General features: G+C 41.8%; 1 protein-coding gene across 1 annotated transcript; it reads left to right on the top strand.

Annotated features, from left to right (window-relative positions):
- Nucleotides 1-7,997: 7,997 nt before the first annotated feature.
- Nucleotides 7,998-50,951, top strand: oca2 (oculocutaneous albinism II). The gene is made up of 23 exons (XM_056378840.1): nt 7,998-8,243; nt 11,129-11,224; nt 12,115-12,306; nt 12,412-12,469; nt 12,857-12,929; nt 13,265-13,422; nt 13,521-13,603; nt 15,539-15,692; nt 18,096-18,167; nt 19,143-19,208; nt 19,674-19,730; nt 20,729-20,853; nt 21,499-21,637; nt 26,257-26,389; nt 28,893-29,040; nt 29,564-29,621; nt 29,806-29,914; nt 35,216-35,343; nt 35,891-35,950; nt 36,719-36,823; nt 39,120-39,213; nt 39,949-40,042; nt 49,921-50,951. The coding sequence occupies exons 1-23, from the start codon at nt 8,002-8,004 to the stop codon at nt 50,006-50,008; spliced, it is 2,532 nt and encodes an 843-aa protein (XP_056234815.1). The 5' UTR covers nt 7,998-8,001; the 3' UTR covers nt 50,009-50,951.
- Nucleotides 50,952-54,757: the final 3,806 nt, after the last annotated feature.

The following is a 54,757-nucleotide window of genomic DNA, read 5'->3' as shown; positions in this document are numbered from 1 at the left end:
GATGCTTTTTTATTCAAAGAAATCTCTTTAATATTTGGCACTAAATGTTGTTGCAGGATGATGACGGCGTGTTCCCTTGATACTGGACATCACTGTTGGACAACCCTGTAGCTCTATAGGATTAAAGAAAGCTCCTATAATTGCCCCTGTAGTGTTCTGCTGTCAGCTGGGCCCGAGCATCATGAGGGGCTGTGCCGCCCTCGTGCAGGGAGAAAACGTGTTGCGATGCAGGGTGTCTTGAGACCTACTCGCAGACTCCACTACACATTCCTCATACTGCCTTTGACTGTAGTAAACTCCCTCCTGTGTGTGTGCGTGTGTGTGTGTGTGTGTGTGTGTCGTCTACGTCCACTCCACCTCGTAAATTCATGCATAGCTCTGTGCAGTTCAAAGGCCTGAGAGAAGGAAAAAAAAAAAAATCCTCTGTTTTATGAAAGCTTGATTTGGCTTAAAAATCATTAGCATTCTTTGTGGACTTAGTGGGCTTTTTTTTCCCCCTGTAATAATCACGGAGTACATTATGCCGGTGGGAGTCAGGTGCTTCTCAATACTGTCCAGACCGGAGGGAGGGAGGGAGGGAGGTGGAGGCGAGGAATGAACGGTCTCCTTCAGCTACATGAGTGTGGTTATGTGTTTTATAGACTGTTACATAAACTAGTCAGTAGCTATGCAGGAAAAATGTGAGTGGGTGTACTGTTGTTATATCATAAATGAACAATAAATACATTCTACTACTTAAATTACATATTTGAACATTTTTATTATTATTTTTTACTGATTTCTATCCAATGCGTATGAGTCTGTCATGCAGCACTGTACTCATTTAAAGGCCTCCAAACCCCATTTTCTCAATCAGGGGGCTGACCCCGCTGGTTTAGACTTGAACCCTCCAAAAATATGTAAAAACTACAGTTTTGGGGGTTTTAACATTTACATATCCTTCTTACATGTAATTCTAAATATTATAATATATTTCTCATATTCATGTCTTGTATGTCTTGTGATACAGACAACCCTAAAGTGGACCATACCATTTCTACAAGATTAACGCTAATGTTAGCTAGTTGCTAACTTTAGCCTTAAGTTACAGTTTAGCTAGCTAATGTTAGCTAGCTGATAAGGCGCCCTTTATTTTATTGACATTTCATCACCAAAAATGTCATATATGATCTGATTGTAGCGCACACTGGTGCTCAGTCATGAGCAGTGAGTTGTTGTAGAGATACATGACTTCAATATAGAGTTTATTATTTCATTTTAATAGTCTTTTGTGCAGCTGGTTTAGTTAGTCTCTTACCTTTTTGATATTAAGCTTCTATAATTGACACCGCCTTTGTTTTCACTCAGAATTCAGGAGTTTGTGCTGAAGGCTGAGTAATTGTTTTAGCAATGGTGGTAATTAAGTACAAGTACTGTACTTGAGTATAATTTTGAGGTACTTGTACTTTACTTGAGTATTTCCATTTTAATGCTTCTATATACTTTCACTCACACTCTACATTTCAGAGTGAAATATTGCACAGTGACAGTTTTCAGTTCACTGAAAAACACACCTGTGCCTTTTACCCTGGAGAAAAAGTTGATGTTAGCATTTACCTGGAAGCACTGTTGTGACAAAGTAATCTCACAGGGCTGCTAGCAACTGTGTTAAACCATAATCAGAAATTAGTTTACCTTAATTTAGCCATGAATATTTAATATTATGAATACTTTGAAACCAAGTTTTTATGGACTTTAAACTGTTTTATTTAGTGTAAACGTACCTCTAATACACCTCAAATATACTCAGGCTCATTTCCCATCCCACGACTCAAAGTCACTCTCAGCCTTTCCAGGAATTAATACTGATTATACACGGCTCAGCAGTCCTCATAGCTCAGGCCACAGGCATGCATACTTTGATCATGCTCTGCACATGATTGATCCACTCAGTCTCAAACCACAACTTATTATAGCCATCGGTGACTAACATCTAAATCTGAGCTTCAGTTTATGAAAAAGGACAATGCAAGGTCACACTCAGTAGATCTACATGCTGCACATGAACCATTTCATTAGTTCACTTATTGCTATGAAACAGAGATGGTGCTCGCAGCAACAGCTGGTAGTTACAACACTGGTTTATGATGCAGATAAAACAGGGTAGGAAGACAAGGAAAGCCTTTTTCACAGTTGCAGACACACGGAGCATCATGCTTTTGTCTACCTCCCACATGAAGTCACATGCTGCTGCAGAACAACAGAGCTGCCTTCTCTAGCTATCTGTCCGTCTGTCTGTCCGTCCGTCTGTCTGTCTGTCCGTCTGTCTGTCTGTCCGTCTGTCTGTCTGTCTGTCTGTCTGTCTGTCTAAAGGCAAAAAAAGGTGTTTCAGTGCAAATGTATGTGTATGATCTCTGTATGCATTATATTAACAACAGATCACATGAGTGAATGAAAGCAGTCCAGTGATGGATCCACAGAGAATTATCACCTGACTCTCTGTGGATCTTTACACCGCAGCATCTTTCATCTCATTGTTTGGGTTATATGACCCACAACTTCGCTGTTTCTGGTTCACTCTCGCTGCCACTGACTTTATCAGAGCTTATTCAGCTGCCGGACACAATGCCGACGAGACAGTGCGTGAGCCTAAACAGCAAAGATGTGCGCTGGAAAACCAAAACAATGAGCTGAAAGACGCTAAAATGATCTGTGAGGGAAACTGCAGGTGATTCGAGTTCTTCCACCTCTGACGGATGAAACCTCCTCAACCTTACTGCTCATGACCTTTGTAGAAAGATGTTATTGGCGAGTCCTGTCTCCGGTCTCCGAGCGGCTCGACCAGCGCCACTGACCAGCTGCTGCTTTTTTTTTAAATACAAAGGAACCAGGCAGTTCCTTGCACCCCTGAAGAATCAGAGGATCATGGGAGTAACACCTCAGGCTTCGGGGGGCCTTCTATGAAAAATTTATGCCAGCACCGCCACAGCTACCGAGAAGCTTAAACTATTGACCCATGGCCCGTCGCTGCACTGTCCGAAGGATAAGCAGTTCAGCTTTTTCTGATGGTGGCTCTGTAATGTTCAGAGGGATCAGACGATATCATCAAAATTCCATCATGTCGCTTCAAAAGAGCAGAACAGACGTCCGATCTTAGGAAATCTGGCACAATAATACTCCCTGAAACCTCTTTGACAGCTGTAAACCAGCTGCTGACGACTAAAGACAGTGTCCTTCACCGTACTGGCACCTTGAGAAGCTTCTGACTTAAGAGACGGGAATTATTCTCGGTGTCAAGTATATAAAAACCTTGAGTAAGTTCAGCAGCATAAATCCAGCTGCTCTCTGCAAAGGAGACTTGAGCTTCCTCATAAAAGCTGTTGAAGCTGTTTGTTTTGGTGAATGTTTCCTCCCTGCTGTAGCTGGAGGTGTGGTGGCTCAGGCCCTCGCCCATTGTTGCTCTCAGAACGGTTGGTTAGCTCCCTGCTGAGCCCGAGAGCTCGCTAAGTTAGCTATGTTATGATCCCACTCATCTACAGTAGACGGGGAGTGAATACCGTGCTCACCCTGCAGCTCTGTAATGAAGGCAACAGCTGATTCTCACCCGTCTGACGAGCGTGATGATCAAAGCTGAGGCTCAAACTTCATTAGTGACTTTTGAAAAAGCAGTCGAGGAAACATTCTCGTCGGGAGGTCCATTTCAGTGTGGTTCTGGAGCTTTCCCATTATAAAACATGATTTTCATCAGAAGGGGAATGTGACCGGTTGTCCTGGAAAAGGCTCAGTCAAATATAAACATGTGCATTTGTCTGACAACTGTAAAACTACATTTGCCCCCCCCCCTTTCAAAGTTCAACAACATGTCACATGGGAATAAAAGAATAAAGACACAAAGAGAGATTACATTTCTGTAGCGTCCTCCATCTGCCTCCTAACACTTAGAATAATAAATAATACATTTAAAAAGTGTACGGTTTGTGCAGTGAGGAACTCTCTCATCCAGGACTCACACAGTGACTCCGGTTAACCTCATTCAAAGCCCCTGGCTCGCTCTCCTCTGTCCTGGTCGTACATGTGATCGCTCTGTTCTTTCCTACTATATCTCACATCAGCCCACAAGACCAGTGTGCAGCCTCCCCCCCCGGGCATCTTCTCTGTGCAGCTTTAATCTTCTGGTGTCACAGGCAACAGTGAGTCCAGACCAGGTGACCGGCCGCTCAATGGGGAACATTGTCTTTGCCCGATTTTCTGAGAATGAAAGAAGCGAATGCTGCAATCGCTCGGATGCAAGGATCATTTTGGGAAGGAGAGTTAATGGAAATATATTTTTGTCACTGATTGTGTTCAGTTCACCGGACAGATAATTTTCACAGGGGGAAGGTTTTAGTGGTGGGAGTTTCTAATTACTTAGGTCCTGTTAGTCTGGTTCACTGGCTCTTACTCATGGATGGCAGGATGTTAAAATCTTAATCTGCTCCGTTGTGTTGGGTTAAGGCAAATGTATTAAGAGATTAAATTCAAGATACAATCCCTGATTTTGTTGTAGCGCCCAAGTGCAAGTGCAAAGTCCCCAAATTTTACTCTGTTGATGTTTGAAATTTCACAGTTCACAGTTGTTTGGGTTCAATTTTCAGCAAGAAAAAGAACATTTTCTGGTATGAAAAGGCAAAAAAGATCAAAATAAAAAAGAGGAGATTTTCACATTTTACAGTGCATGTGAAGTTTCAGCTCTTATTGTTTCCTGTTTTTTTAGTTGAGATGAATGAACAGAAACTGGCTTCAGGGTGAATTTGGGAAGTAGAGCTTTGGGGTTACTCTGATGCTTTGGTCTTAAACTTTAACTATCCTGAGATCTGAGGACCTTTTTCACATTTAACCGTAGGTCACAAATAACTTCTGAGACTCCTTTTTTTTGGGAGAGTGTGTTTAATCAGGCAGTTTTTACAAGTTTTCACAAATTCCTTCAGACCCTCTGACCTCTCGCTAAGTCTGTCTTAACCTTGTTTAAGACCCACACACACTCACAAACCCCCACACTGAACATTTGCACATCAGGACTGCACATCATTTAGAGGAATCCAAGTTATTTAGACTTAACAAACGCACCAGCAGCTGCTGCAAAGATTCTTGTTAGTATGAAAACTTCAGAGGTTGGAAAAGGTCCATGAATAAAGGTTTTCAGATGAGCTGCATTCACACGTGTTTTGGAGAAGCATGATGTGCATTATTATATATATTATATAATACAAGATAATAAAACCATCCAGAGAAGAGATGTAAAAAGAATAAAAATAAAACAGTACGTTCTTTTCTGAACATGCGGCCTGGGGGTTTAAGTTTTCATGGAAACCTCTGTGTCTCCGACCTGTCTGACCTCTTCACACCTTAAATCTGACTCAGCATCACTGAGTTAGGGTCAGTGGTTTGTATTTGACAGCTCTCCCGCCCAGAAAGGTCAACGTCAATGTCAAATCACAAAATGTGACAGACGTAAACTCGTATTTGTTTAGTTCCGGAAACTGTCGTAACTGGAGGAGGCGGTTTAGCAGAAAGGGTAGTTTGGTTGTAAAAAGGAGAGCGAGTGATTGAATGGGAAAGTTTTCTGTTAAGCTGCTATTAGTGGAGAGGAAAACTGTGCCACTCCCCCCTCCCACCCCCCCCCCCCCCCCCCACCCCCCACCCCCCACCTCCTCAGCTCCTGCAGACCCAGGCTGCTCAGGAACATCTCCCTCCTTCGCTGGAGGAGCACAGCAGAGGAGAAGAAACACCTCGGCCTCTCTCGTCCTCCACCACACTGTGCTCAAGTACCAACAGCAAAACAAAAGTCAGAGGGAGACGCTCCCAGCATCTGTAACAACATCTGTACAGGATTGTCAGCGTGAATCACTGTTGGATGTTCATCCTTTAACATCACAAACTTTATCATCATCACCATCGTTGTCCTTGTCTTCATCATCCTTCTCATCATCATCACTGTCATATAAATCAACTCTTGCCGAGGTAAGTCTGCAGACTTTCACCTTTGTCTCCTTTTGTCGCCAAAATAAAAGCTTTAATTTAATTTCTAAGTTATCACCTGACATTTGCCTCAGCTGCTTTGCTTTCTGTGCGGAGTGGATTTGCACTACTGTATTACACTGGTGGGCTTTGTTTTACTGGGTTTAGGCATTAAGTCCTAACACTGCTGTACAGTAACACGGTGGCTTTTGTAAAAATCCCTTTCGTTCCACTGATATAGAAATAAATGTGTAAACGGGTATCTGATGAATTTAGACACAACCTGACTGTGAAAATTCAAATTCAAATTAAAATGTGTGTAAATGTGGCAAACACCTGCCACATATAATCCTTCTGTTACAGTCTCGTACGTGGTTGTGGTGGTTAACCTCCTGTTACTGCGGGTTTCTCTTCGTCTCATGGATTTCTTGAGAGACATTTATCTTGAGTTCTTAATTGCTGTGAACAAGGGAGGGAAAATTAAGAAAGCAGTTTGTCTTTGTCGTCACACACAGCCCACAGGCGGGATGTCTTATAAAAAGGATCATTCTTCTCTCTGATGAGGCGCATCACATGCATTGGACAAGGATGTTATGTGAGACAGAATAAAACTAAGTGACACGAGTCAGCGCTCTGACAAAAAATGAATCATGTATCACTGAAAAACTTCTTTTTTGTTTCTATAGACGATAAATAAGTGGAAGTGGATTATACTGTATATGTGCTGTATTATAGATTGTGCAAGTTCCACTTTAAAACTGCTTTAATCAACATTTTGATATCAACAATCGACCAAATGAGAATGCAATGTGAGACGGTTTGCTTCCAAGCGATTTTTTTTTTCTTTTTCCTGGAAATCTCGCTGCAAATTGCCCCGAGGGGCAGTTATTCAACTGTGCACTGAGGCCCTGACAGGACTGCAGTCTCACCCTCTCAAAGAGCTATTATTGTTCATTATAGCTCACACGTCACATGTGAGTTCCCGTTGCCTTTCATGTGAGCAATAATCCCGTCGAATTCATGCGGCCTTCGTGTGGATGAGGACCACATGTCTGCTGCAGCTGACCTCACACACTGACCTCACGCCGCGAGGGTCACTCAGCTGTTCTGGTGCACGTCGACTTCCCTCTGTGTTACTGTAGAACCACAAGGGATGGATTTACATTACAAAGGATGTCAATTAAAAATCGGCTTTGGGGTAAAGTGTGTAGTTCACACTGTAACTGTGAACTTTGTGTCTGTGGCTCAATCAGCAGTAAAGGACGACAGGCCTGTGCTGCAGCCGACCAGACTCCTCCCACGCTCTGAGTCAGCGCTCATTTAATACTTAATGATATAATTGCGATTCAGTTCATGTGAAAAGTTATAAAAGCCAACACATTTTTAATGAGGTGAGTCATCAAGACGACAGCGTACACATGAGAAGGTCACCGCTGCAACTTTAAAGCTCCTACACTTAATATTCTCATGTGTGCAAGGCGTCGTTCATAGTGATTAAACACAGACTTTTATCCTATTTCAGCTCATTGTTTTTGGTGTTCCAGCCTCTACTTTACTGCTTTGGTTCAATCTAGCCGCTCATTGTCGCGGTTTGCCCAGATGGACACTTTATGTTTGAACTTTTGTTTTATTTCCTGTTTTATTTTGAAATCCTCTTTTGTGTCTCATGTTAGGTTACTTCCTGTCTTTGTCCTGTTTCCCTCCTTTGTGTGTTACACCTGTGTTGGATCACCTGTGCCTCCCTTGTGTCTGTTTAGTCTCAGTCTGTTGAAATCCTCCAGTTTGTTTTCTTCCTGATGCCGAGATGTTTTCTCACCTGGTTGTTCGGATTGTTTTTCTTTTTTGTAAGTTTTTTCTTTCTCTTATTAAAAGCATCTTTTTCAACTTACACCTTTGTTTGTCTGCGTTTGGCTTCTGTATTTCCAGCCATCGTGACACTCTTGTATTGTTAGCAGCAGCTGCAGCAGCTGTTTTCAGCTCAGGTGAACCCACTGTGAACTTCCTGTCCCCTGCAGCGCTCTCACCATGTATCTGGAGAACAAAAGCAACCTGGAGATTGAGATGTCTCAGACTTCGGCCCAGGGTCACCAGGGCCGGAGCAGCCTGAGGTCACCAGAGGCCGTGGCGGGGAACTTCGGGGAGCTCCGTCTGCTGCAGGGCATCTCAGAGAGGAGAGACACCCAGAAGCTCCAGCAGTCTGCAGTGCTGCCCTCGGGACAGTGCGTCCTCCACAGCGAGGGCTTCGTCCCTGTTCGACAGGAGGACGGGTATGACTGTTGTTCTTTCACTCAAGCATTATTCGAGGAGAGCTGCTGTAGAGGCGAGTTAAATATCAGTGGGTCACTAGACTAACGAAGAGGCAGCCTTGAAAAGCTAAAGAAAGAAATAACTAAATATTTTGGCCAAAACTTTAGTTCCTACTGATAAAGTAAATATTTAAAAATGGGTCATGAATGAACACGTTGGTTTATAAAAAGACTAAAATCATTTCCTTGAATAGTTTGTCACTGTAGTTTTTTAGCAGATGTTTCTCAAACATTTGTTACGCTGGTGTGTTTCTATGGCGACAGGACGCTCTGTGTGGTTTTTCTTTTAGCTGTTTGTGGAAAATGATTGTGGGAAATAATTGACTGTGGTTTCGGGTCTTTAACAGGGTTAGATACTGTACGTTTAGAGTCTGCCTCCTCACGCCCGGCCTCTTTGTCAGAGCTCATGCAGTTTGAGATTAACCTCGTGAATATTCTGTTATTTCTACTGAATATTTAACCTTGAATCTGAAAATATAAATCTAAAGTTCTTCTCAAAAATTGAAATGGCATCAGATAATCAGAGCTCACGTCCACTGAGGCTCCAGGTTTAATAAAGGATAGAAAAGATCACTCTGTGGCCGCGCTTTAATGATCTTTGTTTTGGTCGGTTCAGTGTTTGTGTTTAAAGCTCTGCTGTCTACATGCTACAGGTTTTCCTCATGTGCCGATGAAGGATTAGCCCTCGTTCTCTCTCGTCACTGGGTTTTCTGGGGAAAAAAGACATAACACCAGTTCAAAGAATGCGAACCACACGTGCAGAATCATATTACACGGGCTGCGGTGGTCAAATCTTCCAGGGAATGTATGAGCATATGTGGAAAACCAGCAGACATTCGCACACACAGACAGAGTTGAAGTGTGTGTGGCTGTGGGTGTGTATCTCAGTCACTCAAGAGGCTGCTAATCTCAAGCCCGTGGCTGTGACGTTATTGGGATTTAACTGGGGAATTGTTTTTATTTCATGAACTCAGTCAAAGTTGCACATGACTGTACTACAGCTGATACTTGCATGTCTCCTTTGGCTCCGTGCACACATTAAACAAGGAGATGAGTTTGCAAGGACAAATACGTTATAGGACAGTGTGTAAGACGTGACATTTAACAATCACACAACAAATACTTAACGGAGAGATTCATGAAAAAGACAGTTGACCTGTTGCATGTAGCTTCCTGTTTAATCATAATAATAATAATAATAATAATAAAAAAGGACTGAACTAAAGGATGTTTGAACACAGACATAATGATGTATAGATTTGATTCATAGATTTGAACCAATTATTTGAAAATGGCAAAATAATGTGAAGGCATCAAAGATTCAGACTCTGCTTCAGAATTGGAGAAACTTTTATTTGAAACCAGGAGAGAATGTAATGGTTTCGTTTTGAGGTTTCAACTTTAGACTTTGAAGCTGCTATAATCAGTATTTTGACATCAGCAATGTGTCCAATAACTCTGTGTAATGTGAGCGGGGTCGATCATTGTGTCAAACTAAGACTTTTCATCCAACTCTGTAGTTACTCTGAGTTTCCAGCATCTTTTAGCTCATTACTTTGGTTTCACAGCGTGCGACGTAATGTGTGTTCACACTGTGCACTGCCTGTCCAGCAGCGAACAGCAGACACACAAAGTCAGAGAGAAGCCGGTGAACAAAGTGGAGAATTAAACAGACAATTATTTGTGTCAGGAATCAGCTGAAAGAGAGCGAGTACTGAGCAAGTGGCCGGTAACACAACTCCTGCCTAACACGTTCACAATATAAATTTAAAAAGTGATAATATGTCAGTGTTGTTTACAGTTTTCTGCTGCCCCCAAGTGGCCAAAAACCCCCAAATGTATATCAGTCGATGGAGGTTTAGTCGCCTCCATCGACTGTAAAACAACTTCATAAAGGATCTTAATAAAGCCAAGATGACAAAAATAGAAATTAACATCATATTATAAAGCCGCATGTAAAATAGCAAAAGGTGAAAAATAATAAGTTGTGCAAATTATAACCTATTTCCTGTTGGTCATTATTGTGTGTCCTGAAAAGACCTGGCTTCAGTTTGTGAGCCTCCTCTGCAGAGTCACATCCAGGCGACAGATCAGACCCGTGTCAGGGAAGGAAGAAGGCAGAAAACAGTTGTAGACACACGGTAAATCTCTTTATAGTTGTATAAGAGAATTGCAAAGGATTAATGCGGCAGAGTTCCCTAATGTAATCTACTCCTTTATCCAACACCCCTCGATTCAAAGCATCCAGCCGCCTGCTGTCTGCAGCATGTTGGCGACGCCTGCCAGACTCACCAGATAAACGCAGAACAACAATAGTGAGGCCTTAAGAATCCTTGAATCATCACCTGTAAAAAAAATGTCTCAAAACACCAAGATGCTCATAAACGATTGAAAACTTTTGAAGAAATAGAACTAATACAAAGCAGAAATGCAAAAATGCTGCAGAAGAGAGTGAAACCCTTTGACAGGCCGGGAGTAAAAGCCACTCAAGATTATCAGATTAGCTGGGGGGGGGGTAAAGTAAATAAATCCTAAAAAACAGCAGCTTTAAATGTATATGTGCTGCACATGTGTGAGTGAGACCCAGCTGCGAGGCTCCTGAGGGCCGCAGCCTGCAGGATCCTCAGGGACGCAGGGCAGCAGCAGGGTGAGCACAGACACTGTAATGATCTCCTCAGGTGTCAGGTCACCAGCTGCTCACCTGCAGGCTGAGAAAGGGTCTGGTAAACTGCTTTAACTGGTGAGTGACGGCTGGGATGTGCCAGCTGGGGGCTTCACCACTGGGGTCAGAGTTCATTGCTTTGTTTTTTTTTTAACTCATTGTGTTCCTTTGTATTTTGTTCCAGACACAGTTTCAGCGTGGTTAATATTCTCAGAGGAAAGACTAATTCAGCCAACCTGTCAGAGCGGTCGCCTCTGCTGAGATTCTCTCAAGATGACAGGTGAGTCGTTTCTCACGCGTCACATTAAAAAATCCTTTTTTTTTTTTTTTCAAATTTGTATTTGTTTCAAAATCATTGTTAGTTTGTTTGTTGACATGTTTATTTCATAACGTCACTTTTTGTCCAGAAAGTAACATGTGACCAGCCTCTTAGATTAAGCTAGCATGCTACAAGGGTAGTAGCTACTAGCTAGCTACTTAGCAGTTGAGTTCAGTTGGATGAGATGAGTAATTATAATAGAAGCCATATTATTTTACATATATTTCATTACTGTTAAAGAAATGGTTCAACACTGTGGGAAATATGCTTATTTGTTTTTCGTGTATGTGAGTGTGTGTGTGTGTGTGTGTGTGTGTGTGTGTGTGTGTGTGTGCGCAGAATGGTTTCAATTCAACTCATTCAATTTTCACATTTTACTTTTTAATGCATGTTTGTCATATACATATTTTGTGCATTATTTATATTTATTTCATCATTTATACATTTATCTATATAATCTTGACACTTCTGTGTATTTGATCTTCACTGAGGTATTTTGACTGACTTCAGTACAGATCACAGATCAGCTGTTTTTCTTTGAGGTTATCTAGTGTCGTCTGACTGGAGATTATGCATTTCAGTTTTAATATTTGATATTAGTCATGAATCTGAACATGCTCGCAGTGTTGTTTAATGAAATGGTTCAATTTATAACATCGCTGTACAAGCCTTCTTACACTTGCACAAAGCGTGTGACACTGTGATTACAGGTTTCTTCTCTCTCACAGACGTGTTTCAGAGCTTACATCGCAGCTCGTGTCCTTAATTCCAGTCCCGTGTTTGTTTCCATCACTGAAACTATAGCGGTTGATGCCCAGGCGATTGATTGACAATGATTATTCGTTTTCCAGTATAACCTACATGACCCTACATGACCCCAGCTTTGTTGGAGGAGAAGAGCCCTGGGACAACAGCGCCCTGGACCTGGAGAGGAGGTATCGACTGGGCAGCGAGGTCACCAGCCTTTCCCTTTCCCGCTCCAGCTCCTCGGAGAAGAGCGACCCTCTGGACAACCTCAACTTCAGACTCACCAGCAGTATGAAGTGAGAGCCTGCAGGTTGCTTTTATACATGTGACCCCTCATGGGAATTCTGACCTCTGTCAAACTGACCACCGTCCTATTTACAATCTTTTATTTTGTTTTTCAGATGCTGCTTCAAAGTCTCCAAAATTGCCACTATCTTCACTATTGTTGTTCTGTGCAGTGTAAGTGGATGAGTTTACATTAGAAAGAAATAGTTCAACTCTGTGGGAAATATGTTTATAATATAAAACAATATAATGAAACCATTCTGCACACATACCAGAACGGTATCAATCTTCCCATCTCACCCACTGAGTCAGGAGAGGGTTAGCTTAGCTTAGCTTAGCTTAGCTTTCAAATTAAAAAATACACTTGAGTATCTATAGCACTAGCTCACAGAAAGTCTACTACTCTTACACACACAACATTTACACAAAATGACCCACCGCACAATGGATATACACATATATTCTTATTTACTCAGCATCTCTGTCTGTAGTAAGAACTGTCTGGACAGACTGAATCATATGTTGAATGTATAATAATGAAATAAACTCTTGTGGTTTCAGCTGTTCTTCAGCATGTATCCGGATCGGGACAACCCCTGGAGGATGCTGGCGGTCTCTTCCACAGACAGTTTCTGTATCCTTTCCCTGCTGCGTTATTTTGGTATTTCAGATTATGCCATTAAATTAAAAACAAGAAGAAGTGTCCAAGAAGGTGCAGCTGTGTTTTTTATCCCACAACAGTCTCTATTAGGATTTAATCAGTGAATGCTGCATTAATTTGAGTGGTAACATCATTCAGGCACATTCAACAAGAGAGGATCCTATTTTCTTTACAGTGGTTTTAAAAACACGAGGATCAGTGCCCGGTTTATGAGGATTACTTATTCCTAAATGTCAGCTCCAAAAAGAAGCTGTCCACTCAGCTGTCAACATATCTGCATTTTTCTCTTGACGATCCGCTTCCCACAGCAATGAACCTGACGGACTTCCGGGACAACGCCCTGCTGAAGCTCCAGGTGGGAGGCCCCTTCACGGGAGGGATGATCGACCTCACCAACCAGGAGTACATCCTGATCCAGGTGGAGCAGGCCGAGCAGCCGGGACCGCGCAGGAGGAGGACTCAGCAGGTGAGAGCATCCAGGTGATGGGTGTCGCTGCATCGTCTTCTGTGACGCGTTGGTCAGTGAAAAGCTAACTCATCATTTATTGTGCTGTTTGTGAGCAGGTGATTCATAACTGGACCATTCCTCTACACGGTGAACGAAGTGACCAGATACTGATGACAAAAACCTTTGAGATGGTCAGCAGGTACTAAAAATGATGAGGTTTATTCATTCTTTTAATTTTCTCAACTCAGATTTATATTTTATTTCACTCTTTCCTCAGAGGTATTATTTCAAAACAAAGCGAAGTCCACAGTGCGTTGAGCTAAATGCTAACATCAGCATGCTAACACGCTCACAGTGACCATTTTAAGTTTAGTCTCATTCTAACATCTGCTTTTTAGCGCTCACACAAAGTAGGCTGCAGCTGGCGGGGAAGTCATTAGCTCTGCAGGTATTTCATCATAAATCAAAGTAAATTGATTGACAGCTTTCACTCCAAACAAAATTAACTAAACGGGTAAATGCACCAGGATTTACTTTTACACAAACCGAATGGATTAAAGCAGAGGTCCCCAACCCCCGGGCTCCGGACTGGTACCGGTCCGCACAGAAAGAATAAATAACTTACATTATTTCCATTTTATTTATTATCCAAGTCTGAACAATGTTTTATTTTGAAAAATGACTCGAATTCTCTCCGTTACATCCGTCTATGACTCACGTGACTCACTCTTGACACATGTCAAGATACTTGTCTCGGTCACGTGATACATTAACGCTAATATTAAACCCACAAGCTAGCAAAATGAGTAAAAATGCTAAGGCTAAAAAGCCATTCACTATTGGTGAAGAATAGTGGTAGAATTGGTACATTTTTCATGTACTTTATATTTGTTTTTTGTGGTGTATCTTATTTTGAAGGCACGTTTAAGCGTTACCATAGCGACCAGAGAGCGTTAGGGGGCAGAGAGGATGTTACTCTTATTACGTTTTTGGCGCATGTCAGGAGGACGCTGCTAATAAAGTTACATACAAGTACACAGTGGATTCAGGTTTATTATTATATTTACAAAATACCACAGTTTTTGTGTTGGTCTTATCATTTTATTTTGTTGTATTTATCCGCCACACTTTAAAGGCCGGTCCGTGAAAATATCGTCCGACATTAAACTGGTCCGTGGCGCAAAAAAGGTTGGGGACCGCTGGATTAAAGGACCAGTGTGTAGGATTTAGGGGGGAACTATTGGCAGAAATGGAAAAATAATGATTATATATCATATATACACTAAGAATTGTTCTTTAGCTTAGAATGAGCGCTTCATATCTACATGTGGAGGAGCCTGCCGTGTTTCTACAGTAGCCCTGAATGGACAAACCACTGCTAGATAAATCCTACACATTGGCCCTTTAAGCCTGAAAGTCGGTATGTTTTCCCTTTTTTTAGCTAATGTTGAAAGGCCCTCACATTAAAACTGTCATAGACCGTTATTTTGAGATAATCTTAGATAATCTTAGAAAACATTAATAACTCTGGGGAGGTGTTTACATATAAACATGAATAGCTGTATATTATAATGCAATCCAACACAGTAATCATGCACCAGAGACCAGCTTTGTGCAGCTTTTTTGTAAACACAATAGAAATGCGATAGAAGGGCTGTCGTAGCAACGGCACACATGAAGCAAATTTCAAAGGAACAATCAGAATTAAGGATCAACACCACAAAAAATTAAATGCATGTTACACAGTATATTTGTAGGTACCATAAATCATTTAAAAGTTGCTTAATTGACAGAAAATGCTTAACAAAAGACATGAGAACTAACTCCCCACTGAGGCCCCCTGGTGATAAAGAAAAACACTCGCCTCCATGTGCTCAACATCTCCAGTTCTCCTTTTTCTTCCTTAAATGTAATGCCTTGCAATTTATGTTGCATAATGCCACGGCATGATTCATTATTGTTCTTTTCTTGGGAGACAATACGGTATTTTGTCTCTGCCGCTAACCTCAACAAAGTTGCAAATATTACGTGACAGATTTTCTGACATTTTCTGTATGTATGGGAATGCTTATGCGTCATGAAAGATAAACACCCACATCTGTTTTACCTTCCTGCTGTTTCCTCCGCTGCACAGTGACCCCATCGTCATCACCATTCAGGCTTTCCTGCAGGATGATGAGGTAGTGCCTCTGTCCATGACCCACCAGTCGCTGTTCGTCAGCGTGGAGACACAGGTGGCCATCGCCGGAATCATCCTGGCCGGGGTCTACGTTCTAATCATCTTTGAGGTAAATGGCCCGTGATGCTCACGCTTTTCTGCGGATGACGAACGAGTTTGTGTTCAGTCTCTGCTGCACAGTGGGAAATGTGCAACATGGCTGGATTCAGAATTTAGATGCTTCAGTGTCAGGATCCTGGTTTCTTTATGTGCATACTGTCGCACTGTCAGGACTTACTGGGAAACTTGAATCAATCAGCACAGAACAGGTGTTTGTTTTACTTCATGAAACTTCTCCTGCCTGTAGAGACTGTGCTTGATTGACTCCTCTCTCACCCCTGTGTTAGGGCAGGACACCTGACCCTTTGTTAACCCCCACCCCTCATAGACTGCCGATGTATGATGTGTGTATTTTTGAAGGCCCTGGTTTTGGGATTTTTACAGGCTTTTTGATTACTGCAGAAAATAAGATCTGCGACAAACAAAACTTTTGTTCAGCAGGATAGTCTTCACAAATAAACACCACTTTTTATGATATTTGAAGCCTAAATACAATCGCCAGAAGTAAAGAGCTAATGTTAGGCTACAATCGAACTACAACGTGGTCACATGACTTTTGTCACTGCGCTAAACTTCAACTTGTAGTTTTGATTTACCTCTTGTACAAAAGCCTTTCCTCTGCGAGTATAAACCCAACGAGGATATTGAAACGGACCCGTGAAACGATCTTATTTTCATGTTTGGCTCTTTAAACGTCCTCGACATCCTCTGTAGTCTCATATACCACTCGTTAGCAACTGGCCTTTTTTAAGAGAGGTGAAAGCTTAAAGAAATCACGACTGACGTATTTTATGTCACAAAACAAAACTTGTTTCAGTCATCTAACCCAAAACCCATTCACCAAACCCACAGACTGCTGGATGACGAACACAGAAGTGATAAAATGCTAACTAACTCGTCTCGAAGCTCTATTTTTTCTTAATAGTGAAAGCTAAATTATCAATACCATGCCCTCGGATACTTATGAGAAGTTGTCATTTTACGTCATCATTGGATCTTTAAAAGGTGACGCACTGCATTGTGGGATAAATAGCAGAGAGTCGTGTGCCACAAATGGCAGACAGTAAACACAGAGCGCTATGTCGTAAACAGGAAGCGGCTTCAAGCTTTCCTACTGCAGCATAGCAACGTACTGTACGTCTGTAACTCTCATTTATCCCAGTCAGTGTTTGGTTTTAATCAGACAGGTTAATCTGCCTGAGTGTGATTTCAAAGTGTGAACTCGTCAGGGGTCAACGCCGCCGTGTCTGTGCTCCGGACGGGTCCATGCAGTGCGTGGTTATTCAGACATCAGCGGCGTGTCATCCGACTCTGTCCAGTCTCCCTCTGCGAATGTCTCACTTCCCCTCAAGAGAAGATTTGTTGCTCACAGTTAAATTTCAGTCTGATAAGAACCTGACACACGACTCTTAATGAGCGAGCACAAACTCTTTCTCTCACATTTAAGATGTTGTGATTTTTCTGTACGATAACTTTTAAAGAAAGGAATCTGTCAGTCTGTTAGTAATTGGGCGCCAGTTTTCTTATTTTAATGGACACTCCAGTGAAATGCTGTAGGAGAGGTCTGAGAAAGTGTTTTGTCATTCTTGACAAAAACTGGATGCTGCTGTTCATAGACATCCATTATCAGGTTTATTCAGACAAAGAAGTGTCTGAAAGTCTGCAGACTGTATGAATTATTATTATTTTGAGTGATGAGATGCAGTTTAGTGTTGAATGATTCAGCAAGGTTAATATGTGTTAAAGACAATGACTGTTTTGACAGAATTAACATGTGACATACAGAATAAGCCTTCCAATAAAGCTGCCTTACATGGAATTAGTTTATTACTTAATAATTGTAATAATTTAAGGTAAGGGCCGCAGATCCCTGCTGGTTCATTAGCCTCAGTATTTGCCAATATACATAAAGTGACCTACTTTCCTGCAATCTATTGCAAAGGAATAAATGTCAGAGGAGCAGCCCGGCTTTCTGATAACCCATCCATGCTTATCACAGGCCTCAATTTTCAATAATGGGATGCGTCATACATGAGAGTAGAGATGGAGCCTGGTGGAGGAGAGCGGCTCTGAAGTGCATCGTGGATTTGTGTGTAATATCTCCTTGAAGCTCTGTGCTTCTTGACACAGATGAAAGTGACATATCAGCATAGACCTGGTGGAGCACAAGCCTCAACAAGATTTACTTGACTCACTTAGATTTTTTGGAATTGTCTTTTTAAATTTAAAAATGTCACTCAACCAAAGGTAAATAAGGAGTTTGACCCACTGTAACATTAGCTTGTTTGAAATGTTGTATTTGTATGAGTGAGAGAGAGTGAGTTTATTTATAACTATATCAAAGTTATAATATTTAAATACTAGCTTTCTTCAATTCAGAGAAATTACATTTGATTCTTGTTTGGATTTTCAGATTGTGCATCGTACTCTGGCCGCCATGTTGGGCTCTTTAGCAGCCTTAGCTGCTCTGGCTATCATCGGTGATGTAAGTCTCTTTTCCTCTCCTAGTTTAGTGAGCTGTGTAAAAAAGAATGATAAAGTGATTCCTAGAAATACTTATTTAATCTTAATTATATATTTTTGTCAAAATATTAGTTGATAATCAGATTGAAATTAGCAGGAAAGTGAGTTTAACAGCTGGTAGTTAGCTAGCTAACCTAGCTAATTGGAAGTAGGTTTAATTGGACAAGTAACGCTAACATTAACTGTGAAAATATCTTTGCTTCTGATACATCTTTTTCCGATGGCAGTATTCAGTCATATCATATGATTTGCATGTTGAACAAGGCTGGGTTTTTAGCTAACTTCTTTCTGGTTGTGGTTCCTAATCAATGGAATCAAAATGGCTGCCATGTTTCGTTGTTGTCAACATGTTGTTTACAAACTTCTGTCTCCCACAAATAAAATCAAAGCCCAGTTTTTTCAGTTACAGATGTCTGTAAAGAAACTGAAAATGTTACTTTAACAGCGTTTATAATCTAAGATAAACTGGAAAAGTCAGGTGCATAATGCTTGGTTCAAAAGTCAGTGAAATATCACATCTTGGAAAATAGTTTTCAAAGTCCTAACCCAGGCAGGGAAAGCACAGGTGTAATTAATAACACTAATTATGTGTTCCAGTTTGAGACACTTCAGTGGAGCAGGGCCATCGTTTATGTTGTTGTTTGCACCTGTGCTTTTCCTGCAATAACAACTCAAAATGTTTCCTGTGGAGAAAGACCAATCGCATCTGAAGCACCGCTCCGATACAGTTACAACAAATACAGTGTATAAACTTGGCAGAACGTTTGGTTCTGTGCTGGAAATTACATTTTTCCTGATCTCACCCAGAGTTTTATGTGTTTGACACTAATTTATTGACTCTTGACTTTTCCTTTTTGCCTTTTCCTCACAGATCTGATCATAAACTCGCTGTCAAATCGTGTTAAATGTTGATGATGTTCTCTGTCTCCGTCCACAGCGACCCAGTCTGGTTACTGTGGTGGAGTGGATCGATTATGAGACACTGGCTCTCCTGTTCGGCATGGTGAGACTCATAAAGTCAAAGATGTTGCTTGTATGTTCATTTACTCAACAAATCTCTTTTGGGGACAGAGTAGTTTTCAAGATTTCACACAGAAAAATCTTTATTTTCATATTTCTGGGAGTTTTTACGTCTCAGTCTGACGTCTTAACTTCAATTTATGCCTTTTCTTCCCGTCCTGCCCAGCTACTGACGGTGTAGCCTGTTTCTACAGGGGCAAGGGGAGAATGACAACATAAAATACTGTCTCCATGGAAACAAGCATGTTCTGCAGTCTGGCATAAAAGTGAAGAGTGTGTCTGAGAAGTTTGACTGAAAACAATTTGAATTAGCTTCATATCTTTAATGAAAATTCTGTTTCAGATTTGAGGTTTTTGCACGTGCGCTCACTTCCTGTCATAACGCCGCTGGTATGATGATGAAGTAAAAAGAGATTCCTAACAGATTTTTCTCTCCTGTTTGTTACAGATGGTGTTAGTGGCCATTTTTTCAGAGACGGGCTTCTTCGATTATTGTGCAGTGAAGGTGAGACGGCTGTGTTTATAATAATGACGGGTCCAAGCACTGACAGAAAAGTCTTTTTAATATCAGTAAATGTGAACGTGGCCTCCTTTGGTCCCACGTGCACGTTTACCTTCCACCTTGTGGCGTGTTGGGAGTTGACCTTCTGGTTTTCAGGCGTCAGGCTTTGAGCTATTTCTGAAATGAACTCAAGCACTCAAACGTGACGAGTCCGCACTCTTTTTCTGATGACTCATCTGACACGGAGAGATAACCTCACAGGGTTTGGTTCCTTTCTTTACACCTTGACCCAAATATACAGGCACTATAAAGGACGGTTTGAAAGTGGGTCCAGACTGTTTAATGAAACAGACAAATGTGTTCTTTTCTTATCATGAAAAGAATTATTATTCTAACTCCCCTCAGCACAAACCTAAGGACATAACCTTGTATCCTCATGCCTGTGAAGGTAATTTTGCTTAAGGATTGTTGTAGTAAAACACTGTGGATCTGCAAACGATAAAGAATTGAACATTCTCAACTTTTACTCTCTAGCAGCAGGTAAGAGTTTCCTGCCGTCAGAAACGCAGCTCTGGTGATGATCAGGTTTAATCCTGAACCGTCTTTTGCCCTTCAGGTGCAGAAGCAGAACGGGGGAGATCATGCAGGCTCATGAATTTTAAGTGCGAGTCGGACATGGGCAGGCACTTCAAATTAAAGTACCTTTCTTAGCCACTCGCATGGGGTTAAGACTGGTGTATATTATATGGCTATTTTGGGAATCGGAGTACACTGCCTCTCCTAGTACTACTGCTCGTAATAGAAATTTGGCGTTCAGGTATCATTTCTGGTTTCATTATGACTTGATGCTTGGTGTGATGAAAGCTCGCTGCCGCTTTGACTCGGTAGCTCTCCCTCCCACACTTGCACCGGGAAAGCATCAAGATGTCCACTTAATGTGGTCGTTCATTTCCATTAACACCGACTCATCACCACGTCTTCTTCTCTCGCCGTCTCTGCAGGCTTACCAATTATCCAGAGGAAGAGTGTGGCCTATGATCATCATCCTCTGTCTCATTGCCGCCATTCTCTCCGCTTTTCTGGACAATGTGACCACCATGATGCTCTTCACCCCCGTCACCATAAGGTACACGCCCATCCATGATCTTGGCTGCTTATCCCAGCTCACGGCGGGCGAGAGGCGACGCACACCGGAGAGACAGACGACTGTTCACGCTCATTTAGCTACGGGCGTAAAGAATCGTTCAAAGCTTCCTCCTCATCAATAAAGAAACACACTCTGACATCAGCGGACGTTACACTAAGCTAACTGATTCACTCGATCTCGAATGGATGTATTTCCCAAATGTAGATTATTTCCACAGATATTTATCCTCCCTGCTGACTGGTTGTAGTTTGTGTTTAACTGTTTACACTGTCAGAACAGAATAACACTAAATGAGCTTTAGTCGCCTCTACAACTTTCCTACAACATAAATCAACTATATAAGCAGCACAGTGTCTCTGTTATCAGCCACTGAAATGAATCCGTACTCTCAACCATTATTAAACTCTCTTGACTTCACTTTAAACTAGACACCTGATTCACAAAACTGCTCTAATTTGTTCCGGGTCCAGCAGCGTGGACGTCCTGCACAGCCACAGTGTTAAAGACCGATGCTTTTTGTCTTCCAATATCCTTTTTATTTTTTATATTCCTGTATTTATTTCTCCCACCCGCTGCAATCTAATCGGGGCTAAAGGGCTTTTCTGTCTCTATCTGATTTTGCAGGTTGTGTGAGGTGCTTAATCTAGACCCCAGACATGTCCTGATTGCAGAAGTAATCTTCACCAACATCGGCGGGGCCGCCACAGCTGTCGGAGATCCACCCAATGTGATTATAGTATCAAACCAGGACCTGCGCAAAGAAGTAGGCACTTTCACAGCTCTCCACCTAAACTTGCAATAATATACTGTAACAGATCAGACTGGTGTAATCTGACACATGAACCACGTGATGCTCATCATGACCTGCGTGTAACAGAATGATAATAAGATGAAGGGAAACATGTTGTTTTGAGGTGTAGAAACGGTCCAGAACTGACAGCAGGACGATGAGCTGAGGAACACGTCACCTGAAATCCTTCCTCAGGTGCTTTCACCTCCAGCCCTTTATTTATCTCATGTTTTTGTGTTTGTTGTTGGTTAATCAACTCGTCCACAGGGACCGAACAATTAACATTCAGGGACTTTGCAGCTGAATGACATTTCAGTTTTGTGTTGGCAGATTCCGAAACAGTCACGAAGGTCACTGTCACGATGAAAAGATAAATGATCAAGACTTTTCCTCATGAGTTATTGTGTTTGTATTGATTAGCTTCACCCTCGTTGTCTATGAAGTGGAGGATTTTTGTACCAGAGGAAGTAATCAGACTCACAAGGTTCCTCTAACTGTGACCTCGTGTGTTTTAAACTGGCAGCTTGATCAGCACCTCGCTCCTCAGTCTGCTTTTTTAAAATCTCGTAGTGTGTCATGCCATGACGAGGCGTTTGGGTGATCACGAAAGAAGCATCACTGCAACGGCTTATTATTCCAAACAACTCCGCGCCGCGACAGACAGCAGCTGCAGCGGCGCCACTTTAGATCTCCGCTAAACAATATTTTGATATTAACATGAAATCAAATGACTCCCTGCGATGTGACGGAGACTTTGATGCTGCCGGTGTGACACACACCTCTGCAGCTTTCTGCTTTTGGGCTCGTTAGTCTGGATTTCCATTCTGCCGGGTGGCAACAAAGAGGAAGGGGAGGTCCATGATGATGTGTGCTGTTTGCTGAAGATGTCAGTCACCAAGTGATGATGAAGTGATTTTAGGTCGGACACAACATAACCTAAGTAACACACACTAAATGACACTACAAAATATCTCTCACACACACACACACACACACACACACACACACACACACACACACACACACACACAAATATCAAGGCGTTCCAGCAGTTAAAATATGACAGTGTAGAGAGATTGAATCTAGTTTTGGTCAGTCAGAGCTTCTTGATGCCCCCCCCAAGAGCGTGCAGCAACAAGCTGTTGTCAGCGTGAACTGAGATCTCACCAAGTGTGTCCGTGAGGGAATCTCAAACGGCTGCCACATTCACTTTGCTCAGACTCGTCGGTTCCACCTGCTGCTGGCGGGTGAATCTCAAGAAAAACACAAACACGTTGCAAATTTTTAAAAGATTTCACAGTTTGTTCTGAAAAAGTTTCACAAATTCAAGTGACAGAGCAGTGGAGCATATTTACATGGAGGTGAGGTGCGTTATAAAAACATGGTCTTTGATTCACGGTGTAATAAGTTGTGTGATTACGTACATGACGTGCTGTTGCAGACAGTGTATTCACCTGTTATAACCTTTACTTTGCATCAACATTTGCGCCGCACGTACAGACATTTGCCCGTATGTTACGGATACGCACCGTGGATAAACTGAAAGGTCTGTGTTTGCTGGGTTGTACAGGTGTTATCTCTCTTTATACAGCTGTGAGTCCTGACCCTTTTGTTTCTGCCGACGTGCAGGTGATGAATCATATTTTTGCCGCTGCTGTCGTAAATCACAAGAATTTAAAATGTCCAAAACGGTTTGGAAAAGAAAATTGTAACGGTCTGGCCCCAACTTTTCACACTGTTGCTTTAGCAGTTTTCTCTCAGTCAGATGTTTGTAACATCCGTTTTTAGCAAAAGTCACACGCTTCGTTGAATCATGTCTGATGTCTGTGTGGAGTCAGAGTTCTTCCCCTTCCTGTCACTCTCTGTGCTCACCTGCCAGCGCACACAGCGAACCCCCGTCTCTGGCTTTAGTCTCCGACTGAACTCGTGAGAGAGACGTCTGTCTGTCCGTCTGTCTGTCTGTCTGTCTGTCTGTCTGTCTGTCTGTCTGTCTGTCTGTCTGTCTGTCTGTCTGATGCAATAATGTGTGAAACCATGTAACTGAACACGCAGCTCTTTCCCTCTGCTGGACAACGCACCTCAGACAGACAGACAGACAGACAGACAGACAGACAGACAGACAGACAGACAGACAGACAGACAGACAGACAGACAGACAGACAGATAAATAAATAAATAGATACATAGACAGACAGATATAGACGGACGGACGGACAGACATTATAAATTAACAATATTAATTAAATGAGTCCACATTATGTTTCTGTGCGTCTCGTTCTCGTGGACGTGATATCTCAGTCACTCTGAGGGAATTTCATCTGGCACCAACATTCACTTGGACTCAGAGATGAACGAAGGTCAAAGGTCAAAGGCCGTAACTCACAAAATTCATTACATTAATTATGACACAATTGAATCCAAATGTCTGCCAGGGTAAAATGAAGTGATGACATTTTATATACAGATGGTCAAACTGGTCACTGTGACATCATAATGTTCTCGTGCTGTAGCTCAGAAACGGGAGTTAGTAAAGTATTTCCTGCAACTGCACATTTGATGACACATGTTGTGTATTATATATTGACATTGGGGCTAGATTGAAAATGATTGCACCTAACATTATGATTCTCTATCACCCCGTCATATTCTGAAAAGCCATTTACAGACAGGTTGTCCTCTGTTGTTCAGCTTGTGGGACGGAAAGAGTAAATAAACAGCATAAGGACAATTTAGTGAGTTAATCAGAGCAGCCTGTCGCTGTCTGAAAAAGGCGCTGACACGTAGGCTCGTCTCATAACCTTCGCTCTCCTTATACTCAGGGGGCCGTAATGTTACATCACTGGAAGACATGACATTTTCCCAGCTGCTTGATGTGGCATCTGTTCGCTGCGTGTGACATTTCAGCCCTCGCGGGTGCAGCGGTGTGCGGTGTCCTCCGGTGTACAATAGCTCCTACGGCACCGGGCTCCCGCGCCGATCCTGGCTCCGTTTCCCTGGTGACTGAATCGCAGGGATGCAGAGGAACGCTGATTCGGTTGTGTCTGCTCCCTGATAAGCACGGCTTGCAAGTACACGCACAGTTTGCTCGCCTGTGTGTTTGTGGCGGGGGGGGGGGGTTTCAGGAGAAGTCCAGAGATAGTCAGAGTGGCTCAGATGTGAAGTGTGTGTTTAGGTGATTCTGCCTCTCATCAGCGTGTCCTTGTCTTTGATTTGTCACGGAGCGAGGTAGCACGGCTCACACCACCTTTTGTTATCATTTCACCGAGGGACTCTGGTGACTCTCCCTGCCAAGTGGATCTCGTCCAATCAGACAGAGGAGTCTTTGACATTGGCTCTGAAATACGGACACACCAGGGTCACAGCTTACAGCTGCAAACAGAGATACATGACGGCGGCAGACACACAGACTTGGACTCTGTAGCCGTCAGATTTGCTCTGTGGTGCCCTCCCGCTGTTCCAGAGATGTGCTGGACTGAGACACAGTCTTTTTTGGGTCTCTGCTTTGAAGCTGGACATGAGGCTTACACAGGACTTATGAAGATTTTCAGCAGGTTTGCATGAGCAGCTGGCCTGAGCCCCACCAGGCCGCCCCGAGGGCCACAGCAGACTGAGAGAGCAGGTCTCTGTGGAGGCGTGAATGAAAGAGGAGTCAGAGTTGTACCGGGTGATGACATCTGATTGGTCTCCGCTCTGACGCTAGTGCATAATTGATGAGATGTTTATGATGTTGCACACCTCCCACAGTATTCCTCTTGACACTTGATTGGATACTAATATATGATATTTCAGATAATTCAGGTCATGCGAGACGATATCGTCATCTTTGTCAAACGCTGGCTGATCCTGCAGCATGCCTCCCTGCACCTCCCCTCCTCTCCCTCTGTCTTACACTTTTGTTGCAATTGTGAATTGCAAATCCTGCAGAGGTCACTATTAACCAGTTTTATCACTCAATATCTGTAGTTGCAATTCTTCATACTGTGCAAGTAAAGAAAAGAAAAAAGAAAAAATGGTATGAATCACTCACGGCATCTTAACGGCTTAAAATTAGAGGATTTGTCATTTAGAAATGGTATGTTCTGCAGATGATGTCCTACAAGAACACATTTCCAGTAATGGATGAAAATTGTTTTCTTTGTAAAGGATTTGCTCTCAATTTGGAGAACAACCTCAGGCGGGGGCTGCTGTTTCTTACTCATCCAGGAAGAGAGATGGCAGCGCCCGGTGCATCTGAGAAAAACCTTTACGATGCAATTATCGCCGCTCCTTTGTCTGCAACAATCAAATTATTTGCTCTTTTATGTCCTTTTCACAGGCTCAAATATGAACCTTTTTTATTGATTATAATCCCACTTAATCCGAGCAAGTACGCTGTAACACGTCTATTCTTTGCCGAACGTAAGGAACTGTAATTACCTGAATTACTGCATTACACTGACATGACGTACAGGTCAGAGGTCAAATGCACCCGTTTGCATCCTTATATTTTTATCTCAGATTTATACAAAATAATACAAATCAATCTATGGAATGTATGAAATGTTGATGAAAAGACTGTGTCGTCTAACAGAATATCGTCGTGTCTTTTACAGGGGATTGATTTCGCCAGTTTCACCGGCTACATGTTTCTTGGAATCTGTCTGGTCCTTGTCTCCTCGTTTCCTCTCCTGCGGATGCTCTACTGGAACAAAAAACTCTACAACAAAGAATCCATTGAGATAGTTGGTGAGGTCAAATAACTTTTCATAAATTTTCTGTATAGATGATGAGTGTTTTGAAGTGATGAAGGGTGCTGTCGGGGAGAGGAAATATCACGTGGTCGTGGACTTGAGACAGCTGTAGATGTCTATTCTGAAGGTTTTTTAACTCATTACTTTGAAGTGTATTAACGCGTCATCGATCCATAATGAAACCTACTCACCCTCCAGGACGATGCACTGACCTCCATAGAAACCTAATTAACTGTGCATCAAGACTCCAGCCCTCCAACTCCCAACATATGATATATAGAGGCCTCTGAATTGAAGACTGTGCCCCCTGTCTCAGGTCATTTCCACAGTATTTCATTTACATTGTCCTCGTCAGACGACCCTGATGAAGCATTTCTGAATCATGGTGAAGTTAATGCGAGGGAGGATCTCTTACAGTCGTAATCTACGGTGTTATAAATGTATGTCCATGTCTACAGCTGCTTTTCAGGATTTTTTGTTTTTTAAAGCTCAAATTTGGTCTCACATGAGTTTAATTGAAGCGTTCATGGTGAGAGACCAAGTTCAGCGTCATTAACCGGAGGCGAGAGGCCGGAACACTTTCACCTTTCGCCTCGTTCGCCGGCTCCGCTCCCGTCGAGCCACCAGACGCCACACGGCTCATCTCAGAAAACCCCTTTTCCCTGATGTTCAGCTGATGGGCTTTGTGTAGTTGGCAGTGAAAACACTAATTCACTTGGCCGGAGAGGAGCACAGGCCTGCTGCTGCTTGGTTTCAGTGTTACTGCACAATGTGTTTTTGTATGAATGATTCAGCTGATCCGGCACAACGCCGCCTCTTTATATGAATAAATATCAGCGTTCCCACGGGTCCTTTAAAAGTTTGAGAATTTTAAAACAAATAGAAATAAAAATCAAAGCCTTGAAAGTTTTTGAAAACATATACAGTCTGTTTAAAAATAGAAATATAAAACATCGTCACTGTGACACAGAACAGCTGAAGAGCTTTCACACTTTCCCTCGCCTTAATTGTTCGGTGTACATTGATTTATTTGTGGCGGCTCGCCACAACATCAACATCGAGCGCCGCCATATTGATTTAGTATTTTCTTACTTTTTCAAATGGGTAAAATCTTATATCATTGTAGAGCTATGTGCAGCACACTGATTCCCTCAGCCCCTTCCCTCCCTCTCTCTTCCTCTCTCTCTATCTCTCTCTCTCTTTCTCTCACACACACAAAAGCACATTGACAGTGGACCATCTGTCATCGTCGGAGTGGCCTTCAGGAGCACCAGGAGAAATCCTGCTGCATCAGTTGGCCGCCAAAAATAAAAATCCATTAGGTTTTTACCGTACCGGTCTGTGTCTTTACCGGCCCCAGGCTCGCTGGCCGTGTTGGCGTCTGTGTATTTGAAAGTATTTGGCCTGGAAAGTGCTTGAAAAGTCCTTGAATTTGATGTTTAAGAAAGTACGGGAAACCCTGAGTTATGCATTAACAGAAAATACTTATTTTCAATTATTATTAATTGTTAATTATTATTAATTAATTATTTTAGCAGTCTCTGAAATGTTGATGCACTGTTGAGAGGTCGGGAGAGTAAGACCCTTTTAAAAAGAATAAAAACCGTAGGTTGTGTTTCGTTTGGATGGTAACTGTGTCCTCCATCCTTGGAACTATTATGTGCCTCTGCCGTCTTCGCATGTCAGACCCTGGGGATGTAGATAATGGCCAAACAATGTGATGTGAGGTTGTTAACAATTCTTCCAGAGACACAGTCACTTCTTCTTATCAGTGTTTACTCCCAACACCGCAGCGTTGCTCCTCTGGGAGACCCTCAGCGGGGGATCATTAAAACAGAGACCACCTTGCTCCCCGGTCGTCACCGCCCTGCTCCTGTTTAAGGAGCGAGGAAGGCCGACTGTTGGGAGCTGTTGCCGTCACACTGAGCTCCGGGCAGATTGAAGGAAGCTGCTGTCGATCACTGTGGTGACCGTTCAGTGTTGTCCTGGTAGCTCATCTGAAAATCCCACCCTGTGGTGTTTCTGCTTCTCCCCGCCAGCCCGGCCCGCCGAGGAGAGCGTGCAGCTAAATCAGCTCAAAGCCCCTGCCACGATTTGGTAATTGTGCAGATTCGCTTACAGGAATGTTTTTTTTTTTTTTTTTTTTTCCTGTGCCAGTTAGATCCTATTAAGGTCACCTAGCAACCTTCCTGAAAAAAGGATGGCACCTCCTGATATCTACACAGGCGTCCAGCTCCCTCAGGCTGTATCTCTGCTGCAACATTGCCTGTTCCTGAGCTGGTCAGTGTGCCGTCGCCCGGCTGCATTAGTCCCTCTGTGGGGGCTCGTAGCATATTGACCGAAAACATCTTAATATCCTCAGCTGCAGGAGCTATACCAAGCAACCCCCACTATAAACATGCTATGTAACGCTACAGAGCCTGTAGCCACTACCACTATACAGTCTGTGCACAAAACAGATGGCTTTCTCTCCTGCTCTGTGTGTCCTGTTCCTCCAGAACTCAAGCATGAGATCCTGGTTTGGAGGCAGACGGCTCAGCGCATTAACCCCGCCAGCCGAGAGGAGACAGCTGTGAAATGCCTCCTGATGCAAAAGGTCCTCAACCTGGAAAGTCTGCTCCGCAAGATGATGAAAACCTTCCAAAGGTTAGAAGAAAAATCACTGAAAAATCTCAGAGAAAGCTTTTTTTATCACGTCTCACAGAAACAAGTTTTCTTTACTGTTCTGCATTTTCACACAACGATCCACCTTCATTGTTTCTTACGGTTCTACGCATTAGTGGTGCATTACATTGTGTTAATGAGACAAGAAATACAGTTTTCATTATAATATTGTTGATTGGACTTCCAATGTACTGTATGCTCAGAGTCCAGTTTAGATTATTTAATGGTTTAAAACAAGAGAGCTACACAAAAATAACCAGAGAAAAACATGCAGAAAACCAAGAATAGTTTCTGCTTTTGTTCCTTCGTGCTATCAACAACATGGAACAGACAGATTCAGTATGTGTTCATGAGCGGCCACCAGAGGCGCCATTTCCCATGATTTAACTAATATTTCTGAGCTGTTAAGAAAGTGATTTGTCTACGATTGAATGTTTCTTTTTTCATTAAGAACTCTGAGAAATTGAAATGAATGTTAGATTGAAATGTTGCCGTGTCCTTACAGACAAATTTCTCAGGAGGACAAGAACTGGGAGCAAAACATTCAAGAACTGCAGAAAAAGGTAAGCTTTCATACTTCACCTCAGACATGCTCCTCGCCCGCCCTCACTGCGCTGCATTGATGTTATCTCAGTAATGAAGTTGGCCTAGTCTTTGAAAGTTCACATTAGACAAATGATTCCAGTTGCGTGATAAAATCTGCTTTTGTTCCCCTTTTCAAAAAGAAAATATTTTTCTCCTTCACAGCACAGAATAACTGACAGAGTTCTCTTGGTGAAGTGCGTGTCTGTCCTTGCCGTGGTGATCTTCATGTTCTTTCTCAACTCCTTCGTTCCCAGCATTCATCTTGATCTCGGTAAGCGCCACACTATCTCATTACTGTGCCGTCCTTACAGCCCCGCCGGGTGGTTATAGGTTCTGTCATGTAATTATGAACCACAGCTTCCTCTGTCCTTGCATTTGAAATGAGACCAAATAATGGGCTGACTAGCAAAAGCAACCAACAAATTACATGGGTACTGAGCTGCATTTACACCCATCACATTATATCTATTCATCTGCTGCAGTTTCAGACCTGTTGATGAATAATGTTCCAGTGAAACTACAATAGGCCTTTTGATATGAAGTGTGAGCTGAATGCAAAAACATTTTTAAAGTTTCTTCGGCAAAGAGCTACAGACACACAAAGTACACGTGATAAGATCAGACAGCTAACAATGCAACGCGACATTGGCAGCCAGATGAGACTGTCACACACACACACACACACACACACACACACACAATCAATGGCTTACTTTCTTTTCAGTGAAAAACCCGAGTTTTAGTTTTTACTTTTATTTATTTTTTGCACAATTTAAAATGCACAGAAAATGAACAAAGAAAACAAAAGCCTAAGTAATGTTGAAATATCCCAAAATTCAAATTGAACATACAAGAAAATAACATGACCACATATAAATGATGAGAAACTTATAAATTCAAAATATATACAATAAAATGAACTGCAATATTAACAATAATATAAAAATAAGAGCAGAGAATGTGATGTGTATGAGTTTAACTCCATGAGCAACAGTAATAACATGTCAGTATGAGCAAAAGAAATAAAGCATTAACACACAGAACAGTTATAACAGTTATAAAGCGACATATTAATACACAGTTGGTGGTGATCAATAAACTGAGCTAATGCTAACAAATCTACTGTTACCTAAATGTTTTAAGGAGGGCGTTGTGGTGGAGCGGTCACTGTCAGGTTATAAAGGACGTCTTCAGTCAGTTTGTAGCCAATCATAAAACAATGTTATAAAGATGCTGCTTACATATTGAGCATGTTATAAAATCAGGACATGTGGTGACACTTCTGACTGTGATGTCACCGGTAAGTGCTCGGGAGGCGACCTTAACGGGCGACTCATTAATGCCATCACAATCCCTTAAATGAAGATGGCTGTCTTCATACACACTCTGTCATCCCTCCCTTTGCTGCCGAGGCCACTCAGCCACCGAACACGCTCAGTTAATTACAGGTGCTGCTCGGGTTACCTCTCTGTGACATTTGTTAAATGGGAATGACCCCACAGCAGCGTGTCGGCCGTCTCCGCGGAGGGATAGGCGCCTGTCCAAACACGGCTTTCATTAACGCATGCAGGTCACAGTCAGAGTCTGTTCATTCACAGCTGTTTAAAAGCGGGAACCTCATTAAAATTTCATTAACATCACAGGGTAAGATTTAATTTCAGTCTTATTATTACCTGGTCATTTGATCCCTATAATGTGTCTGTGTGAGTTTCAACTGCGGTTTGGACGAATCCTTATTGATCCCTCGGCAGAAATCAGGGAAGTGATGCAGAGAAACTCAGTGAAAACCTCTTAAAAAAAAACCTGTGTAGATTGTAAATATGGGAAAGAAATCATTAAACTCGTTTAGAGTTTTAGAGGTGTTATTTATTATTTTACAAATTATTTCTGTAGACATTTATTTATTCTTAAAAAAAAAAGTATTGGTTTAAATCTTTAGCAAAGCAAAAAGTTACCTGAAATATCACAATCCCAAGATATTCTCTTCATCTTTTGGTTTTAGCCTCGTGTTCATTTACTTCGTTCTGTTTACCGTAAAGACAACTGTGATGAGACGTTCATCAGAGCACATTTACTCTCTCTGACACTGTTGTCTCACATATGATGAGTCTGTCATAAACTGTTCACACTCGCCTAAAAGCTCTTTTTAATTGGAGAGCTCTTTAGGTTTGTTATCTACTGCCTGTTTCTGGCCCTGTTCACTGTGCAGTCAGCTTCAGGGAATATCAATGTAGTGAGGAAATGTCCTCTGCTGCTTGAATGAATCATAGAACTTTGTAATGTTTAATTGGCTGTTTATTCTGGGTCCCTGACTTAATATCTTACCACTTACTACATGTAAAACTATGAGAGGGAATTAATTATTAGTTATTTATTCCTAACTAGAAGAGAAGACAATGACTAAATACTGAAGACATACTCAGAGGTGCACCTCAAATAAGTAAATTAAAATAAAATGTTGTCAAACTCATGTAACTGCCATGAGCAGCTTTATCAATAGAAATAAAAACTATGTACAAAAATCATACTGAACTTTATAATGAGTATATGACATTTAACCCACAAACACCCACAACACACATCAACAGTATATCAGACTGAATGCAACACTTGGTACTTGGACTCTGGTAAAAAGTTTTTTAAGCTTCACTGACCGGCTCTTTGTTTCAGCACTTTTACTTGTTTGAACTCTTCTCTAAACTCTGAAGATAAATGTTAACAGGATCTTCAGTACAACTTTATATCTCAACCCATAGAGTATATATAGTTTTGGACCAGTAGATCATAGTATCATCTGCATATAAATTGAACATGACATTTTGGAAGTCATTATTAATAAAACAGTGAACAGCAATGGGCCTAAGGAGGAACCCTGTGGTACACCTTTTTCCATGATCATTAAATCTGAACCGCCCTGAAAAAAAAGACACACTAGCATCTGTGGAGTATGAATTACACCACAGTAAAGAATGTTTAGAAAGACCAATAGCACAAAGTCCGTCTAAGAGGAGGTATTGATCAGCCATTTTAAAAGCCTTAGTAAGATCTATAAGTAGTACTATAATAGTCGGGCACGTTTCCACATTAATTGAACTTCACATGTAGCTAGAGACCACCACTACCACTACCTGAGCTTAGATAACCTGCTGAACATCAACTGGACGGATTGTTGTAAAGGAGAAGGAGCTTCCTCACAGTTAGATGAGAGACGGAGGGAAAATGCTGGTTGAATGGATACTGTAAATTATAGATAATTAAATTTCTTTACTGACATCTAATGTGAATAGTGGAGCTTTTGGGGTTTTTAAAGTCATTAACTAAACATTCATTTCTAATAAGTAGATTTAGCATTTCTTTCATCAGCAGAATCCCTTGTTAAGATATATTTTTCCTAGGCCTTATCTCTTTGTTTAAAAACACTTATAAGATCACCATTTATTAAAATTTAATGTCTATAACATGAACAAATTCAGTGTTAAAGAAATTTCAGGCATCTTCAACCGAAAGGTATCAAATGAAACCGCCATTTATTTTTATTATTAAATCTTGAACAGAAAGTTGAGTATAAATATTTTTGCATTGTCTTATCGTGATGAGTCTCAGTCGAAGATGAGGGGCTTCAGTATAGTAGGCTCACTTATGACTTTAGGTTTATACTGCCAAATAGGTTTCCATCAGTGAGGGATGAGCATTAAGAGTCACGCAAAATAATCATTTCGCTTGGACGAAGAGTTATTGGTCGACAAAATTAATTTTTTTAGATTCTAATGGAGAATTTTCAGGCCTGTAAATATTCCTCTAAAATGGATTTACGTTCATTTAAACAAAGAGACATTCAAAATACATGGGATTCTCTGTCGGTAAAACAAGTTCAGGAGACAGATTTGAAGAGACGCATGAAGCCACTCCTCCTCCTCCTCCTCAGGTGCAGCTCGGTACAGAACAAAGATGTCAAGTTTAATATCTTTATCAGAGATGTTAATATTCAACCATGTCTCAGAGAGTGTAATTACACTGGGCTGATTATAAACAAGCCAGGCTCTTAAGAGATCAGTGTTTTGAAGTGATATTCAGATGAATTACATGTAGACCTTGAACAGTGTTATTTATGCAGTTATAGATACAACAGAGAGAGAAAAGAGTATCAACAGATTGTGTCTCACACACACACACACACACACACACACACACACACACACAGCTGCTCTAATGAATATTTTTATATTAACAATTTTTAAAAAAACGACGTGTCAGCTTAGTTTTCTTCCAGTGCTACAAGCACTGTACTTTGCGTCTAGCTTGCTTCAGTCTCGCTGCTCTCATCAGCAGTTTCAGGTGCAGCTGTTACCTGTTAAACTGCTCAGCAGGCGGATAAGTTAGCGACTGGCTGGCGAAGAAACAGATGGTTTCGGGCATATGGTGGCCAGAAAGTTATGACTTGAAATAAGTTTTAATGTTGCTCCGTCTCTAGTGAATTTATATGGTAAATACACATGTTTGCTACCGGATTTATCAGAGCAGTTTTGTCAGTGATGTATTTACAGTTTGTTGTGCTCTTGTTCCCCAAGTGCTCGAAAACACGAAAAAGAAAAAGATCTGTTTGAATTTGAGACGAGCATTTCATAAACCGTCAGTATTTCTGTTGCATTTCTCAGTTACTATCTCCGCCCCATATTTCCCATCGCACATCTGTTCGTAACCACCGTCACATTCTGGTGAATGTTGGAGAACCTGTTAACTGCCTGTTAAAAACACAGTGTTGAACTAAACCCAGCCTGTGTTGTGAAGCTGCAAGAATCTCCTCTTTCTTATCAGCCTCTCCGTCTCCAGGCCTTCCCCGTGTCACTCTCTCCCTTTTTTTGTCTTCTTCCATTGCTCTTCTTTCTTCACTAATTCCCATCAGTTGTGCGATTATTTCCCCAAAGGCCTCAGCCAAGGCAATTACTGCTGCTCACCTGTTTAATCAAATTTTCTCCGAGTGGATGCACACTCTTCCCCTCTTTCAGAAACACTCTCTAATTGTAAATATCAGCAGGCTGGTGCCAACTTTTGTCCTCCAGACTAGAATATGTTGAAATGACATTTTGGCGATAGTGGACGCTTCAGAAGACCCACCAGGGAAGACCAAATACTTTATTCATCATTTCTAACAAGCACCACTTCATGGTTTGATCTGTTCGCTCACCAGAGAGCCGCTCAGTTACTGTGACTCATTTCCACACATTTGTTTCGGATGTTTGACCATTAACTTATATGGGGCCAAACTGCGGAAAGGATGAGTGAGTGTAGTGGACTGGACGTCAGCAGGACTTTATACCATGTGTAACATTTAATAAAGCTTGCCGAACAGAGAGCAGATCGAACTCCATTTAAAAAAATTAATTAACACCTTTTAATCATTTAAAAAGTCTCAGCATGTGTCATGTGTGATATGTCGTCCTGTTATAAATCTGTGAAAATCCGCTCCATCGGGCTCCGTGTCAATCGGATGAGGCCATGAAAAGGCTTTTATGTATGTTTTTTTTTTATCCGTAAAGAGAGATGTCAGACCGGGTCTCCTCTTGTCTCTCAGGTTGGATCGCTATCCTTGGTGCGCTGTGGCTTTTGGTTCTGGCTGACATCCAGGATTTCGAGATCATCTTGCACCGGGTGGAATGGGCCACGTTACTGTTCTTTGCTGGCCTCTTTGTTTTGATGGAGGTATTTAACATATAAATATATATATATATATATTTTTTTTTTTTGGCATTTGATGAACTCATTTATATTTTTTGAGGTAAAACTACAAACTGATGCCAAACAACTTCTGTTTTGTCACATGTGGTAATTATAGCAAATAAATAAAAAAGTGAGCCAGAAGAAGAAGACAACAGGATCAGCCCTTGGATCTGTTTACAGTACAGTCCGTTACTGAGCTTACAATCTGAAACCTAATTATCTATTTCTTTACACATCAGCCCCCAAAGTGGGAGGATAAAAGGAAAGTGCAGTGTCAGCACAATAACTGCTGTGTTGTCTGTGTGCAAAACTATCTGTTGAATGCATGAAACACTGTAGTGTCATGAAGCAGACACCGTAAGGAATGGCGAATATTTTCTTGTTCTCTCTGTCAATATTGATAACAAGAATAGATTTGTCTCTGTCTTTTTAATGGCTGCTAAATAAAAACCAAATAGCTTTTTCTTCTCTTGGTTTAATCTCACCTGTAACTAATTCTCTTCATATTAATCTTCTCTTCATTTTTCAGGCTCTAGCCCAGCTGCAGCTCATCGACTATATTGGAGAACAGACAGCACTGCTAATAAAAGTGAGGGATTTGTTCTTTCTTTCTTTTGATTCTCAACCTTAACAATGGTCTCTCAGGGCTTCATGCGTCTGGTGTAGTTGATAACTGGGCACAGGTGACATGATATTGCATTTCATGCATATTGATCCTTTTGTTCAGCACAGCTCTGAATTTAATTATTTTGTTTACATGTAATTCGTGTCAGCGGTTGAGAGGAGTCTGAGGTAATTCTCACCTGTGTGCATCATGGCAGCAGTGTGTGTCTTAGTAGAGAATTGCAGCAGTAATAGGTATGTCAGCTTGTGTTTAGACTGTTGGCCTGTATAAGTCGAATAATCACACATGACAGGTGGGTTGCTATTCATGGTTTCTGACCTGCTCAGCGTCGCCGAGCAGTGGACAACCTGCTGGGTAGAAGTGCCGTGGCCTTTTCTCTGAAGTACAAGGAGTGGAAGGATGAAAGGAGTAGATATTTTCTCCGTTAACCTGGCCATGCAAACGTAAGAGAAGAGTAACCAGAGGGTTCAGGCAGCGTCATGCTTCTCGCTGGGTGAGCGGCACCAGCTCAGAGATAAACCTCAAACACACCGGCACGACCTGTGGTCATGTCACACATTCAAACAGCTTCGTCCTCCCAGCTTCTGCCCGCCGATACGAGGTTCTGTGTCAAAGACTGAACATAATTGGTGTGTTTGACTTGAATGGGTGATATGGCTGGGGGGGGGGGTGCACATCTGAGTGAAGCTGAAAGTCGCACTCATCTGTCGCTCTTATTATCTCTCTTCCCAGGCGGTGCCAGAGGACCAGCGCTTGGCCATAGCCATTATTCTGGTGATGTGGGTCTCGGCTCTGGCGTCTTCGCTCATTGACAACATTCCCTTCACTGCCACCATGGTAAGAGACACCAGCGGGACGCTTTTAATGTCACACATCCAGTCATTTGAATTGAAACGGCCTTCACACATATTTGTTACTTAATCTTCCTTTGAGCAAAACTTACCATTTCAAGTCCAACTCTGAATTGTTTTATAGCTCTAACAGCTGTAAGAAAACAGCATGAAGATTTTCTCCAGATGCAAAAGGTGTAAGCTGAAGCTGCAGCTCATATCCTTTTAAAAACGCACGACATGAAAGAAACAGAGAAAAGTTTACACTTCCCTTTTTCTCACCACAATTGTTCCACAAATTTGCGCCTGTAACAGAAAAACAACATTAGTCCTGACTCCTTTTTACTCAAACATGCATGTTGGCTTTAACAACTTTGATATAAAATCAGATGGGATTTCCTCCCATACGTGCAGTACCACACACAAGCTTTGTCCAGACTTAGAAGTAAGAAATATTTTATTTTATATATATGTAATCAGTCCTAGCTCTAATATCTCATTACTTTTCTCGTGATGGAAATGTTGAGAGCTGAGTGAAGGAGGTTTCAAGAGACAGATATATATATCTCTCACATACACATGTGAAAGTTCTGTTGGACACGTAAACATAAACATGTCCTCCCTGACTCACATTGACTTTTTGTCTTCATGAGGACGATGCGTACTATCTGTCCCTGGGACTTTTTTTACATCTCCCTACACTTGCTACCAATAAGGGGGGCCGTGCTGTAGCCTTGGTTGCTATGGTTACTGCTGCTGATGGGAGTGAAGCAGCTGCACACTCACCAGGCCGGGGATAAACAATGAACCATGTTGACCTGTGACTGACCTCGTGTGAAGACACTTACTGAATAAAAGAAAGCAGACTAACTGATAAAGAAGAGACTTGAAAAGAGGAGTTTCTGTCACGATCGTGAAATCTTTAACAACATTGAATAAGTTTTGTTAGTTTCATGTAAGAGGAGCAGAGAGATTCTCTTTCTGTATCCTCCCATAAATATATATATCTATCTATATATATATAAATATACATATATATTCTGCCCTTCTGTTGCCAGCTGTCTGTTTGAGTGAAAATTAATAGATTGTACAGAGATCAATGTTTCACTGGTGTCCTGCCAGTCTGCTCAATGAAAATGACAGCGAGAAAAGGAAGAGATGTTATGCCACTGACAGGATGAGATGCTGACTCGACGGCTCCCCACCAGTGTATCCGGACTTTTGAAGATTTACTTTTTCTCTGGTAGATTTTTCTGCAAATGTTGTTCTACCTGCAGAGAAGAGGACTTCAAACTGCTTGAGATGAGAAGAGAGCACGTCCTGATTGCCACAATAGACTGAGAAAAGATTTGTTTTTTAAATTCGGATCAGACAAAATAATGCACGACTGAAACATTTTAGAGAGGCTTTCATTTACAAACGGATGGTTTGATTTTTTGGGTTTGACAAGAGTTAGACAAGAAGATCGATACCATTCATGTCCATATAGCATATATTAAGGTAAAGCTAGCAGCTGTTAGCTTAGCTTAGCATAAAGACCTGGGACTGTCCAAAGCTGAATAATCCACCTACCAGCACCTACTAGGCTCACTAATTAACATGTTGAATCTGGTTTACTGAATTAATATAAAAACAGAAGTATAAAAAAATTATATTTCGTTAGATTTAGTTTCCTTTGGACACAGACAGGCGCGTTGTTTTCTGTCTCTGTGCTAGGTAACCGGCATCTGGCTGTAGAAGCAAGTGTATTCCTTCAAACTTTGCTCTTCAAGCACAAACAAATGCAAACTATTGTTTCCTTCACAGTCCTTGTAAATGTTCAGAAAGGAGTTTGTTTTTGTAACCAGTCGCAGACATTTCGATCGATACAAGGCTGCGTACAGTGTATTCATGCTCTGCTAGTACGGTTTGTGAAAATGATGCACACAGCAGCACTCACTCATGCTGCATCTAGTTACACCAGCAGGAACCAATGCAAACATTACACCGCGATGGCTTTAATGTTTTCTTTATTTGTGGACTTATACTCAGAAGTTTCATAAAAGTCCTGAGAAAATAATCCAACTGTTCTGCCATCATGGTGGGATCAAGTCTGGCTCATCACCTGCTGTATGTTGCATCTAAGACCCATCACATATCGCAGCACAGATGGAGCCTCTGTGTTTATGTTTATGTGTTTGGTGCGTCGCTTGGACTAGGAAGTTTGACGACTTCTCCTGTTTTAGAAACTAAAAATCTACCGAATCAGTGCGTTTAACAAACTAAAAACAGTGTATATTATCAATCTGTCTCTGTACTCACAGATTCCAGTTCTCATCAACTTGAGTCAGGATGCAGATGTGAACCTGCCAGTAAAACCTCTCATCTTTGCTCTAGCTATGGGAGCCTGTCTTGGCGGTAAGCCTCTCTTTTTAATCTCTTCATGTAATAAAATATAAACTCAAGAATAAAGAAATTGTATGAGACTGTTTGTTTGGTTTTGGGATAGACACACAAAAACCTTCCGGAAAAATACCAGAGACTTTATAGTTTATCTCTGTTTGAGCTGTGGATCTTTACCGATGGCCTCTGCCAGAAGGAGGCATCATATGCTCTAAGTGACAGACACACTTTGTACAGCTGTGTCACTCCTCGGGGAGGTCAGGCTGTGCTTTTTGTGAGCGCAGCCCAAGGCCCCTTCAAAGCTTGCCTGGTTCAGGCTCTACCGCACCCCTGCAGCCGGGCCCTTCGGCACAGTGTGGCTCTGTTTGGGTGGGAAGGACACAAAGAGAGAGAGATGGAGAGAGCTGTCATAGTGTTTCAGTTTAATCAACTGCGCTGTGACAGGCCGTTATCGATCTGCAGTATTATGTTGCCGCTGCCCGGCTCCATCTCCGCACTGACACCTTTTGAGACTTGAGCTGTATCGAACGGCGGGATGGAGACACACACTGTCAAAATGTTGCCTGCGGTGGATGGAAAATAGTAAAAACTTTATACAGGATCAAGATGGAAAATATTGAGAGAATTCTGAAAGATTATTATGAATATTATTATAATAGTGCATAAATAAAATCCTGTGTTATTGCGCTCATGTTCTTGTAGTGAGTAATGTGAACTCAGACCATTTAATGTTTTTTCCTTTTTATTTAGGGAACGGCACGTTGATAGGAGCCTCTGCCAACGTTGTGTGTGCAGGAATCGCTGAGCAACACGGATATGGCTTTTCCTTTGTGGAGTTCTTCAGGTGAGCTCCTCTCTCCCCCAACGGCACTAAACATAATCAAACCATCCAAAGTTCGAAATAGGTTATTAACACCATGTTTCAAAATCTGGCTCCCAGAGATTTTGTTTTTATTTTTTATCTCTCTGGGTAATGACTTTTGCATCACTGTGGCTCCTATTCTGCCTGAAGTGGTTACTTACACATTAATGCCTGTCATATGTCACAAGAGGAGACGCCAACAATGTGAACGGAGTTGCCTCAGAACATTTATAAGAAAAAGCCGCAAGCATCAGAGTTCAGTGCTTGTATTTATGAAGTGGGTCAGAGCAGCAGATCACTCCTGGCTGACCAAAACGTCTGTCCAGAGACTCACATGTTTGGTCTTAAGTGTGGGATAAGAGGTAAAAAGCAATTTAAGAACTTTCTTACCTCAGGAAATGAACTTATCTTGGCCTTTGATTGTGTTTATGTGCCTCAAAGATGATACACATGGAAAGGGTCGTCTGCAGAATGAAGGATGTCTCAATTTAAAGCTTCATATTTGACACTTTACCTGTGTTTTATTTGAAGTGTTGATCCATAAGAAGATATATTTGTGGTTTTAAGAACCAAAAACCATCTCAGTGTAGTTTTACATCTCCTCTCTCAGGCTTCTCTCTGGAGCTCTAGTAACAACAGGTCGGTGAGCCAATCAGAAGAGAGGAAGCTCTGAGCCTCTCTTCTGATTGGCTGACTGTTTTCTGAGTGATCCAATAAAAAGATAGCAGATTTCAGATACACATTTAGAAAAAAACAAATCCTGCAAGGTTGGATGGTGGATCCAGGTGGGCGGGGCTTGAGGCATGACTGTTTAGTTGTGACATCACAAAGTTACAGAAGTCCTGATGGCTCATTTTAAGGCTCAGTTTTTGGATATGTGGCATTGTGTGGATTGCACAATTTGACACTTTCACAATATTTATGTAACACCTAGAACTTGCTCTATAATAAAAGACATGGAAATCTCACTTCCAACTATATGGGACCTTTAATTACAGCAGGTTAATTTTAATATAGAGTCTTATACGCATATAGCCAATTGTATTTTCTTTATTTAAAATAATAGCTGCATCTGTATATTTGAGATATGTGGTGATATTGTTACAGTGCATTTCCAAAGGCTGGGTAACATGACAGAAATAAATACTGTATATTTCCCTGCATGTAGTGAACATAAAAGGGGGTGTAACTGAAAGGGGAAATGAACAGTAGAAGAGAAGATTAGACTGCAGCCAGCAACACAGTTTTCATCATCGCTGTGTGAGCATGTGCAATGTGTGTAAGATCTGGCACCATTATTAGGTGTGAAACAAAATAGTGGTTGGACGAGGCTGAAAGGATAATTTCACACAGCTGAGTTAAATTACCTACTATTTTCATTTACACATAGGCAGCGTTTATTTTTAGGCCACGTGAGTGGCTTGCCAATATTTACTCACAGTCTAAATGGCATATTTGAAAATATCAATGAGTTTTGATTAATTTTATTATATTTTGCACATATGTAACCATGGTATGTTACCAAGTTATTTGCCTATATACACATATAAGCTACTCATTAGACATGTTCATTAAAAAGCTGTTTAATAATTCAAACTGTCAGAGAGACACGTCGTCGCAGTCTGTATTTTGCTGGTGTTGTAAAACTGTGACACTGACGCTCTCTCAGGGAAGTCGTCCTGATCTTTGCTGACAGTGAATGTAGGTGGTTTGCTTGATAAACATGAGCTGTGTTGATTGAAATGTGTTTGTGCAGGCGCATGTGTTATCTGGCAGAGGTTGGTCTGCTTGCGGAGGGGTAGTGCTGGAATTCTGGGTACTGGCACATTAGTGTATTTGTCTAAGCAGAACCAGGTTTTTTAAGGGTTTCCACCTGACCTTGCGTGGGATATACATATATATATATATATATATATAGCAGTGTACCTTTCTGTCAGTAAAATAACAGGAACCAACCTGGCAGACATGAGTTTGTCGTCTGGACTGGGCAGTGATTGTAGCTTGTGTCCCCTGCAGTGACTCTGTAAGGTCAGTTTATACTGAGTGTGGAGGGAATGAATCTGTAGCAACATGCACTCATGGTCCACAGGAAAAAGAAGCACTAACACACTGAGTCATAAACATATTATAAACATTCAAACATACATGTGACTGATTGAACGGAGTGAAAAGACTCACGGAGGGCTTGATGTGAGAACCGGCTGATGTTAATAAACCAAGTGAATGGTGAAAAAATGTCATTATATCTCAAGCATGGATGGTAAGTAGGCTGCCTCCCAAGTTGCCACCTGCTCACTAGTAATTTTCATTCTGGTGACGTAACAGCGAGACATACTTTGCAATTTGCTGGTCTTGGGGGAGTGGAAGTGGTCAGTGATGTTGAAAGAAGGATGAATATGGGTCTGATTAGGCTTAACATGCAATCACTTGGAAATAGCATGCTATTTGATTCACGGGACTACTAAGTGAACTGCGTGTGCTGATGAATAGAGGCAGAGTGAGACCATTTCTTTTTTCGGGGGGGTTTTGTTCTGCAACAGATCAGGTTTGAGTTGGTGATTTCGGTGTCTGCAGGTGGGATTTACATGAAACAGTGTTTGTGGTTGTGCCTAACGCTCTGTAGAGGGTTTTTCTTCATCAAATGTACATCTAAGAATCACGCGGTGACCGTTTGACTTTTTTGTGTGTATTCTGCCTTCCTTTGCATATTTATGGTTTCTCTTTAATATTTGCTGTTTTTAGCTGTGGGTGCGACTTTGATCCAGACTGAAATATCTCAACAACTGTTTAATGGATCGCTGTGAAATGTGGCACATTTGGACATTCATAAATCCTGAGAGACCAAAGCGATTTGTTAAAGCTCTACAATGAGGCTGACCTTCGTGTCTTTCAGTGAAATGTCTGAGCACCTGATGTATTGACATTGAACTTGGTGCTCAGGATGAACTGTAATCACCTTTCATCGAGTGGCATCACCAGGTCGAAACTTTAATTTGTCCAATACTTTGGTTTGTTACAACAATCCCATCAACCTCAGCTGCACGTTGTGTTTAGTGCTAATTAGCAAATGCTAGCATGCTAACATCATCCATCAGTCAATCAATAACTAATAAAAGACACATTAATAACACGTAACATTAATGTATGACTTAAGTTTTTCGCTGCCTCCAACAGGATTGAATCCATCTTTCTTAGTTTCCTAAACCAGGAGGAGCAGAGGGCCGGAGGAGGTAATGAGAGCGTGGTGAAAGAAAAGAATAACTGTAGCTGAGCTTTGGCACTAAGAAAAATCATTTTCACAATTATGTATTCATTGTTTCTTGTAACCCTCTCAATCTGGTTTGAAGTGCCACTAAACGTCAATGAAATAATCGGTGGAGAATGTGGTCAGAGTTTTTGTCCCTGACAAATGTGTTATTGACCGGACGGACTCAGGATCGTCCGTCTGCGTAGAATTTCCCTGAAATGAACGAGAACGGTTTCAGACTGTCAGCTCTGCCTCCGTCACACGGTCGCTGTGTTTACAGTTATTGGATAGAGAGGCAGTGCTCTCGGCTGAAGCGCTTGCCAGTAATTGGCCTGTCTGTGGCAAAGGGTCACAGCTGTTCAGAGAGACAGGTAAAGGGGGAGACACGTCTGTCCCTGACTCCGGGCAGCTGGGACCGACTGGTGCTGCATCAGGTGGTTAAATTCAGGAGCCCAGATGAGCCTCCAGGGGCATGAATGCCCTTTTCATATAGCGTCACAAAGCGAAATGAGAGGCCCCGCATAGCTCAGCAATTAGTCGGTGTGGTCCCTGTTGCTTCTTTCATGCCCCGAGGCCCTGATCAGCCTCCTCTCCTCAAACCATTAACCTGGGGAGCATGGCAAAAGCACTTCCTTTGTATGTGCTGTATAGTCCATCTGAACAGGGTATGAGTCATTGCCAGTGGTGTAAAAATTACCCACTGATACAGTTTAGTACCTCGTCTGCGTTTTCTAAGAGATGTTTGATCAGTGGTGCAAAAAGTAATATAATATTAATACACTTTAATATAAAAACTTACCTCTAAAACTGAATTTAAACAAGTTATTGTTGCAGTAAAATAAAATCTGGCAAATTAAAGTACAAAGAATTAAATAGAGTAAAATACCCATCAAGCTCAAGTAAAGTAGTCCCTCTAACCAGCGACATTTTCCAGCTGTTTCGAGGGTGATCCCGAGATGTTCCCAGGCCAGATGAGATGTATAATCTCTCCTCCCAGTCGGGTGGACGACCTCCAGGAAGCATCCTAACCGTTTCTCCATTCGAAGGAGCAGCGACTCTACTCCGAGCTGCTCACCTGCTCATCTCTAAGGCTGAGCGCAGTCTCCCTGCGGAGGAAACCCATTTTTTCCCGCTCATTATTTCGGTCATTACCCAAATCTCATGACCATAGGTGAGGGTCAGAGTGAAGATCGACTGGTAAATGGCGAGTTTCGCCAACGCTGCCCACCGCCCGTCCATCTCCCGTTCCGTCCAACAAGACCCCGATATACTGAACAGTCCGATGCTTTACTTTACCTACTTTACTTAAGTAAAAGTATCAGTAAAATGTACTTAAAGTATTAAAAGCAAAAGTCTTCATCCTGCAAAAAATAACTCGGTACTCAATCAGTCAAACCACACTCGCATTCAAACTCACATTTTAACCTTTAACGTCACCTGGACAGTTTAGTGACTGACACACACACACACACACACACACACACACACACACTGTTGCAGCTGGTAAACATGAGCTGATTTAAAAGAAGAAGACCATCATTCAGTCTCTCACCCTGTGCTGCCTCCTTTTGTCGCACCACAGAATTAATATTCGCATTCATGCAGCTCTCTCCATCTGCGGCTTGTGCTGGAAACAATGGTCTCCTGCACTGGAGACAACAGGTGCGATATTGTCATTTGCAAGAAATCTTAGCTTATTCAAAGCTACAAATCCTGTGTATTCTTGTGCAGTACATTCTGGACCACTCTGCGTATTGGATAGCGCAGGTCAAGCGTTGTCACAGGGAGCGGTGCCGTCCCGTGTCGGAGACGAGTGTCCCTCTTTATCTAAAGAGTGTCTTTGCGATTGCGATCAGGACGTTCACAGAGCTCCCATCGTATGCAATTAAATCAGCGTGTGAGATCACCGGGCAGAGTTCGGAGCTTTTCAACAAGGTGAACCTTGTTCCCTTTCTGTGCCGTACCCTGGCAACGCTTTTCACGTGTCCTCTGTCCCTCCATGCTGCGTCTGTGATGGGGAGATGTGTGTTGCTCAGCATAAACGGATTCACTTGTTGTAGAGGTGACCTCAGCTTGTCTGACTATGATAACACTTTAGAGATTCCTCGCTCCATCCATCTTAATTGGACTTTCATTTCACAGTCACAGTGGTCTCATGTTATTAGGCCATTAACAGGCCTTGACCTTGTGAAACCGTTTTTCATTTTTTAACATATTAGTAAATATTATATGTATTTATACTAGCTGTACTTTAAATGCCTTTATACACGACATTGGAAGAAATAGTTACCATAAGCTCAGACGACCCCCCCCCCCCCCACACACACACACACACACACACTACAGATCAATATACACACCACTCAGCTGCTGTGATCTTCCATCCACACTGCTGAATGCTGCATCACTGTCCGGCTCTGGAGTGTTTTACAGCATTTATTCTTCGGCCTGAGGGTGAGTGGTGGGTTTGTCTGTGGTCTGGTGATTTCTTTTCAGCCACCACTTAGCAAAACAATCCAATAAGAGCGGCTTTACTCCTCGTCAGCCATTCACTGATTATTTCATAGCTGTTGTGAGAGATTAACATTTACCAAACATATCAGTTAGGTCTTATCCTAAAATCATTTAAGTGGAAATGCAGTTTGAAAATACAAACAATAAGGCGTAACATACAGCTGCAGTTGCAGTTACAAACGTCAAATCCACCGAGTACCGAGGAAACAAGTAGCCTACTACTACTTTGTCGGGAGGCGGAGGCGGCCGCATCACAGTTCTTTATGCAGGAAAAACCTGGTATGTTCAGAGGTTTCGTGATCAAACGAGAGGCTGATAAAAATGAGGTGAAAGGTTCAGTCTTTGTTGAGGCAGAAGACGTGTCTGCCTTTACATGGCTGAAGGTTCCTCGTGTGGATTAAACCTTTGATGTGTAAACAAAAATGATAATCACTCTGACCTCAGTTCAGTTGGCCACTGAAAAACTTTGACTGTTAGAATTGAAATGGGCCACCACACCATACTGAAATCATTATTAATGAGCTTAAGTGCTTGACTAGCCTCATTAATCCTTAGTTCAAGTACTAATTTGACATTTCCACATGCATATTAAATGAAGACTGCATAATTTTATTCATCTGAATGAAGAAATAGTTGTAGCAATAAAGAGTAATCCACTGACACACAATTATCAGACAGTGCTCACACACATAAACCGTTTAGGCTTTAATTTAAGAACCTCTGGACCTTTCTGAGCCTCTTCAGTGCAGAAGATTCACTGACTGGAACGCAGTGAAAGGTCGTGTTAAAATGGAGCTTCTGATTCAGAAAACTTTCTATAAGAGATAGATATAGAGATAGAGATATAATATAGGTCACGAGCTGCTAACTTTTTCCACCCCTCTTTTATAAGGAAGCACAAAATGCACATGAATAGCTTTTGAAAACTTTAGTGGTTAATATCTTTGAGTGCAGACCGCTCTCTGTATGTCTGAGGATTTGTGTGTCTCTTTTTTGTGTGTGGCAAAGCATTTACTAAACCCACTGTTCTGTGCTGTTCTTCTTCATGCTGGTATTGATATTTGATTAGACAGCTCTTGTTTATGACGCAGTGTAACAAAGGATAATGAGGATTAGTAGTCAGAGCACTGCATTTAGTGCTGAAACGCTCATTTTTCTGTGAAATATTAAATCATCCAAGCGCTAATCTTTGCTCAGATGTCAGAAATATCTTCAATAAGGAACTAATGTAAATAGTAGTCTTAATTGGCCACATGTGGGATTCTTTATTAGTCAAAGTTGAACATTTTATCCCAGTTAATGTTGGTAATTCTGTCACCTGTGATCAGAGCTTTGTGAAGCCTGGTACATACTTTACATTCTCTGGGGATCCTCACAGTGTTTTCACTCATCTTTGTTTATGGAGCGATTTGCATTGAACATGGTGCATATAAGCACCAAGGAACACAGTCTGAAACAATCTCTCAGCGCGGCCAACAGCAGCATACTTTCAATAACTTTTGGTCCAACAATAAAATGGACAAAACAGAGTGAACATAGTAAACAGAGAGGGGCTGCTACTGGCCCTTTAGTAGGACATTCTTTTATTTTGTCAAGTTTAATCTGAAGTGGTTACAGTACAGCCACACACACGTGAGTCGATGCATTTCATTACGCCCTATTCCATCTATGGTTGTGACTCAGTGACTATCTGACTATGAATTTCTTTCACATTTAATCAGCTGTACAAGCTCCACATTGACATGCACGGCTTGATTTCTTCTCCTTTTGTGAGCAGCATGGGCGCTGTGGTTACACTTGCCATCATCAGCCGGGCTTATTATACTGTAGATAAGAGACTCCAAATCAAGGTGTTGTGTTTTCTCCCACCAGATAGTGATAATAAATGCCAGCAAATGGGATAAAAATGAATAGATTTACCCCCTGAAATATTCAGATTTCCATAAAAAGCAAGTTCACATTGGAAAGTAAAATCAAAACCAAAGGGCACCTGTGACTCACCGCCCATTAAATACTGAATCAGAGTGAATCATGCCCAGGTAAACGGAAAACACTCGCAACAAAGAGGAAGCTTTTACTTTTCTTTTGCACAATTAACCTTCCCATTTCAGATAGTTATCTGTGAGACTCTCTCTGACTTGGGACTCGTGTGTTTGTGCCACAGTGGCTATCGTGATGAAAATATACATCAGCCTAATGGATGCAAAAAAAAAAAAAAAAGAAGCTGTGCCCGCTGCTAAAAACCACAGTTCGACCAAATGGAATATAAAATTGTGTTTCTGTTGGTCGCCGGCCAATGGACGGACAAACAGCCCATTATGCTCACCCTATTGTAATCACGCTTCATCATCATAATAATTGGCCATGCAAGTGGAAATAACTGGCTGTTATCACATTCCATTCATCTCAATAGGAAGATGGTGGACAGTGAAGTGAATCATCATCATCAGTGTGGTGAGGCAGCAGTAGGTGTTCCTGCTTTATTTGGTGCTGACTTATTTATGGCATCTCTCACTTGACTGCAGCCTCACACGGCTCCATTACACTAGTAGGAAACATCTGCTGTAAATGATATTTTAACGATATGGGTGCTCTTCATTTTTCAGTAGGGGTGCTATAGTTTTTAATCGTTTTGCTGCCTTGATGGAGATGGATTGGCGGCACACTATAACTGTACATGTATTTTCTTTTCTCTGTCGTTGTCCTGTAAAAACCGATCTGTGTCACACACTGGGGGCAAACAGATCTCTGGCCCTCGGAGCAGCCATGTGTCCATATAGGACATGGTACACATCCAAAACGACAAACCATCTGCAGTTCTGGAGTCGTCTAAGCGCACATTTGAAATTGATGATGCTAATTCAGGAATGAAAACTGGGAGGGCAGTGGCTTGTATAGTCAACTTAATTTTCCATGGTTACTGCTACTTTAATGGCAGTGATCATCGCATGTTGACCCTAAAAAAAATGCCAGGCAATATCGCAGCTTCCAACAGCCTCTCACCCCCCCCCCCCCCCCCCCCCCCCCCCCCCCGGCCACAGGTGCCCAACTTTAGACTAGTTAGTTGTGTGCGTTGGCGTGCACTCGAGGGCTTTTCAAATTCTCCCTACAAACACGATGTGATTTCACTCGGCCAAATAATATGCAACCCCGTTTTAACATCTCGGTGGGGCTTGTCTTGGAGCAGCAGATAGCAGGGGGGTGGGTGGGTGGGGGGGGTGGGGGGGGTTACCTGCAGGCCGAGGTGTCCCGGAGCGAGCCACTGAATTGGTAGCAGCTCTGAGCTCCCTGTGCAGCGGGCTGAGTGAAAACAGAGTTAACCCTGTGGGGAAGTGTCACATGTCAGAATAGGCATCAGTTCTCCTGGCTAAGAAAGTTGGCACATATAAAGAATTTGACTGCGGTCTGTCGCTGCCAAAGATCAAAACACATCCAACATTGGAAAACCAACAAAACTAGTTCAACAAAGAGAAGCAGACTTTTGACTGTGAAAGAATAAGAAAGAATACGAGAGGAAACACTTCACTGAACTTTTGCAATAATTTTTTCTCGAACGTGTAATTAAGCAACAGTGTTAGCATCTAAAAATACGCAGCATAAAAACACCTGTTCTCTAAACTTAATATTTATTTCCCACATACTATAATTTGCTTCTGGTAAGTACAATGGCATTAAAGACTCCTGTTTATAAATGTCAGCTGAGCTGCAGGCAGACAGCTGACTCAGCTCTGAGTGCCGCTCCACCTGTTCATTCTGGAGAGTCATTAACAGACTTTACAAATTTACACAAGAATCATGTTGCAGAGAAAGTGTTTCTTTAAGTGAATCTTTATTTTGACTGCTCTTTTTTTTTTTTTTTCCTGCAACAATTGAGAAAGAATAAACACCGCTGTTAACTTCAGTGTTCAGGCTTGAGTCTAGTTACTGTCGCAGTAAAACGGCTCGTTTTAGAAAACAGTGACAAATGACCTGCCTCTGTACGACTCTGGACCCTGTACTCATCACTGTCCCCACCCACTAAGATTGATCTGCATCATTTTAAACTTTGTCAGCAAGAATAAAACGTCGACTGACCCTGTTGTTCTCGTTCCTCTCACAGGTTAGGATTCCCCATGATGATAATGACGTGTATGATCGCCATGTGCTACCTGCTGGCCACCCACATTGGACTCGGATGGAACATGTAATCCACACCTGTTGTGCAGAGCCAAAGAGACTGTGTGTGTGTGTGTTTGCGTACGTGCACGTGTGCATGTGACCAATCCTCCAAGCATTTAGAGTTTCCGCTCACTGTAATGTGACGTGGAGCCTGATTAACCGATCAGATTACAGGCAATATCTGAAGCATTGTAGCCATATTATATTTTTTACAGTATGGAAAAGTGTCTTTGAGTAAAGTGCAGACCATCAGGGACCCGAGGTGACAGGAGCTTTGACCAAAAATGTGTCTTTACTGAAAAAATGGCCCCACTCCTCAATGCTGTGCATGGTGCTACTTCCTCAAAGGGTTTAACTGGTGTAAGTGATTCCAGTCCAGTCGCCTCCGGTGTCAAGACTGTTCTGTTTACAAAGAGCAGCAGATAATTTATCTAGACATGTAATACTGTATTTGCTTTTAGAGACTCTTAGAACACTGATCTGAATGTTTCACCCATGGTTTACAAAACTCATGTTGATATTTTAAAGGAACCACAAGCCCCAGTGAAAGGGATTTTATAACAGTTTATGTCTCATATTTCTTTGTTGGATTCCCAAATCTCAGAGGTCTATAACTGAATCTGACAAACAAAAACAGCCTTAATTAAATATGAAAATTACCGATTGTTTAATCAGATTAAATAAAAGAGATGTAGAACGTTATCTAAACATTGTATACTATCTATTGTACTGTGTACACAGTGATCTCATGTAAACTCAATGATTTAGTTTAACCGTAATGTAGAAGAAGTTTGATTATGTAAATACTCTCACATGAAATGGACAAAAAAACTTTGTCCCTTGTCCAGTTAAAACGGTTTCCTGTATTTATGGTGCGGCCCGACAACCTGGACGTCGTCACTGTTCGAGGGACGAAACTCTCCGAACGTTCAGACGCAAATCAATGTGAATAAAGTTTGTGATGTTTCTGGATTTCATGTGGCTCAGTTTGGTTCTGTCATTCTTTATCAGAGGGACACATTTACTCGTCGTGAGGATGAAGATGTGCTACAGCCTGTGAAAACGGTTGCGTTGACTGACGATGTCATCAGAGTTTTGATGATGTCACAGTGTAAGCTCAGGTTGAGTGGAGGGCAGGAAGCCTGCTTTTCATGGAGACGGAGTTTAAAAGAAGTGGGTATTTAGTTGACAGGGAGGGTAGAATGAAAGATGCACATGGGTTGCATTATGGGAAATGTAGTATCCAGTGTTTCTGGAGCTTAACCCATGGTAAGGAGGAGTTGGTTTTCACCATTATTTGTCTCTGGCAGGCACCCCAACGTTACAGCTGGGGTACTTGTTTGATATTAGGGACTTTTGCAATTTGTTAATAGGTGTGATTTTTTTTTTTTACATCACTGTGGATTAGTTTCTGCAGTGATTAAGTGGCTAATGGATATTTTATCAAGTTGAAATATTTCTACCACAGGAAGAAATGTGATAAATAGCTGAAAAGTTTTAAGATGTACATCAAAAAACAACAGTATAGTTCAGGTTTATCTCAGACACTGAAGCCTGTTTGGTTCTGATCGAGGGCTGCGACCTTCACTTTCTATTCAATTTGATATGAGAACAATCTACTGTATTCTTGCTTGTACTTTGCTGGCACTATCATTATTGCTCTGTCCACCCACACATTCCCACTTGAGCTCCCGGTGTTCTGGACATCCTTTAAAAAATGTTGAAAATCACTAAATGTGAAGGAAGGCGCACAGAGGTCATTGGGTACTCAGCAAAAATAAATTGGAGCAGTATGATAAAACAAGTTACTGGTGGTGGAGCATTTAGACGAACTGAGTGTGGATTTCTCATTTCATGGTAGTTCACAGTGTTTCCTCTCATGTTGCGCTGTTGTTTTTCTGCTTCATCCACAGCTCTATTCTTACGCTGTTTATTGGCAGAAGCTGAGAGTAAAACTGACTTGCATGTTCCTTTTAATGAGTCAGGCCCTGAGCCAACTAAAACCCGAGTACACAGATCAATGTAAATAGCTCCTCTAGGTCTGTTGTTTCACATTAAAACCCCAGGGAGCGCAACACCTCGGAGTGTGGAACACCCCAGTTTGTTATCGGGAATCTGTTTGTGTTGCCAGTACAGAGCCATGCTGTGGATCACAGAATTAATTAGATTCTAATTAATTAAAGACACTTACACCCTCGGAGAACTCTACATCATTAATGTAGTTAATGTGTTCCGGGAGTTACAGAAATTTATGGCTGCAGGCTCCTATGTTTTAGGAGTCATCTTGCTCTGCACTAAGACAAGCTACACCGCATGCCATATGTTCAAATGTATGTTTCCCACTACTCAGACAACATTTACTACACTTTGCATTTTGTCATTTTGGATCTTTACTACTGAACCATTGGTTTCAGAGCAGGAGCTTTTGAGACAACTGCTGTTTTTTACGCCTGTTTACATTTTGGCGAATCGGCACCATTAAAAGATGCTGAAGTTGCTATTAGCAGTTCCTATCTGGGATGTACTTGTGGATCTGCTGCCAACTTTTACTGGATTATTTTGATACTGAAGAAAACTTTAAAACAGTGATGACTCACAGGGAAGTTCTGGAGCTGTAAGGTGCATCTCTTTTTTTTTTTTTTAGAAGTGAATATTTAGATGTTTATTTGGGATAGTCTGAATTGATTATGACTCAGAGAGGGAGTACAGTTTTTGACACTAAATACAACTCATGTCTCTCCCTTCAGCTCCCCCCCCCCCCCCCCCCCAGTTCACTGAATTTCCAGGAATCAACAAAGACTCAAATCAATATCAGTTATAAGGTTTTTTTTCCAACTATTGAAAATAGAGATCTTCTCTTTTCAGTGCTGCTTTTCTCATTGAAAGGATGTGATGTACATGAGTGATATTACTGGGAGCTCAACATTATTGATCCACTCAGACGTCAAAGTCTCCCTCCAATCAGAGCCCATCCTCCATTTGTTTACCATATTACTGGAGTCAAATAGTGAAATGTTAAGATGCATCAACCCATTTTTTCTTTGAGTAAAGCCACACAGGTGTTTCTTGTTACTCCGGCTGATTGGACGTCTCCTCAGGCTCGGTGGGTCCAGTCCCTGATCAAAACCCCAACACTCCACCCAAACAGTTGTTTTCACTTACTTTTCCTGATTAGACCTTGTCTTCTCACTGTAGGGCATGTACACACTGTGCTTGATTGACATCTCCCTCAATGTTCTGTCTGTTTTGAAGCATCTTTTAAGATTCAGTGTTATCATCCCCAGAATCTCTCCAACCAGCATCAACCTGAAAATCCCAGTGTTGCTGTGCAGGACCTTGAATTTCAACCTGGCAAACTACACATATGAACAGATGCACCGCAAATCCCAAATAGAACAATGTGAGCTTGCTGGTTGGACAGTGTCCTCGCTGTGACACATGCCGCTTGTGCCATGCCAGCCTAAATAAACAGCCTGGGCAGCAAGAAAACAAAGCAGACTCTACCAATGGCACACTAAACAAAGGAGACCAGTACACACACAATGTCTGTGACATGGGGGAGTCATGGAAATTAGATTGACTCTGCCAACATTTGCAAGTTATCCAAAGATGATTTTCAACTTTGGCCTGAGTGGTGTCAGTCTACTACAGCGCCTGCTGCTGTTTCATTCATTTTCTACCCCTTATCCTCTAGTAGGGTCGCGGGGGGGCTGGAGCCTCTCCCAGCATCTTCTCAGGCGAGAGGCGGGCTACACCCTGGACAGGTCGCCAGTCCATCGCAGGGCAAACACATAGAGACAGACAACCATTCACACTCACAGCCACACCTATGGTCAATTTAGAGTATCCAATTAGCCTAGTCCCTATTTTGCATGTCTTTGGATTGTGGGAGGAAGCCGGAGAACCCGGAGAGAACCCACACTGGCACGGGGAGAACATGCAAACTCCACACAGAAAGATCCCGCGTCCGAGCCGGGACTCGCTGAGGCGACAGCGCTAACCACTGCACCACTGCACTGCAGACAATTTAACTTCAATTGAACATGACAGTAATTCTCGTCCTCAAATGTCACTAACAAGTTCTAGTCATGTCACAGAAGCTTCCAGAGCTTTTTTCTACTTTCCCTGATCTTGTGTTCACATCCTCCTGACATTTCATTCAGTAAGAAGTTTTTGAAGCGGCAGAATGAAGTTCCTCAAGCTAGATGCTAAAGATGCTAAAAGTCATTTACTAAACCAATTAACTTTTAGTTAACAAGAGAATAGCTTTATACAGTTATTCAAAAGATGTTTAGGTAACATGAACTCTGGTTTTACAAAAAACAACAAAACAAAACATTGCTTTACATCTGCCCTTTTTTCAATGCAATTTGCATACATGTGCAAATTCAAATGAAAAGCTGGTGAATGCATTCATGAGACATCATTTGAAAAATAACATGACTAAAACACAACCTACATCAGTTCATAAATAATACTTTTTATATTTCGTTGTCCTTTCCTAACTAGGATATACTTCATACAACTACTATGAAAATCATAATATCCCATCTACATCTTCTACATCAAGTTTCAGGCCTCTGAGCCTAATATTATGGGAGCTCTGTACTAGTTAGTTTTTTCAATGGTGTCCAAGAACCTCTTTTAAAACAAAAACTGTGGAAAACCATTTTCTAGCCAGAAAGCTAACGAACACAAGCATACCCTCTGTCAGGCAGCCAGAAGGAGGGAACATGTTTGAAAAGCGGAAAGAAGTTATGTGAACTAAGTCGCTCGCT

This window comes from Seriola aureovittata, chromosome 6, assembly GCF_021018895.1.
Source record: "Seriola aureovittata isolate HTS-2021-v1 ecotype China chromosome 6, ASM2101889v1, whole genome shotgun sequence".
Lineage (NCBI taxonomy): Eukaryota > Metazoa > Chordata > Actinopteri > Carangiformes > Carangidae > Seriola > Seriola aureovittata.
Note: the sequence above shows the minus strand (reverse complement) of the source record. Positions and strands in the feature narration are given on the sequence as shown.

What these genes read in the sequence shown, in the direction of transcription:
- oca2 (XM_056378840.1), top strand. Translation starts at nt 8,002, where the DNA reads ATGTATCTGGAGAACAAAAGCAACCTGGAGATTGAGATGTCTCAGACT. An exon ending in AGACTCACCAGCAGTATGAA is followed by an intron (nt 12,307 to 12,411) that starts GTGAGAGCCTGC and finishes TTTGTTTTTCAG; the next exon opens with ATGCTGCTTCAAAGTCTCCA. An exon ending in TATGGGAGCCTGTCTTGGCG is followed by an intron (nt 39,214 to 39,948) that starts GTAAGCCTCTCT and finishes CTTTTTATTTAG; the next exon opens with GGAACGGCACGTTGATAGGA.